Raw genomic sequence first — 51,429 nt, forward strand, 5'->3', positions numbered from 1 at the left:
GCCTTGTAATTGTTTTTGTCTGTCTGTCTTCAAAAGTAAATGTACAACGTGTGAGCGGCGGAACGTTGTGCTATTCTTAAAAAGATATGTGCATGTTCGTCTCGTATTGGTCACAACGTGTGCAATGAAACAGATTTCAACTATTTTTTGTACTCTGAAAGTGTTGTGGAAATGCAGTAAAACGTAGACGTTTCATAGAACAAAACTTCTTGTTGGTTGTCTGCGTCCATTTTTGCTTGGTTTCTTTTAACGGTGAAGCTGTTTAGGCCACTCGTAATGTGTCATACCCTATCTTTAAAAAAACGTCGATGTGCCGTTGCCTAGCAACCGTACGTCCCTTACAATCGGTGTGACGTCATGTCAAGTTACGCGTGGTCCGGAGTAGCACCTGCGCCGGAGTACTATAGTGCCAAGTCGAACATCGCTACGCGATGGTAATGATAACTTTTCCGCCAGATAAGGGGATAACCGTGTGACTGTGGAAGCAGGGTCCTCGCTCCGCAGCAGGACTTTCTAGGCCTCTCTACTATGTGTTCGCGCTGTCCGTATACGGTCGCGCCCTACAGCGGGATAGAGAGAAAAATACCTTGAAGAGGATCAACAGAAGCCGCGGCGCTTTCATGTGGCTAGTGCGGGCCATGCCACTGACATGCAGGCAGAGAGCTTTGTTGGCCTTCTTCACGATCGAGTGGCTAATGCGGGCCATGCCGCTGACATGCAGGCAGAGGGCTTTTGTTGGCCTTCACGATCGAGTGGCTAGTGTGGGTCATGCCACTGACATGCAGGCAGAGGGCTTTTGTTGGCCTTCTTCACGATCGAGTGGCCATATCCAGCATATGGGCACCGTACCCCTGGGTGCGTACCAGATTATCTGTTAAAATATTGTTACGGGTAGCTTATTCAATTGAATGAAGCGTTGGGTGAACAAGATGGCACCAATCCAGCAACAACCAAAGACCATTGTCGTCGTCTTCCTCTTTCCTGCAGCCACGCTGTGACGGCTGTTTTGTATAGATATTCTCACATTCGTTCGAGTGAAATATGCCAATGCAAAATGCATGGCGATCAGATGTGCGGTAATCTGCAGGCAAGTCTGCACCGCTTCAATGCGGTTGATTGTATCCCGTTTTAAGAAGCTAGAGGTGGGAGAAAAAGAAAACACGAACAGGACATGTGCAAAAAAAAAAAAAAAAAAAAACGGACGCACGCGTGCTACGTCTAAACATTTTAGTGCAATTTCCCTGTTCAAAACACCATTCAGCTATTAGCTGTATGATGTAACGAAGTTATCTGGGCCGAATATTATGTGTTGTAATATTGTCAAGATGCTTATCTATTTATCTCTTTAGCGCTTCCCAATTTCACCGAACTGCCAAAGCAACCATTCACCCAATAAACGTGCATCTTTCTTTTACAAGACTTCAGAAACTTCCCAACAAAACTGCCGATATCGTTGAAGGACTTGTTTCATGAGCTAATGCTCTTGATAAATCAAATAAATCATAGCATTCTATTCGCGTGCTCTAAATCGTTAATCAACTTTATAAATCCTCGGCTTGCCGAGAGATAAGAGGATTCCTTCGCTACATTACAGCTTGAAGCAATTTGGTTTCGCGAGTGACAAGGCGTTGTGTATGGCGTAGATGGTGCATTTCTACCCCTTTCCTCTTCGTAAACTGCGTACGCGTGTGCGCCAGGCAACAAGTGCGCAGCGTTGTTGCCCGGTGCCCGTGCCTGGTGCATATGCGCAACGCCTCCTAGATTTCCCGTGCCTGCCGGATTATCGGCGGTCACTTGGGAAGCGGTGGTCGTCGGAACTATAGTGGTGGCGCCGCTCAAGTAGGAGTGTCTTCAAATAAGTTTTTACGTTTTTTTTGGAGCTTATATGCAACAAAAACGACGTTAAAAAGTTCTAAGAAAGCGTAAACGTAATTATAATTAACTCTACGTAAGTGACGCCATAATTCAGCAAGCAACTTTTCTAATACAAGGCATCCTCTAAAATTAGTAGCAAATGCTAAAATTGCCAATCTCAAAGGCCAAGTACAAAGACCCTTACCCCTACGTAGGCAGCGCTGCCATAGATGACTGGCGTTTCGCGCTCATCCGGCAGACGCGGGAAATCAAGGAGGCGTTGATATGCGGCTCGGCATATTAGGGTTAGCCGTGTCGAGACAGTTGCTGACATGGGGATAATGTACATCGTGCAATTTGGGCACTACTTAAGGGGCACTACTTAAACTGCGCGGCGGCTGCACGGAGTGTCTCCATCTGAGGTTGCGGCTGATAGGCAACGGCGCGGAGGGTTTGTTGCAGACACCAGACGTGTTACCTCGAGCTTTAAAGGGGCCCTAAAACGCTTTTTCAAGCAACCACAAATTGAATTCACTGGAAAAGCTTCTTGCTTCACGAATTCAACGCTTCAAAAATTTTAAGAATCCGTCCATTGCGAGTGGAGTTACGAAGGTTTGTCGCATGCTGCAATCGCATTCTCTCTTCTCTCGTCCCGACGAAAGCGTTGGAAGCTAAGCAGGGAGGAATGGCAGGGCCACACAAAAACTTCACACGCGCCTCGTGGCCTTGAGAAATCTTTGTTTTTTTTTTATTCGAATGCGTCACTTTTTTGGTGTGATCGCGTGCGAGCGTGTGGACAAGTCGCGGCCTCCCGAGGCCATGTCTGTAACGAGTGAGCACGCCATTCTCAAATCAGCGAATGGCTGATAGATGGGTAATTCACGTGTGAATAATAAAAACTAAGGAGGCTGCCCAGCTCCGCACTTCACTAACTACTATGGCGAAGCCTACTTAATTTTCTTGCTACTATTTGAAGCCACATTCCTTTTTTTTTCCTATTTTTTATTTTGAATATTTAATAAGGGGTGATTCGTGGTGTTCTACACAATTTTGTTCTCGACTGTACTTAAAGGTAAAAAATATATAAAACATGTGAAGGCAAGATAACTGCTGGTCATCAAGATTATCACAGACTGGGTTTCAAGAGAAGGCAAGCAGGCGAAAGGGAGGCAAAGTTAGGTGGGCAGATGAGATTGAAGAGTTGGCTGTTATAAAGTGGCAGCACAGGACCGAGTTGGCTGGCGGAACACGGGAGAGGCCTTTGTCCTGCAGTGGGCGCAGTCAGGCTGATAGTTATGAGTTGTGGTGTTTGACATATTTTTGTTCTAGACTGTACTAAACAACATTCGTCGGATCGCGCGCTTGAAATAGCAGCGCTGGAACGCCCCGGTGACTTTGAAGCTGGCTTCTCCGCGTGATGAAGCTGCGTGAGAGAAGCCTCTTCTATTTGTAAGCAACGATTGCTTTTTTTACAATGAATTCACAAACCACTTCTATCTGGAAAGAAGAGTATTCTCTCCAACGCACAAAAAAGCTCACGAGACCACAGGCAATAACCCTTAGGATGCTGCAAACTAATTCTTACCAGAATCTCGCCTTCATGCACTGCCTATTCCCAAGTGATTCCAGTTCGCTCTCGCTGCGTGGGAACGTGTGATTTAGAACACACACTTTAGCCTTTAGTGCCAACGAGTGCGCTGAAAACCACGCAGCGGGGTGCGATAACGGGGCAAGAAGCTACGTTCGTTCTTGAGCCTGTACCACGGCCTTGCGAACATTTTTTTTTTCCCTCTTCGAACACGTGGCATACTGTCAGAGCGATCACAAAAGAGAAAGAATGAAACGCTTATTTGACGCTCTGCGTGAAAACATCAGTGAGTGGGATTCTGAGTCCGGGATCCCATTGGCGCGGGCCGCTGTCCTCGCACGTTTCACGAGGGCCTCTTGTGTCTTCGGATTCGAGCTGGACGGAGCTGCCTCCCAACCTTATTGTTGTGTTATGCCCAAGGTTGCATAAATGGATTCTGAGAATATCCCCATACCATGTAGTACAGGTTGGATGTTTTATTGACGTGGAATCTGCACTGTGGTGCGTGTGTGCCCGGACCTATTTTAGACAGTATGTATGGATTGGGATAGGATAGGTATACGCAGGCGATGCCACGCTGCCTGAGATTTCTTATAAGGTTTGGCCCACGGGGTGGAAGTTTCTGTCTTTCGAGTCGGTGTTGTTGCGAAATATGCAGTATACGCGAGAAAAATGTCCATACGCATAGCCGAGGGTGGGTGCGGTATGCAGGGTCAGAGGTCTGGAAGAGTCATTCTCGGACCGAGACAGTGACGAGCTCATTGTCTGTAACTCCACAGTGGCTGCGTATTCACACCAGCTGTTTCTGTTCCCCTCTAAACGTGTGGCCGATAGCTGTGTAAGGATTCGATGACGCACACTGGGGCCAATGTAGCCTATACAGAAGTTTCGGTAGGCTGCTTGGGAATCTGTTAGAATCAAGGTGCACCTGGGGTTTCGCAGGGCGAGGGCGATCCCTGCTTCTTTCATGACAGTTGTGTATGTAGCCTTTGCTGCTGATATGCAATCGGTATGCTTTCCTTGACGAACGACGCTTGCCATGTCTGACGAATGATGCTTGCCATGTATTTGTCGTTCGGGGGTCCAGCTGGATCGACAAAGAAGGCGCCCTCAGTGCCTGAGTACTTGTCGGGAGCTTTGTTTGACCCATAGTCAGCGTCGATGTTCATGGAACTGTGGATGAATGTTGCGTGGTAGTGGTTTGATGATGAAGCCTTTCCTCCATTCATGCATTGTTTAGACCTAGTCTGATCAAGGGGGGATTCGATGCCAACTTCTGATGTTGTTTTGCGTTCAGTTCTAGTGATGGCCAGGTGCAAGACTTTATTCGTGTGATGTGTTTGAAATAGTTCCGATACGTTATTATGGAGCCCCGTTTGGAGCAGACGTTCCGTGAGTGTCTGCGGGGGAGCGTTCAGAGCGTTCTTGAGTTACACTTATGACTGTGTCTATTTAGAGCTCATCTGCTTTCAAGATCATCAGCTAGATAAACTTATAGGTTATGCGACTGATGAAGAGTAAACGTGCCGGTACGTGGCGACATCTCGCGATGGCCGTGGTTACTAAGCAGCGCACGATGCTCAAGCCAACCAATGGCTTGAACATCATCGCTATAAATCGTCGTTAGTTTTGTGAAGTAGGGAAGCATCCTCATGTCATTATGCGTCATTACGCGGTGAATTTTACTAGCTGCGATCCATCTCCAAGACAGGTGCTTTTTTTGGATGGTGTGGTTGATAACGACAACGACTTTGGGTTTAATGGCGCAGTAATTTGGGTTTACGGCGCTTGTCAGAGAACAGAGAGCGATTTCTAGCTTACTTCGAGAATTAATTCCAATTCAAGGCCCCATCCTGCGCTATAATGTGTGGCTCTCGTGTTCTCAGGAGCCTTAGGAACAGTTTATGAACATGCTGAGAAATTGTTGCAGGGTCCCTTTAAGGGAGAACGGTCACTGGCTCTGCTCAGGGTTGTGGTGAGAACCGCTGCGGTGGTAAAGTATTTAGAGCGTAAGGCTCAAATCAATGCGAGAGCTAGTGGGTTAAACTGAGGGTGCCACCGGGGCACCCGCCTGTTTGACAGCAAAGCTACGTGTGGCGAGGTGAACCGTCCGTCCGTACGCTGAAAATCCCTGAAGCAGGTATATGTGAAGCTGGTACTGGACAAGCGCCACTACACCCACCAAATTTAGTAAGGTAGACAGGCCGGCAAGATAGCCTTTTGTGCGGCGAGTCGGTGAACGTTCATAATCAATTTTAAGGCACAAAAAACAGCAAAAACACAATCTCAAGACAAGATATGGTAATGACGGCTCTGTCCTGTGTCCTCTCTTGTGATTGTGTTAGTTTCGCGCCTTCAAATCAGTTAAGAATGCGTGGTGAGTTTGACACGATGCATACTTAGCAAACAAGCGCAGCCGTTTGCAGCAACGGAAGGGGCCTTCGTTCCTTAAAGGGGTGGTGTCACCAAATTTCGAGGCTATCCCAAGCCTGTTGTGGGTTTCCTCTGTATGCAAGGACGCTCCACACGAAGGGTCGGACAAAGCAAACGCGTAGAATATATTTTAATTCACTTTTAAATGTGCAGCTGAATGCTCACTCTCACGATCTAGACCCATCGCTTGCGCAGCAACACTGACGTTTCAGAATGCAACGCCAGCTGTCATGACGTCACACCAGTTCTGTAGTGACGAGTGCGGTGGCGTGTCTTGGAGAGAAACTGTGCGTCCGTGCTTTCGAAGAGATACTCGACGCGTCCTTGTCTGTCAGAGACGCCGCGGGCCTTGTCTGTCAGAGACGCCGCGACGTGATAAAAAATTATTTTTATCACGTCGCTGGTACAGATTACTAAGAAAATAAAATTCTTGTTTTCCCATTTTCTAAGCTGGAGCTGAATATCACAATCCAGAACATACTGTCCTTTGGTGCTTCGGCTTTGGACTTCCGCCACAAGAACGCTTTTGATGCCCTTTGTGCTTACCTTCACGAAACGAAATGAATGGGACTTTAACTGCCTAACTGTGTCTTATTAGTGCAGATATAATTTAACATAAAAAGTCACATTTTCGTTATTTTTTATCACGCTCATTTGTAGACAATATAATGACTATGCTGTCTGGTCTGAACGGGAGGAAAACACAATTATTGCACTATTTTTGTTTTACGTACGTTATTTTCCTCATGAATACTGAAAATCTATAATTAATTTATGCAGTCGATTCTTGGTCGAACCCCTTAAGTGGATATGAGTCATAATTGAGGTATCATCATCATCGTAATCCTCGTGTCTCGAAGACGAAGAAAACGAGAAGCAGTTCCGGTGCTCGACTGGCCGGACGCGTTCTTGGACAGCTCCGTGCACCCTTCGTGAGTTCTCGCTCGAAGTATCCGGTTCGCCCGACTCCAGCGTGCGCACGTAAGTGCGACATCAAGCGCTAGTTCTCGCAAGCTTTAGCGAGGCGAATCCCAGGTGGAAGCGGAATGTAACTTTAACGAGTCATCAGTCGCTAGATTTGCAGCGTAGCTGATGCTTTTCACGAAACTCCAATGATCCGTAGTGCCGCACTGCTTATGTCATCGCGGAGGAACGTTACAGCACAGGCAGATGGCGCTCGCTGTCCACCGGCAGTTCCGTGTCGTAGGCTGAACATGTCGAATCAGATGGGTCGCTGGTGTCACGTATTATGGGAACAAGTAATTGGTTACAGTAGTGCAGAAGTGGAAAGTTAAAAGCTCGTCTGACTGAGCCGCTTCGCGATCAGTTTCGATTCGCATTAAATGAAGTTTCGTAGTAAACTGCGCGCATTCCGCCGAGTGAGGATAAAACTGTCCAGCCGTTTTGTTTTCAGTATTAGTTTCTCACAATTCCCCCCCCCCCCTCCCTTCCGTTTCGAGACACGTTTGGTTTCTTCTTTAGGCGGGTAATTGTCTGGCCGGTTCCGAAATAAACGCTTTTTATACCCTGGAAGGGTTGCGAATGAGGCTTGGTGAGGTTACTAAGAGGTTCGACGTTGAGGCTAGGCGAAAAGCTCATCAAAACCCAGCTGCTTGAGAGCAGTGGGGGTTGGCGGAGCATAAAAGAGTTTGCCATTTCTTCGGAAATTCACTCTCCCTAAATGAACAAGACTGCTCGTACCCTCGGGGAAGAAGCCGTCCGACGTGAACAAAAGTGTCATTAAAGTGTTGTAGCTCGAGCGAGTTGGTCATTCATGAACTTACCTTGAATTTTCGGGGTACATGTGAGAAGGTAACATGACGCAGGCGTACAGAGAAAAGTATTGATTGATATGTGGGGTTTAACGTCCCAAAACCACCATATGATTATGACAGACGCCGTAGTGGAGGGCTCCGGAAATTTCGACCACCTGGGGTTCTTTAACATGCGCCCAAATCGTACAGAGAAAAGTAGGCGCTAAACTTTCAAGTATGCTATTTCAGCGCCCACTTTTCTCTGTACGCCTGTGTCGTGTTACCACGCTAATAGAAGCTAAGTTCGTCAACATGGGCAATACAGTCAATTATCTGACGAAGAGTGGCAGCAGCTTCAGTTATTGATTGATTTATTTTGTTTATTAGTGCAGTCTACATCGCTCCAGTGGTCATTATTGCAAGGGGGTGAAAAAAAAAAACACAGCTGTTCAGTAAAAAAAGGCACACATGCGCTGCGGTGCCTGCGCATTCACAAAAAGCACATATCTTGTAAAGACGAATCATAAGCTGAAAGATCGACAACACACGCATCCAACTTATTTCATTCGTTAAAGAAAAAAAAACGAATTAGCAAAGACACTGGCACGACAGCTGACCTCACTTTACTGTTGTGTGGATCTGGTTGTGTCTCACACAGCTCGAATAATGGTTCAGCACTCGCTGTAATCACAATGTAATGGATAAAGTACAGGGAGTGTAACTTCGTCGCAGCCTATTCGCAAGTCGTGGGGTGGTTTTCCGGATTTCACCGAGAGTGCCCCGCGACGTGTGTGTGTGGGCGCCACGTCGCGATGACCCCTGGCCTCCGAGACCCCGGCCGGAGGCGTGCCACAGTCCTGGCCGCGTTGCTTCAGCTCACGAGCCTGCAAGCGACGGTTCCGACTGACGGTGCTCAGAGTGAGTGCTAAACTCACATGTCTATTACGCGTAGCGTTAGAAACGTGAATCCGCCAGGCGCCTGCATGCGGCGCAGTTGGCGAATGCTGAAGGCTCTGCAGGTTTTATCAGCTGGTCCAGCTAGCTCGCACCGAGAATCGAAAAGAGAAACCACGGGCACTGGGAAAGTCGTACTTGCTGCTGTTGGGACTCCGGGTCCTGCCGGTCTCGTTTTCGGTAGCTGGCCCCGTCGCAGGATCCATCGTCCAACAATTCAGCGAGAAGAAGCGCCCGAACGAACAACAGAGATTTATTTACATGTGGAGAAGTGGTCAACTGACCCAAAGAGAGAAGAGTGCGTGTGATACAAAACGTCTTCGGCATTTTATAGCGCCGCGCCGTTGACACTGGGCACCCCGTCCGCATCGTCAGCCAATACGGTGTCTCCGGCCCCTCGGCCATGAGAGAGGGGGAAACACACCTCACAACACATGGAGTGGCACATCCCAACACGAGGTCCATATATGGTCACGGCGCCCTAAAATGTTACCAAACATGGTCGCGAACGCACAGCAGACCCCGGAGCTCTCCCGGCGAGGAGGAACCCGAATGGGGAGGTGGGGGTGGACGACACCGTCAGGTCAAGAAGCGGTTCTCCCCCAAACCTCTTCCTGCTTGGCTCCCCAGGGCCGGTCGTAACAGTCTCTCGCGCGGGGGGGGGGGGGTGAAGATCTCGAGGGGCTGAGGTTTGCAGCCACTATCCGGAGAGATCAGCGCCGGCAGTCGGTTTGGTGACGACCGTCTTTGATGAAGTAGAGGGCAACACCTGCTTCATTGAGGGCTCAACAGACATCACATACGCACATGAAAACACAACTACTCAGCCGGTGAGCGCCGGACAATTCCGCCAAACTCCACCAGGCAATTTTCCCCTTTAACTGATATTAAAGGAAATACACAATTTATTCAAAATGTTACTCACACTTTAAGGTGACACAAAACAACAACACTGGAAGCACACCGAACCCGAAACCCTGGATAGCCGTGTCTTCAACGTTTTCAAACAAGTACACCTAAAAGAGTAAAAAAACAATCACTAGCTCTTGTCTAGGTCAGGAAAAAAAATGCCAGAGTTCTCGAGACATCCTCTCGCGTCAGGGGCATCGACTTAAGCCATCAGCGTTGCCATGGAGTACACCCTTTTTGTAGCGTATTTCAAACGTATATTGTTGCAAAACGAGGCTCCAACGCAGCAGGCGGCCGTTCTTAGAGGACATGGTCTGTAGCCAGGTCAGAGGACAGTGGTCCACTTCCACAATGAACTTGCTTCCGGCAATATAACAAGCCAGTTTCTGGACTGCCCAAACCAAGCACGCACATTCCTTTTCGCTAGCGCTGTAAACCTGCTCGCGAAGGGTGAGTTTCCGGCTACCATAGAGGACGGGATGCTCTTGATCCCCCTCATCTCTTTGACTAAGAGCTGTCCCCATGCCTCTATCACTAGCGTCGCATTGGACTATGAAAGGCCTCGAGTAGTCCGGTGAACTAAGCACAGGTTGGCTCTTAACACTCGCTCCATCACGGAGTGAAGCTTTTCTATCGAGTTCGACTACGGATGGTAGACTGAACTATGCAATAATTTCACGCCACACCGCTCTAGAAAGGTTGTCGTTAAGGCACTCGTGAAAATGGTGCCCTGGTCTGATTGTATCTCGGCAGGAAAGCCTACCCGGGCAAACACGGACAGAAGTGCGTTCACTACTTCCACGGAACTTAGCTCTTTTAGCGGGACCGCCTCTGGAAATTTAGTAGCGGGGCAGATTAAGGTCAGGATGTGACGGTAGCCTGAAGTTGTCTTGGGCAAAGGACCTACTGTGTCAATTACCAACCGACGAAAGGGCTCCGTGATTACGGGTACCAGCTTCATTGGAAATTTCGCCTTATCTCCCGGCTTACCCACTCGCTGACACACATCGCAAGATTTTACAAACCTCTCTACATCTTTAAAGCATCCAGGCCAGTAGTATTCCTGTAAAAGACAATCTTTCGTCTTCTTTACGCCTAAGTGGCCTGACCATGATTCTCCATGCACCAAACTAAGCAAATCCTGACGATACGCCTGAGGTACGACTACCTGGTCAAACTCTACTCCTCGCCTATCTAGACATTTTCGATAGAGTATGCCGCTCCTCTCTTGGAATCTCACATTTCGTTTGGCGATTCCCTCTTTCGAACTGTCCTGGAATTGCTTAAGCGTCGGGTCCCCCTTTTGTTCGGTTATTAATGAAGCGGGACTCACCTGCAGCAGCCGACTGAAATTATCCGAAGTTGGCATGACACACAACTCTTTTGTATTTCCTAGTACCTGGAATGTGTCACCCTCTGTGCTATCCTCTGTACTACCAGGAATCGGCTTGGGAGCAACGGCATTTTCTATTTGCTCGGTCAACGAGGCGTAATTGACCCCTTCCAATTCGGGAGGAGGTTCATCGTCGCCTTTAGGAATGGTTGCTTCCGCGACTACGGCTTCTGCAGCCTGTTCTCGCACAAGTCGATTTGTTACCGTGGTGTCAAACTCGCAACCAGGCTCGTTGTCGATTTGAGGCTTGTTTGCCTCAGTGAATGTTGCTCTTGCAGCCAGCGCACGTGCCTTCGATCTAGTCAGTGCCTGCACTATGCCTTCTCCCAACGTTAGACCTTTCTCCTTCAGCATTTGATCTGACTTATTTGAAAATAAGTAAGGATACTGAGGGGGTAGATATGGCGATACCGCGGATTCCGTTTCCAACGTACCAAATGCGCCTTTAAGGACAACTTTAGCTACGGGAAGGCACTGACTGTTTGCTTATACGGCTTGTCTAATCCAGGCACAGTCTCCTGAATACTGTCCAGACTGAACAAAAGACGGATGAACTACGTCCATAGTGGCTGCGGAGTCTCTAAGAACCCGACACTGCTTGCCGTTCACGGTAAGGTCGTACATATAGGGCTCTAACAACTTCATGTTCTCGTCGGCTTCATTTATAGATAAAAAGGCCACCTTTTCTTTCGGGCAGTGTTTCGCGAAGTGCCCTGTTTCGTGACAATTGAAACAAGCAGCCGGTTTTCTCGCCTCAAATTTACTTTTGCTTGCCTCTGCCGACGCCCCATGGTTAGATGAATTGTTTTACTCACCCTTTTGTGCGAGACTTGTCGGTTGTTTTCTAAACGGCGCCTTATTCGGTCGTAGGAATTTTTCCCTTTTAGGCTCGCTGTTTGCCCCGAGGGCGCGGCGCGTAACGAATTCTTCAGCGAGCTCTGCGGCTTTCGTTACGGTGTTCACGTCCGGTCTATCCTGCACCCAGAACCTCACCTTTTCTGGTAACCTTTGATAGAATTGTTCCAGACCGATACACTCGAGCACCTTGTCGTGATTCCCATACGCCTTTGCCTCTTTGAGCCACTCCCCCATGTTGGCCATTAACTTGTAAGCAAACTCCGGGTATGAATCATTGTTCTCTTTTACGGCGTTGCGAAATTTTTGCCTGAAACCTTCCGCTGACAACCTGTGTTTCTTGAGAAGGCTCGACTTTACCTCACTGTATTCGTCAGCCTCCTCTTTCGTGAGGCGCGCGATTACTTCTGAGGCCTCCCCCGGAAGTAGGGACAACAAGCGTTGAGGCCATGTATCCTGGCTGAAACCTTGCCTTTCACACGTTCTCTCAAAGTTGACGAGAAACAGCCCAATGTCCTCCCCTAGCTTGTACGATCTCATTAGGTCCGTCATTTTGAACCTGACCCGCTCTGCTGTACCGGATGCCTCGCTGCCTCCTGTTCTACTATTATGGCTAATCTCTAGCTCGAGGCGCTTCATTTCAAGCTCGTGCTTCCGCATCTTATCTGCTTCGGCTTCTGCCGCTTTCCTTTCGGCCTCGGCCGCCTTTCTTTCGGCCTCTGCCGCTTGCCTCTCCTGAATCTCCTCGACACATTCTGACAGCTCGTCATCCTCCGCTTCCAATGCGAGAATCGCCTCTATCAGATCTGGCTTTCTTTGAGAGTCCGACACCTCCAGATTCAACTCCCTTGAAAGTAGCAACAACATGGACTTTCGCAGGGATTTCCGATTCATGGCTGCTTCCAGTACCGCTGTCTCTGTTCCACAAAGATCCCTGTCCTGCAACTAATTAACCTTGACGGCAACGACAGCTCTAGATACCTGCCTTGCCTCAAGTTTTCCGTTAACTTAGTCTACAAATAAAGCTTCAAAAGCTCTTACACGGAATCCTGCCCTGTCACTGTTAACCTTGACGCCACTGACAGAAAGAGCTTAACCAAGCTATCACACAATTTCTGCCTGACGCAAGTTACCTGTTAACCCAATGACCAAGACAGCCCCTCTCTACCAGCTTTTACTTAACACATAGAGTAGATGCCTGGTAAAATTTAACAGAGAAAGCCGGCACTCACCCAGTTCGCAGTCATGTCTCCGGCGTCGTGCTTCTCTCAGAAGTGCCGTTCGGTTCCCTCTGGAAGTCGATGAGCTCGTGTAATCCTTCTCCTGTCGTCCCGTTGTTGAACTTCGGGCTCACTCCGTCCAGTGGTCGCTTTCGGGGTTATCAGCAACCCGCCGCTGCCATCCAGTTGTTGGGACTCCGGGTCCTGCTGGTCTCGTTTTCGGTAGCTGGCCCCGTCGCAGGATCCATCGCCCAACAATTCAGCGCGAAGAAGCGCCCGAACGAACAACAGAGATTTATTTACATGTGGAGAAGTGGTCAACTGACCCAAAGAGAGAAGAGTGCGTGTGATACAAAACGTCTTCGGCATTTTATAGCGCCGCGCCGTTGACACTGGGCGCCCCGTCCGCATCGTCAGCCAATACGGTGTCTCCGGCCCCTCGGCCACGAGAGAGGGGGAAACACACCTCACAACACATGGAGTGGCACATCCCAACATGAGGTCCATATATGGTCACGGCGCCCTAAAATGTTACCAAACATGGTCACGAACGCACAGCAGACCCCGGAGCTCTCCCGGCGAGGAGGAACCCGAATGGGGAGGTGGGGGTGGACGACACCATCAGGTCAAGAACCGGTTCTCCCCCAAACCTCTTCCTGCTTGGCTCCCCAGGGCCGGTCGTAACACTGCACATTGGCGGCAGTCGCGTGCAGTCACAAGAAGCATTTTGTTTACTCACTAAGTTATCACCATGTTTTATTAATTGCTGGAAAAACTGACATATGTCACTTTTCATTTCTAGGTCACGCTGAAAAATCTTGGTATCGAGCATTTATTTTCAGGCTGACCTATGCAGAGTTGTGTTTTTTTTGTTGAGTCATAAGCATGACGTGTAAACGCAACGTGAAAGCTGTAGGAAGTGTGGAAGCAGTGATTTGCGTGCCCTTCGGCGACGCTCACGTTTGCGAACAAGCGCGAACAGACATGCGCAGCTGCAAACGAAAGCTTCATTTGTGATTCGGTGGTGCCCTGCCAACTCTACTCTTCCTGGTTACCTTCCCTCTAACTCACTTTTCTTTCAAAATCCCTTACTATACTATACTATACATGGCTACGCTGTACTTTACCTTCTCCGTCGTCATTTCTCTCTCACATTTTTTTTATTTTCGCCGTCACTTCTATTTCCACCTCTTTGTTATACTATCTTATACTATACTATACTATACTATACTATACTATACTATACTATACTATACTATACTATGCTATACTATACTATACTAAACTACACGGCTGTGTTATGTCTTTCTTTCCTCTTCACAATCACTTCCTTTTCGCATTTCTTTGTGGTACTACACACTGTACATCCAGGTGTTCTGTGGTACATCCATGGCTTCACATATCCTTGTAGTACTACATACTGTACATCCGTGGCTTCACATCTCCTTGTGGTACTATATACTATACATCCGTGGCTTCGCATCACCTTGTCGTACTATACACTATACATCCATGGCTTTGCACCTCCTTATGGTACTGTACACTCTACATCCATGACTTAGCATCTTCTCGCGGTATTATATACTACGCATGACTATGCTACACAAGATTTTGCCCACGTTGTGCCATACATAGCCACGCTATGCCCTACTCTCTTCGCCCTCACTTCGCTATTGAGGCCCCCCCCCCCTCGTACCTAATATGCATCAAAATCCTATACATTGCATGTATTCCAGAGTCAATTTTGATAACTATGGCTTGACCTTCCTGCCTTTCCACATCACATCTCTAGCTTATTTTAAACGATAAACTTTTTCGCCAATTCCTCATTCAGTTACGCCGTGACGCCATTGCCGCCGCCGATAGATGGCGCCACGTACAGATGTCTCTAAATACTGGGAATCGACTCGGGAGTATGGCACGATCGGTGCCACTGTACAGCCTTGCAGAGCACAGCTGTCACGCGCTCTCGTGGCGTGTAGCTCATACTGACCGCGATAGACACGCACAGAGATAAGCCAATTGAAACGAACTCGCGATAACTGCTCGTCGATCAACTGGTTCGCAGCCTGCACGGGCAAGACCAACATCACGTTCAGCACGGCGCCCGGCCATGACACGAAGTACGAGAGACACGAGCACGCGGGCGTGCGCAGCCTGGTCGGCTGGTTGCAGAGGCACTTGGCGGCGATGGTGCTCCACGAGCCGACCATCCCAGAAGGTGGGTGCTCGGCTTTTTCAATAGCAGCGCAAACGGCTATGTGCTGCAGAAATTGGGTAAATTTTACTGCACACAACTTGCATTAAAAAGGAAGGAACCCAACTAACGACCGTGAAGCGATGGCGGTGAGGTGAAAACCCCCAAGTATGTACCCCTTAAGAACAGGGAAGAGGAAAGGTTACGGCAGCTGCGGGAAGACCCGGCAGTGATAGAAGGCCAACGACGACGTGCCCATGTCGAGTCTATGTGTGGCTTAACTCAAACATCTCTACACTGAGGATCAACCCATTGTCACAAGCCTAGAAAGAACCTAGAAAGGACATACATCACCTAACTAAGGTCTATAAATATCCTAGAAGCAACCAGACAATTAAGTCTTCAGAATCATTTAGTTTGACCGTTTCAAGGCTCAGTGCATGCTGTCGCGTTTTCTTTAGCTTTTACAGGGCACAATTCTTTTATCGCTTGCAGGTCGCATTCATTTTTGGTGTGGGGCTGTGGGTCAGGTGTCGGGTGGAACCCAGAACCGACGAGCACGATAGAATACGCTCTGTTCTTGTCGTACGTTGGCCACCAGTGTTCTGTCGCCAAAGTTGCGACGTAACCAAGCCTGCAGCTTCTTTAGCACTGGCCGCGCAAACTAATGACAGCTGGGGCCGCAATTATGAGTGCTTTGCTCGAAACGTGAAGACAAGAGCGTAAATTAATAGGCCTTGCCGATCTACCCAATGACATTGACCAAGGCTCCCGTTTGGGAGCTGAAGTGTCTTTTTAATTTTGGTGTATCTTACCTTGGTCGGTGTTTTAAATGTGAATGCATTTCTTATTCGGGGCATATCAGGCGTCTGTTGGTGTCCGCGCGCTTGCAAGTATTATCTCTCCGCTCTTATTCTCTCTTCCATAGAGACAGCTGCGGGCACGTGCGCTTATCCTCGCCCCTAGCAACCGGAGCAGGTGTTGCGGGCCATAGAGTTTCGTAAAATTAACTAGAGGGGACTCTGGCTCTGCGATTGTCCAGCGACCACGGGAATTATGGGTAGTACACAGATTTGCCTAGTCTTTGAGCTTGCGGGTGGCGTATCGCACTTGTGGCTTCGCTTACTGCTGTTCCGGTTTTGCTTCGAAGGAAAGAAACCTTTTTACCTTCGTGACCCTATTTGAAATGAGAAGCCTAAAAGAATAAGGTGGTGAAGCACAACCGCTGAAAATTTGCTGATTTTTCTTTCGTGGAAGCTGCCTCAATCAACGCGAACACACACGAGCAAGATGTATGGAAATTAGACAAATCCGTGAATTACACCATCAACTCTTTGCTCGCTGAAGCGCGCGCGCAGACACTAGCACCAGAGTTCCCTCTAGTGTATATTTAGGAAGCTCTATGGCGCGGCTGGAGTAGCGTAGAGTGAGTGGATACAACGCCTCTTCTAGAAATATGCCTGCGACTTGAGCCTAAAAGCTGGTTCTTTGCCTCTCCTTTTATCTCCTTCACAACTTGTCGCCTGGGCCAAGAGGGCAGTCGGAGCCAGAGGGTTCCTGACCTAGGGAACCCTGCCACTTTAGAGTGACACCGGGTCCGCTCAGAACACTGTTTCTAAATAAACAAATATTTCTCTCTCTCTCTCCGCTGCCCATACGATGGATGGATGGGTGGATGTGGCTATACTCTTTAGATTGGGCGGCGGCTAACGCCGCCTAGCCATAATATTTAGTGAACTAACCACTAGATTTATCTTTTTTTCTTTAAATAGTAAAGTTGAGGACTGGTACTTTGCAGTGAAGGGTTTAATTTTCACTCGTACCTTGGCTTTAGCCACCAATCAGACAACCTTCTTCTAGTTGATTCTACCCGCCTAAAGTCTATTTTGCCCTCCCTGTCCCTAAATCCCAGTGCTCTGAAAAACTCTGTGTGACATCATCCTGAACTAGAGGGTGAAGCCCTTTACAGAACATTATCAAGTGTTCGGCAGTTTCCCCCTCTTATCCACATGCACTGCATACCGTGTCTACCCCTTCGTATTTGGCCCGATATGTCTTGGTTCGCAATACTCCTGTCCTGGCCTCAAACAGTAGCGGACTACCCCAAGTATTATCATAGATCCTTTCCTCGGCAATTTCCCGCTTAAACGTTCGATAGATCTCTAGTGCCACCTTCTTAACCATGCCGATTCTCCACATGTCAGTCTCCGTTTCCTTCACAGTATCGGCGTTGAGTGCTCGCTGCTGCGGCTGCTTTAAACCTTGCCGGCTCTGAGATTAAAGCAATGTCTACTACCATCGCGAAGGCGACACGGTCGTGTCTTCATGATGGCGTCACTTCCGAATTGAGCGGAAGTAGTAGGGTTGGCTGCGAGCGCTCCTTGCGGAGAAAGCACTGAACTACGAGGAACCCGTCCCCACAGGAAAGCATGCGATGTCACAGGCATCTTTCTAGAGGAGGCGTTGATGGACACGGCGGGGCTAGACTGCGCAGGGGCTCACTTCTTTCCTTACGGCCTTCTCACCCGTCGCGAATACAATGGGAGAGTTTCTGAGTATGTTTCGCCACCCGTCGGTGGTAGGGGCGCAGCGACCCTGACATTGAATCTTCTGCGCCGCACACACTGCACAAGGGAGTTTGTCGATGTGAAACCGTGGCATAAGAGTTCTCGATGAAAGAGAGAGGGGGATTATTAAAGAAATCGTGGATACAGGGAGAATCGTCCACTCCAAGAAAACTAATTTACCAGACGGCTTGCCGCTTAATGTAGGTATATATGTGCTCGTGGATAATACAAGCTGAAACTCAGTGAAAATGCAAAAGAATCGGCTAGTGAGTGGAATCATTCAGAAGGCATAAAGCAGTGGACACGATCAGATAGATAGAAGAACAATGCTGCAGCTGTTCTGCAATCGGAGGGCACTAAACACCTTTGACCCTTGGTCTCATCGGACAACGACGTCGCAATTAAGAGAGGTCGCTCACGGAATTACGAGTTCGCCTTCCCTTTGCTAGATATTTTCTTTAAAAAATTTTTCCAAATACATTTGGAGTGTGTTCAGGGTTAATAGCTGCTGTCTGCAGCCTGACAACTTTTTTTTTTAAATACGAACGTGTGTTGTATATCTAATGGCTAAAAGAAACTGCGTATAAGGAGAAAGAAAGTAAAAAAAAAGAGAGGACCCTTGTTGCCGATCAACGTCTTTGGACGGCACGCACAGAGAGTGGTGGTGTGCGTTGTGAAAGTGTTAACACCGCCTAGAAATATTGATTCCGGAGACTCCAAGCCCTTTTGCATTCCTATGTACTGCAAGCTACGTCCATGAAGAATGCGAACGAAGTACGCAGCTGCTTACGCTCTTAAGCCACTTGCCCCGGAACTAAAACTGTAGTGCAAATGAGTTTTGCGCTATCTTCCTAGTTCGTAGAACAACATGTTTAGAAATAGAAATTGACAACATTACAACTTTTCGGCAAGTAGGCACCTGTTTTTCAAAAAAAATCTGTATAATTTCGCTAGTGGCTTTGCTACAAGCAGGTTGTTGTGAATTGTCTTTTACCTCTAGTGTGGCTTGCTTTATTTTGAAATTTACCCACCCTGGCTGCATTTAATTCGGTGCTTTGTCAGTGTTCAGTCTACAGTAAGTTTCTGAGTCAAGAAGGCAGTCGCACAACCTTCAGTGCGCGCATTACGCACGTGGATATATATTAGCTTTGTGAAAGTGTATTGCTGTGTTCCGTCACGGCCGCTCGTTCGCCGTGGTTTCGTATTGCAAGTCCCGTTCGGGGAAAACACCCGGTGTTCCTTCTCACCAATTCCCAAACAATACTGAGCTGTGCGGCAAGGGACACAATAATATTGTGAAAGACAACCTCATCATCAACGACAAGTCTGCATCGACAGTCGTATGCAGCAGACACTTGCACGATGAAGACTTTGTGCCTGTGTTCCGCATCAGAAAACTTATTCCTGGTGGCGCGAGCGCCTACTCTTTTCGAGAAATATCTTTCCTACATGATTTCAAGTGCATAAAAGCCTCGCCAAGATCATGCTTCACGAGTTTGGCCCCTACGTCAAACATCGAGGAAGCGAAAAGCGGAGACCAACGAAAGAGATCTGGATGTTGTAACTTGAGAAGACTCTTTCACTGAACAAGAAGCAGCAAGCGTTTGTACGCAAACAATAAACAGTGACGCTCATCGGGCGGGTCTATACAAGACTATGAAAGGACGCTTGCACTTCAAAGTGTCGCACCATCGTTTAAAGTGTGAGAAAGTGCAGTTAGAGCCGAAAAAAAAAGCGTCCCAATATTATCGCGAAAGCAAGCACCTCGCATGCGGTAAGAAAATTGCCGCAGATGCACAGAAAGGAGAGAAAGAAACCGTGTTTCTGTTGCATCGAATATAATGTGACGGAAGAAAGCATTCAGCGTACCCAAACGATGTTGCAAGGGGTGTGTGGTATGCCGCTTTCTGTCACAAAAAGCCTATACGATCATGCGCGCACTTCGGGGCTTGTGACACTGCCAGCAAAGTGCACTCTTCAGAGGCGGATAGGTTCAAGCCCAGCATCATCAAGTATGAGCAATGCCATAAACCATTTGTGCCTCTTCAACGATCAAGCAACATGTTTTTCAACGCGCGGTGAGTTGAGAACTGCGCCCGTAGGTGGCGTCGCGCGCGCTGTATACGGAGTGGCGGAAGAGGGCAGGTGCTTGAAAGATGGCTAACCCCCGTATTCAGAAACGCTCCTCGACTCGAATTCCATCCTTCACTTGACTGAGTTGAGCACTGCGCCGCTGCTCGACTGAAATTGACGCTGCGCTTCTCAATAATCGCTGCAGAATATTGCCGATATGCAGTGACTTGGTCTGCCAAGAGAGGGCGCTCCCGTCGACTTTTTCAAGTCGAGGAAGGCTTTTGAGTGAAGGTGCGTTCATGAATACAGGGGTAAAGTCTCTGGATATTTTTAGGAAAGTACCGCCACTCTTTTAACCGAGCCACCACGCCACGCATACTCCTCTCCCGCCCCTCGCCTGTTGTGCCGCCACGAGCATCGTGTGTGTTATCAGCGTGACATAGCATTCTTGATAGGAAAGTGGCACGAGCCGGGTTATAGGGCCGGCGCCCGCCCGATGGCTGTTCGGGAGAGGATACAGATTAGGTCTCGAGACTAGGGAGAGGAGTGTTGGACACTTTGGAGAGGATATGGAGGAGGGTGTTGCTACTTGCTCTGTATTAAGGGGTTTTAAAGATGGCATGGTCGCAGTGCCCTCCACAAAGCAGTGGCGAGAGGCTTGTAATACACCCGTTGCGAAGTCCGTAAGAAGCATAGAGTTTCTTAATATACAGTTAAGGGAACTCTGGCGCTAGCTTCACTCTCAACCTTTCGCTTGTTGATGAATGTGTTCGGTATTTATCTCTCGCATGGGACGGCATTAACCTCTCCCACAGTAGAGTACCTAGTACTCTAAATCGTGGCCCCCTTTTTCTAAACACACAAATCCCCGCGTCGTCATTAATTTAATCCATTAAAATTACAGCGCGGTGTACTCTCAGCGCAAAAAAATGCATTTGCGTTTCCTCACGATCCCCCTCGGAGAGCTGGGGGCAATTATTTGTTTGTTTTGTTACTTCGCGCCATACTCTTTGTTTGATGATTTGATAGATGTAGCTCACACGAATTTTTTTTTATGTGCCGCGAGCTCGTTCCCGTCATTGAATGTTACATATTTCCTATCACTTTTAATCAAACTGCGGTGTTGTGTACATAGTGAGTTTATGTCGGCCCCTTGTTTCTTTTTGTTTTATTTTAATTAGCAATGCCTCATCTTCTCTACACTACATGATGTGTTCAATGCGAGGTACTAGGTATTCTATGATTTCCGGCTTCAGCCCGACGAGGGGCCCTGCGTATTATGTTAGGGGATGCGCTATAATCACTGCGTGGCGTCTATCTTGAGTCCACCCTTACGCAGCACATTTCTTTTGCAGGCCTGCTGCCACTGAACGACACTTACGATGCCGTAAGTCGGTGCTGATTACTTTTGCTGTCATTTTGTATGTAACGTCATTTTCTTAGCACAACTTTATTTTGCAACGTGCTCACGCCTGTGTGCACAAAAGGCAAACATGCAATAGAGTTATGTTGACTTTAGTGAGATCACATACGTCGTTTCGTACGCGCTTCACGCTAAATTTGATCATGCGAGGTTGTAAAATATTTGTGAATAAATAATGAAAGCAATCTGCAATGCCAGTCAGCCCTAAAAAAAGATGGTGTTCAGGGAGCACGACAGCGGACTGAATGCATGCAGGATATGTGAAACGTATAACTTTTAAATAATTATAGTTTTTGGGATTTTACGTTCCAAAACTACCATATGATAATGAGAGACGTCGTATATAGTGGAGGGCTCCGGAAATTTTGACCACCTGGGGTTCATTAACGGGCACTAAATCTAAGCCGTGGGCCAAAATGCTTTTCGGGAACGTATAAACGAAGCCAAGGTTTCGACAGGGTTGCTTGGTTTCGTCAGGTGAGCATACCAACGCGCCAAGGAAAACAAGGTTTCTTGGTCGAAACGTTAGATCCGGTGACGTTGTTTCTGATTTTCATGAATTATTCTCATAGAAATGATATGGACATTATCGGCTGACTTTCGCCATTGCCGACTCATAAAAAAATCACAGCATATCCACAGAGTGAAATATGATGAGGGGGGCGAAGCGTCCACCCGCCCGTCTGTCTGTCTGTCCGTGTGTTTGTTCGTGCTTCTGTGCATCCGTGCGTCTGTCTGTCTGTCTGTCTGTCTGTCTGTCTGTCTGTCTGTCTGTCTGTCTGTCTGTCTGTCTGTCTGTCTGTCTGTCTGTCTGTCTGTCTGTCTGTCTGTCTGTCTGTCTGATACTGTCGGTTACGCCTGACGCAGGATAGGGTTAGACTAAAAGGTGGTGGTGGCAGAAACATTTATTGCCACTTTAGAGCGTGGGGCCCGAGCCCCCTCATGGCACGTGGGCGCTCCCTCACGGTGAGAAGGCACCTTTACAAAGCAAAGGAAAGTCTTTGAAGTGCGATCCTCTTCATGGCGCACGAGATGATCCGGCGCTGATCGAACGCAGAAGTGCTGGTCATGATGGTTTCCCAGTATGATACTGCCACAGCCGGTGGTGGGGATGTGGGAAAGTGGGACATGTGAGGAGTACGTCGAGGAAGTCTCCTGGTTTGCCGCAAAGTTTTTACGCCGAGGTGAATTGGTCGGGGTAAAGGGCGTTTAGTAATACGGGGTATGGAGCAGTCCAAATTTTTAGGTGTCGCCAACGTGCGGCCTGCGCTATGTTTAGGGATGGGGCTGGGGGTGTGTATATTTTTCGTTGATCCAAGTAATACGATAAAATATCACGAAAAGAGAGCAAGCGCTCCTCCACTTGTGGAGGGGGCTCCATATCTCCTGCCCAGAATGTGAGACCTCGGGCTAGAGAATGAGCCTCCTCGTTGCCAAGGAGGCCGGTATGTGCTGGCGTCCAGATGAAGGTTTTGGAACGCTGAGGCTGCCAGAAGCGTAGCAAGCGAGCAGCGGTACGGGATATCAAGCCGTTGGCGTAGTTCAAAATAGCTGATCATTCGAGTCGCTAACGGTTGTGGTGGCGGATGCTGAGATGAGAGCAAGCGCGATAGCTGCCTCTTTTGACTCTGTGGAGGAATGTGTGACAATTGAGCACGGAGTTAGAAGATTTGCCTGATTGTCAGCCACCGCAAGGGCCATGCGGGATCCTGACGCATATTCCGCTGCGTCCACGTAGACCACATCCTGGTCCTCGCCATATTGTCTCTGGAGGGCCCGAGCCCTTGCCTTTCTGCATTTCTCGTCTCGCAAGGATGCTTGTTCTTCGGGATGGGACTACGTTTAGGTAAGAGCGGAGGTTAGAAGAAAGGGGGACCCGCTCAGGTGAGTGTGTAACTGCGGCTAAGTTTAAATGGGACAAAAGAGCACGGCCAGCCTCCGATTAGACAGATGACATCTTTGTGCCGTAAAGGTGGCTTCAGCGAGTTCTTCAAATGTATTATGTACTCCAAGTTTGAAAAGTCTGTCATTGAATGTACTTGAGGAAAGGCGCAGAGCCGTTCTTGTGAAACTCCGTAGAAGCGCGTTAACCGGGTTTTTCTTCTTCTGTCGGAGAGGTAGGTGTGGCTTACGATGTAAGCATGGGTGAGGCGAAGCGTGTTTCGCTCGCGTAGGCCAGCCCGACGGACTCCTATGCGACGAATCAGTCGAGTGGTCTGCTGAGCATGTGTTTAGAGAATCCTAATGACTTCTCCATGTGCGCCATGTGAGTAGAGAACTAGCCCTAGCACCCGCATTTTCGAGACAAGTGGGATGGGGTGGGCACCTAGCGCGAGAGAGCTAGGGGGAATGGCTGAAGTATGTTGCTTCGGTCGGTAAAGCCTAAGATCACAGCCTGCCAGGCACCACGTACGCCAAGCGTGATGCCTGGCAGGCTGTGATCGCCAAAGGTGTTGCTGTGCGGTGTCTGAGGAAGTCTCAGACGTAGTGGTGCGTCTTTGCGCCGACTCCCAGGGTTATGAGGTTCTCTAGGATAGTGGAGTGCGCAACGTCGTCGAATGCCTTTGTTAGATCTACTTCTAAGATAGCTCTGGTATCACAAGTTTGAGAGTCGAGAATATGGTGTTTCAGTTGCAGTAAATTTCCTGCGGGAAAATACCAGGACTAAATCAAAGCATGCAAGTAGGCAAGAGATTATTGCCTTCTACAGGTACTGGCAAAGCCTGGTTCGGAGTACATGTTCCATGAGTTTGCCGACACAAGAAGTGAGGGACATGGGCCTGAGGTTAGACGGAAGGAGAGGTTTCCCAGGTTCAGGTATAAAGACAACCTTGTCCTCTTTCCATTGTGGTGGGATGATGCCCCTTAGCCAGCACTCATTAAAGTATTCAGTAAGGACGGCAATTGATTGGTCGTCGAGATTACGTAGTACTTTGTTGTGAATACCGTCCGGACCGGGGGCTGAGGAAGTGCTTAGTTTCTGTAGTTCGGCTTGAACTTCGGCTGCTGTAATGGGTTGGTCGAGGAGCTCATTAGGAGGACCTGTATAGTCGGAATGCAATACGGCGGGGTATGTTGGGAAGTACTGATTTCGAAGTTCCTGGAGGAGTTCTGGTGGAGGTTTATCGCAAGTATGTAGGAGTTTGGTGAGGTTGTGTCCTTGGTTAGTCTTTGACTGAGTTGGATCAATTAGGTGTGACAGCAGCAAGGGTCTTAGACTAAGAGGAGTTTCGACCCTGAAAGACAACATACCGATGATTTCAGCAAACGACCCCTCGCTCCGTAGCCCGCTGCGCTAGCCAGCACAGTCACTCGCCGTGCTTGTACCTCTGATGCAACGGCGAGCTACTCATTGCACCATTTACCGCTCATGGTACGTATGTCTCGGAAGAGCTTGAGCGTATTTTTTATCACCAACACTTTTACAGTTTCTTTCATACTGAAAGGGAGACTTGAGATTCGAAAAGAAAAGTGGCCTTTATCTCTTCCATTCATGATGTAAAAGAAAAGAAAAAAAAAGAACTTGGCGCACTCTGGGCGCCAGACACCATCGAGAGGCAGGAGACGCAAAGGGGTCCTTACAAGTGCCGCAGTTCAAAAGAATAATGAAAGAAAGAAGGAAAATCAAACATAATCGGCTTCTGCACTGCGGACATTTTCGGCGCGTTCCTCAAGTAAGAACACGTAACAACTGTGACGGTCGTTAGTTGACACTTTTGCTGCAGTGAATATATATATGCGATGGCCGCTGGATCTTTTTAGGGACGAGGCTTCTTAGACCGTGGGTCGTTCCCGCCTCTTTAGTAGTAGTAGTGGTATGCAGCCACCTCTAGTTTATGAGTTGCTCAACAGGTGGCGTTGTGTGTATATGTCTTTGGGAATAATATAACCCGATGGCGTTGGCCTTTTTCACAGCATATCCAAGCAGTGAATGATTAGTCGGGTGAAGCGTCCGTTCGTTCGCTCGCACGCCCATTAGTCTGTCTGTCCATGCTTCTGCCCGCCTGTCTGCCCATCTGTCCGTACTCCCTTTCGTCCGTGCTTCCGTCCTGTCGGTAAGTTCGTCCATCCATCCGTCCATTCGTGCTTTAGTCCGTGAATCCATCCGTCCGTCCGTGTGCCTGCACGGACGGATGGACGCAGGCACGCTTTGCCACATTCATCATCATGCACTCCGTGCATATGCTGTGATTTTTTTTATCCAATGGCCATGCTTATGCGTTTTCGAGCGTCCTTCTTTGGGCTGTAGCGGTGTACTGAAATTATTGAGCTGCTTGTCGCTCTTCGTGTTATATCATAATTTCTTGCTATCACAATCATTGCTTCACCCTCGCGGCGAAACTTTTTTTATTTATTGGTGCCCTCAGGGCCTAAGGTGTCACGGAGCGAATGTGATCATTAACAAGATGTGTATGCATTCAGCGCCATGTTCGCAGGTTTACAGTGATCTATAACGTGGAAAGTATTTACTCGAGCAAAACAAGCAGGTTGTACAGAACGAACATATATTTACGCGTCTTAGTATACAATGTTAACTAATTTGTTAAAGAAAGAAGTGGTTTGCAGGCCGGATTCTAGAACGTGGTTCCAGTCTACTGACGTGCGAAGAGTGAAGGACTGTGAACAGAATTTTGTCTGAAATGAGGCCCCGCTTTTTTTGCTAGAAGGATTCAACTTGTATGATATGAAAGACGGAAAAGACATGATTTCATCGCGTACATTAGGACAATGGTAAACGATTTCACCAAACAGACATAACGTTCCTCGTGCGCCAAGAACGTTTCTCTTTTACCTAAGTACCGACGATCGCCCCCTCTTCCAACCCTCTCCCACATGCAGTCAGCGTCTGCCGCCATTTTCTTTCTATCTTGGAAGATTTACAAAGGTACGCATGTCTAAGCGCATTAGCCTGTCATCTTTCAGCGGACGCGATGCGCCTTTTTTCTCCGGCCAGTGTCCCATCGTTAGGGAGCAAGGGCCTCGTCTCACCAGGAACTGGCAAAGCGTTAGGAAGAACAAGGCTGCTGAAAACGAGCGTTAGCCAATGAGATTCGTCAATGTCGCTTCTTAAGAAAGAACTGGGGAAGACCCGGGAGGCGGGGCTCGTTGAAGACGCTTGCATTCGGCTTCCCTGGCTCGCGCCTCGTTGGTGTTGACGTCGCCATTCGCGAACGCGATCGGCCTCACTAACCCTCGAAACGCCGGTGAGAGCCGGGTAAGGTATGCGCACACTAGTGCGAAGCATGCTGCGACGGCGTCCCGCCCGTCGGCGCGATCCCGCGGCGAGCAGCGGCACATGCACTGTCCACATTGTCGGCGACGCGACATTCTCGATGCGCGCGCGCACCCACTGGCTCGCGCCTTCTCGCCGACAGATGGAGAAAGGTGGCGCGGATTAGATGATACCCATGCGAGGAGTGGGCTCGAGCGTTGCGAGCAGTAGAGAGGGTGAAGTGAGAGAGAGCTGACACGCGGTGAACGCGCGGCAGGCGAGAAAGAGACGTCACCATGCACTGCTAGGAGGGCGTGACCTACTTGGCACCGCTCCAACACCTGTGACGAGGGGAGCGGTGCGGACAGAGGCACAGCGTTACACAGGCTAGTCAAAGAGCTGCTTCGCATCTAAAGGTCTAAAACTTCATCACGCATGTGCTCGCGTACAGGTAGAAACCATGCTGAGTGTCACGACCGGCACGACCCTACTGGTGGTGCTGAGCTGCATGCTGGCTGTGCTGGTGCCCGTGATGGGGCTGCTGGTCCTTTGCTGCCGCTGCGCGTGTGGCCTCTGTGGCGGCGAATCGGCGCAGGAGACAAAGGAGGACATCGGCAGGAGGAACACGTGCGGATGCTTCTTCACCGTCTGCTTCGTGCCACTCATGTGAGCGGTGCGCCCTAACTCCGCTAGTGTGACCTCGTGTGACCCCCTCTTACCTTCGCCACCAAAACATTAGTTTGGACAGGGAAAGGAGAGACACAAGTGTTTTTTATAGTGAAATTGGCTTGACGATCCTTTAGCAGTGATTATAAGTGCGAGATAATTCGAGTACAATGCCTAGCCAATAAATTTAGTAGTGTGATTTACGTTCCCGTATGCTTGTGTTTTCTACGCTTTGTACCAAGCGGGACATGTGCGGCAGCCTCTCCACGGTCCTCCACCTGGCACTCGTCTGAGCGGAGCACCCTTATTTCACTAATGTGACCTCGTGAGACCCCCTACACGACCCCGGACCTTTCTCCCTCCCCACCAGAATGTTTCGAAAGAGAAAAGGATAGACTGAAGTGTTCTTTATAGCAACATTGGCTTAATGATCCCCTTTGAGTGGAACGTCCAGGCAGTAAATTTATTCGTGTAAACCATGTAAGCGTATGCTTGCTCTCTAAAATCTGTGCTAAACGGAACACGTGCGGCTGTTTCACTATCTTCGAGCTGCCACTGATAGGAGCAGAGCGCTCACTCCGCTTGTGACATTGTGCGACTCCACGCATGACCTTTGACCCCTCGTCCATCCACCATATGAATAAATGTGTTATATCAACTTAGAGTTTACCTATCCGTTAGCAGTAGCTGATCGCAAGGTTATACAATATCTTACACCGATGCCTGTGAAAAAGATGGCGTCAACGTTTTGCGTCAGCAGTAGGTGTCATTCGAATCAGTAATCGGTTGCCAGGCTATATGGCGCTGTTGATTGACGCGGACAAGTAACCGGTCCTCTTTGAAGAATATTTATTGCCACATTAATAGCATGCGCAACTTCAATGCAGTATGATGGACTCGTTGCACCAGAGTGTCGAACAGTGTATATAACAAAAAAAAAGTAATAAATTGTTTTTAGTTAGAGCGTACCGTCTGTTATTTCGGGCATACATATATATAGTTGACTGAACTCTCCAGTACAGTTTTGTTTGCAAAATAGTTACTGCGAATGGTGAGCAGGTATGCGTTCTACATAATGCGCCCGCGCTTATCTTGCGATCGCGGTGGTTTGGACGTCTTGTGCTTGCACCGCAAAGAGTGCGTTAAAGAAAGAGCACGAAGGGTAGAAGACACTACGCTCTTAGCAAGTGCCGCACTTGTGAACGGAGAGTGCTGCTCACAGGCAAGTAACAATTGTGAGATTCGTTGGCGCTCGTCTGGTGTATATTCCTTTCGTGCGCATTTCCTGCTCCAGGAAGGCCCTGCAATTTTCGAGTGGCTTGCCGTTCTTGTCGTGACATAACAATTTCTTGCTATAGCATTCATTCGTCCGACCCTATAGCGAAACAATGCGCAATAAACGCTCAACTACCAGTGTGAATACACGTTTCATTTTCGTGTTATACCAGTTCCTATGACTGAGGGACCAGCCATGTTCTTTTTTGCGGGCGAAGCTCTCTTACCCGGGCGTCATGCGTCCGCAATGTATGTAGTCGTCGTAGTAGGTAGCCACCTCCACGGCCGGACTATAGAGGAGCGGCACGCACGTACCTTTTTCAATTGAGAAGAAAACGCGTGCTTGTTAATCATAAATAAAAAGATAATTGTTTCTGATGAAAACACCTACAGAGACGAGTATTGATGGCTTCATTTCCTATAAGATTTGCCTTGTGTTGTGTACTGGCGTACTCAACACAAGGAAAACTAAAAAAAAAGTCTACTAAAAAGTATACTGCAAATTCTACTAAAAAATCTAGTATCAGAAGGACGCACTTTGAGCGCTATCTGACCAGAAAGGGTTGCCACTTTAAACTCACTGGGCGTAACCTCCTTCAATTTAGCAAGGTTTAGCGAGGGTTGGGCGGCAGTGTCATGAATATAGTAGATATGAATATGAATATAGTTTATAGCCAAGAACTGAAAGTGGTTAAAGGTGGGAAGTATAGACACGAAGTGCAGGCCGTAAGAAAGTGCGCGAGTGCCACGTCTCGCTTTGTCCTTAGAATGCCCGCCGGATGGCGGTACTTCTATATGATGAATATATATGATGAAAGGATGCGAGATGGCGGTACTTGGAGTGTTCACTAGATGGATGGACGGATGAACAGAAAGACATGGACGGACGCACAGATGGTTGGACGGATGGATGGACGGACGCTCGGACGAACGCAGGGATGTATGCACAGATGGACGCTCAGACGGACGGATGCACGGACGCGCGGATGGACGCCTCGCCCCACTCGTCATGATGCACGCCGTGGATATGCTGTGATTTTTTCTTTGAACATTCTCACGCGCCGACTGCATGACTACCAACGCACGTTATTTTTTATTCACGATTATTGCTGATCGCGCAATTTGTTTCTTTTTTATAGTGTTTAAAAATTTCTACAGAAACTCGCAGTTACCTTAATTCTTTAAAAAATCTTACGTAATTTTATTGTCTCCTAATTATTTTTCAAAAACAGATGACCCTGCCGTAATAAAATTTGAGGGTTGCTTCATTTATTGTGCACGTACAGGCGGTACTTGGCGTTGACTAGTAACGATAACAATGATAAGCCCATAGTTGTTTCGTCTAAGCGCCATGCTTCGTAATGATCAGGACGGCTTAATGCTCTTTCGTAGTAGAGTATGAAGTACTCTAAATCGTTAAACTATGTTTCTAAACAAACTCCGGTGTTTCCGATTGACATCTAAGCCGTTGTACGTGCCGTGATGCTCCCATAGTTGAGTCGAAGTACTCGAAATCGTTAAGCAATGTTTCTAAACCCTTTGCATTAGGGGCTGCCTATACGTGCTTCTCTGTTCAATTGTACAATACCTCTCCTCTCCTCCCTAAGTTTCTCTTTCATTCTTTCGTTTAACGGGAGAACTTATCGTAAGCGGCGACATTCCTTTTGCGTGCAACGAAAAGCCCGCCGCAGCTTTGCTGGTTTGCGGAGTGGTGAATGCGCTTGGAATGAGAGGTTTCGTGTGTCAATATTCTTGCAGGAAAGCTAACTTGCAGATATTCGCAAAGCGTACGCTAGATTCCCAAATGCAACCTAATACTAGATGAGCATCAAGTAAAAATTGACAGAAAGAATATAGTAGATGAGCCTCAAGTAAGAATCGACAGAAAGGCCTACGGATTGGCAGGAACACAGTTATGGTGAGTGTAGTCATTGTTAGAGGTTTTTGGTCCGTCCGGCACACCGCTATACGCAAAATACATTGCTGGTGCCAGAACACCGTGTAAGAGTTGCGCATGCGTCAACCCAACAAACATGGCCGTGCCGATGAAAGCGGTTGCCTTCCACCTCGAATCAATCATGTGGCCATCGAGAGCTGTGCAGCTCTTTATAGCTTCGAATAGATGCTTTCATTTCCTTAAGATTCATGTCCTCAAGCTTCGACAGCGAAATATTTGTGTCGATTGGGCACTGTTTGCGAGAGACTTACTCGAATAATGAATGTGGTAGGCTTAGTTAGTCGCGCTCCCGAAATTTTAGAGGTCATAGCTAGATTACATGTTACATGTTTGTTACTTCTATTCTATCTTCTATAGAGGGCGCCTCTTGGCTCAGTGGTAACTACGGTACACGCCATCCCGCAATACGCCACACCCTTGCGTCACCGGAATGCCGGACGTACTGAAAACCCCTATTGATTCTGCGTAGAACCAATTTATGATAATGACGGTCGTCATCGGTCATTTTAGTACAGCGTCTCATGACGGCCATATTCGTGAGAGGGAGCAAAAGGGTTACGGGCTTTTTCAACTATATAGATATATACATCGAGAAATAGGGCTTCAATGAAGAGACGCGTCTTCTGCGCGCGCTTCCATGCGTACCAGGATGCTCCTAGTCTCCGCCATCGTCTCCTACAACCACGCGTCCGCTATCATCAGCAGCATGCAGGGCCAAGTCAAGTTCCTGGAGGAGTACGCGCCCGAAATACTGTGGCAGCCCGTGGTGGTGAGTGTTCACCGTTATTCAGCGACTGTGGGCAGAGTAACAGTGTGGAAGGACGTGAGAATTGCTCGTTATATCGCTGGGTGAAGTAGCGCACTTTTTAATAAACACGAAAGGGAGGACGCTCGGGCAACGAATGGTTAAACAATAATAATAATAATAATAATAATAATAATAATAATAATAATAATAATAATAATAATAATAATAATAATAATAATAATAATAATAATAATAATAATAATAATAATAATAATAATAATAATAAAAGGGTTTACAATAGACGAATAACAATACATAGAAAAGAGCCACAACCACAAACCTTTCACACTAGTCGACGACTTCAACGTAGACAATTACCTTAGGACCTAGATTTGACGTCGGTGCTTTGCCATTTACTTTATATCACTCAATATACTTGATACGGGAAACCCGCCGCAGGGGTATAGTCGCTAAAATACTGGGCTGCTGACCCGCAGGTCACGGGATCGAGTCCCGGCCGTGGCGGCCACATTTTTGACAGAGGCGAAAATGCTTGAAGCCGTTGTGCTTAGATTCGGGTGCACGTTGAAGAACCACAAGTAGTCAAAATTTCCAGAGGCCTCCGCTACGGCGTTTCCCGTTTTGCGACGTTAAGCCCTAACAATTAGCAATGTTACACTATATGGGGCAACGTACGGTTACTCGACCATACAATACTGAGAGCTGTGCCCACTCCTCGTGATTCAATTCGTGGTGATGACAAAAAGATTTTGAAAAAAAAAATAATGGAAAGGAAACGCGGAGGGTCCATATTACAGGACACCTTTGACAAACTTTGCTAGAGCCCGTGCCTTCTCACTGGGTGCCTTCTCACTCTATGGGGTAGGGGCAGGCTTAATAATTGGTGGGAGGGGGAAGAAGTAGGCTGAGGTGTACTTTACGATGACGCGAAAGGTTTTGGGGATAGCGCCACATCCTGAACAGGACCGAGACGGGTATATTGTATGTGTTAAGTGCAGATTCGGGAAGGTTTGGTTGTGCAGCCGGCGAAGTCCGACAGCCTCCTCTCGTGTTAAAGACTCTGATGGGAGTTGGTACCACTGACGTTTGCGGAGGGAATGTTGTGTGAATTCCTGATGCGTTAGTAGTGGGGAACATAGTTCTGTGTTGGCCGCCTCACTGCACTGAGCTGCTGTTATGCTTGAATTTTTCCTACGATGAGGGCGACCGAGGAACCAAGACGTTGCATTCATAGAACTGACTACTTCTCCCCCCCCCCCCCCCCTCCTGGAAAGGTAGGGACCAATGGCAGGCTTGCGTAAGAAACACGTCATTGCTTCATTTTTTTTGGTACGTAGTCTGAGGGCGGAGAACGGTAGAGGAGCAGGACTTGAGCTGCTGTCGTCACTGGGCGCAATCGAAGCAAAGCCACATAGAACATGGCCATCCGTAGCGCGCGCTCATGCCAAAGAGTAAAGCCGTGTTCCTCTTGTTCATAGAGCGCCTTGAAGATGATATTGAGTGTAGAACACTTCGAATGATATCACGTGTAAAAATTGAAAAAAAAATGAAGCAAGTGACGAATTGAGAGACACAAAGGAAATGAAAGAAAGAAAAACAAAACAAAAAGTTGCAAAGAAAACGCAACACCGCAACTCTACTAATGTCAAGCACGGCGAGTGACGAAGAATTGGGTACCGTACCGGTATGTCACTGAAGGTCACTAGCGCGTTGCCACTGCGAATATAAAAAGAGTGACATAAAGTGTGATAGAAATAGCAACGTTCAGTGACATACCAGCAAGATACCCAGTCTTTCGTCACTCTTCAGTGGCGATGCAGTGTTTCATTCTCTTTGCAACTATTTATTTATATTTGTATTTTTTTCGTTGCCTTTCCGTCTTTCAATTTCTCACTCACTCCCCGTTTTCTCAATAAATATTTATACAAATGCATTTATTTAGTTCCTCTTTGATGCTATATAGCTTCAGTTTTAATCCACTTATTATAATTAGCATACTGTCTTGAGAGTTGCGGATTTTCTTTTCTTATTATCATTAATAATTTTTGGTATGTTAAATGGTTTTTCGAGTGGATGTAATCTAAAGTTGGCAAGTGCAAGGTATGTGCACGTTCATCGAAAGGTTGTTGGTTGATTTCAGTCGTATTATCAGATATGCATGGCAGAGCGTATCGAGACACCATACGTTCATAATGTCTACGTTGAGATCGCCGACTATAGTATCAAGGGTTTGTGCTTGTACTTGCTTTCGTAATCGCAATCGCTACATGCACACATGTTTCAACTGTGACAACGGTTTTCCGTATAGTTTGGCACTGGACAGTGACGGTCGATTACAAAACTGTGTGCTGAGGGGTTTTGGCCTCCAAAAAGGACAGAAAGACACTGGAAAATACGAAAAGAAAGAAAGCGGAGAAAAAAAAAAAAGAGAACCGGAGGGAAACAAGATGAGGCTTCCCAGCTTCGCACTACCTGCAGGCATGGTACCCATGACACCACCATTGCGATACTGCTTTATTTTTTTTAACAGCGCGGCTGTTAGCCAAACCATAAAGACGGAAGGGGTTCGAAAAAAGGAGTATCATAATCAACGGGTGTGTGCAGCAAAAAGTTTGACGAATCTCACTCGCCACTCCGGTTTGGCCTGTGCTATCCCAGATTAGAGAGCGTAGAAAAAAATAAAAGAGTTAGAAGAAAAGAGAAAGACTTATGCTTGCCGACAAGAATTCGTCTGCATTGCTGCGCCCATTGTGTCCGGAGAGTCACGCGTCTCTTTGGAAGGAATACTAATTAGCCAAAAATAATTCGAAAATATGACACCTAATTAAGCCAAATTAACAAACACATTTATGTCATATTCCTAATGAAGCTAGTAGAGCCAATCTCACCTAGATACGTGTAACTACTTGACGAGTCTGTCCTAATTAAGTCCTGTTAGGTCTAGTTCGCTGCAAATTAAAACGCTCTCATAAACAATAGGTTACATGTAATGGGACCAAAGTATTCGAGGTACCCGAGTTTTATGTGTCCTAATTAGGTCTAGTGCTAATTTAGATTGACTCCAGCCGTCACTAGATAAGTGGCCACCAGTTTCGCTCTTTAGCAGCCTGGCACCTATGTTTCAATCTGCATACGTTTGTTTGCAGTCGCGCACACCTACAGAACAGCGACATTGTGAGGAAATACAAGCTTGACATTGAAATTGGTTGTCAGTGATATTCGAACATTCGAAGAAGTGACAGAGCATGGGAACTTCCTAAAAAAGAGAATAAATTTACTTCTTTTCGCTAACAGGAGACAAGCGTGCTCGTGAATACCAACTCCGAGGAGTTCGAGAAAGCAGTCAACTCACGACTCGACGGTGAGTTTGTAGGGTTGAATAATTCTGTGAATTTTAATTTTTGTTATCGTCCACACGCGTCTATCCACTCAATTGCAATCGTGTCGAAATTCGCGGTGATATCTGCGTGGAGAATGCATGATTTTCCAGCAATAGTGCAGCACGCTCCGCCCGAGGCAACCTTAATTGACGTAATTTGTATGGGATCCGAATATTCATTTCAGAAATAACTTCCAAATAACAAAATGGTTCTGTCATTAAAGCATTTCTGTAGTTTCAGATGTACAGATAAACGGGAAACAAATAAATAAATAAATAACCTAAAGAGTGGGCTTCTAAACAAATATTTGGAATCAATTAAACAATTCATGGAATTACAAAATCACAATTGGATAACAGGAGGCGACTTGAGCAAGCAATCCTTCAGAAATTCATTTATCGACCAATAAATTCCGTAAACCAAGATTACCTGTCATTCATTTTTTTAAAAGATGGAATGATCACCAAGATCCTGTAACAGTACCAAGGTGAGAAGCTGCTTTATGCTAACGCAAGGACACTATTTACAATCATTTAAAAGGACAGGGCTCGTTGTCAAAATTAAATGAAATGGCAACACAGATGACAACCATCGTTTTATACTTGACATACGTGATTGAAAAGCCGAATAGGTGCAACTAAGCGTGATCTGCGTATTATTGAAAGGAAACTATAATGTTGATGAGAAGTAACCTAATGTTTATGAAGTCCAAGGTTAATAAAGGTATTACTAATTGAGATTGAGCCAAGGCAGGGCTAACTATGAGAGCACCTGCTCTGCTGCGACTCCGCTGTGATCAATATCGTGCCTAAGAAAGAAGCACAAGCCCTTCAAATTCCTTTCTCTCTTTCACTCAGTGCAGAGGCCGTATGTCCTTTACGTTTAGCGATATTTACGACATGCTTATCTCTTTTCCAGTGGAGTCTTTCCTAGTCATTTTTTTTCGCTAAGTATACACCTATCTGAAACACTAGGCCACTTTGCACTGATAATTATTCCTTTAGAACTCCGCAGTCACTGATGTGGTCATCTTAGGTTCAATATTAGAGTATAATGTATTCGAAATTTCATTTTTCAGTCTTGCGCTGTAATTTCGGAAGCTAAATGTCAGTGTGGAATTTTTTCGGTGGTGTATTCAGTGTATGTTCCCGCGCTAAATAATGAACTTGAATTTCATTAAAATAAAGATTACTCTTAATCAGCCGAAAGTGCATAATTTAATAATTATGCGATTATTATCAATTTTTCTACGTCACGGGCCACAGCGTGCGCCACCGGTATCGTAGATGTTTTATCGCCGGTAAAGAGCGCCTCTTTTGCTCTAGCATACGCGAATTTTACCTGTGGCAAGCGAACAAAAAAAAAAGGGGGTGGGGGAATTCAAAAACTCGTAAAATCGCTTATATGTGACGTCAGGCAAAAAAGTGTTCCGCTCTCGTCGTCAAGGCTACGAGCCGCACTCCATTGTTTACACGAACGGAAATACCCGATCGAGTACAGGCTCGGTCCCGGCTAACAGCAAGATGCATTTTCATCCTCCTTAGTTTATACACATTTACACCATACTCACTGCAACTGGGTTAAAAAAAAGGACTACAAATAACATTCCTTATACCTTCCTTCACGTCTGTTGGATTTAGCTAGTTCAGGGCAGGGGCCTAGCCAGACTTTTTTTTCGGAAGGCGGGGGGCCCAACCATACTTTATGTATGGTTCAACCAACTGCGTGTATATGTATGCAATAAACAAATTGAAAATTTTGAGGGGGTATAAACCTCCTTCTTTAGCAACACCCACGGCGCGGGGATCTCACTCACTCCCACTAGCGGGCCTCAGTGACGAAATTTTCTTTCGCCCCGCCGCGGTAGTCTAGTGGCTAAGGTACTCGGCTGCTGACCCGTAGGTCGCGGGTTCAAATCCCGGCTGCGGCGGCTACATTTCCGATGGAGGCGGAAATGTCGAGGCCCGTGTGCTCAGATTTGGGTGCACGTTAAAGAACCCCAGGTGGTCAAAATTTCCGGAGCCCTCCACTACGGCGTCTCTCATAATCATATGGTGGTTTCGGGACGTTAAACCCCACAAATCAATCAATTGGAATTTTCTTTCGCGAGGGCGGGTGCAGACTAGAAGGTAAACACGTTGGGTATTATGCCACTAAACGCCGCTGCCAATTGAAAAGACACAGATTGTATATCGATCCCTTTTGGAAGCGATTTGATTTGGCGTCAGGATTCAAGAAACGCCACCACTAATCTTAGAGATTAGCTCGAATCTGTACGCTGATTGTGCAGTGTGGAATTTTCGTTCAGCGGTCATGTTTCGAACTAACGAGCGTGTGGTGTGCGTCACACACACGCAAAAAATATGGTTGACAACATCCCAAATTTGCACTTGACTTGTACAAAGCGTTATTATTCGCGATAAGCGTGCAAAAAATGAGGGCGTCGTTTAGCACACACAAACATTTTATTCGTAGGGAGGCCACAGGCCGCATGCGGCCCGTTAGCCAAGCGGTTGAGACCCCTGGTCTAGTGAGATAAGCGTGTATAATTAGTCAATCGAACTGTAATTAGCCCTTTCATAATTAGCAATTCTTATTTTTTAATTCTTTATTTACTTGTTTGACAATACACGATTGCCGTGGCGCAGAAGACGAAAGGCGACATTATGAGTCACCTTACTAGGCCTCTTGCACCACATCTTGCTTTCTTCACGCAGAGCGACTGAGTTGGCAAAAAAAATAAAAAAATAAAATCATAAGAATGTAATCACACTGCCGAGAACTAGAATAAAACTGATTCCAAATAAATATTACAGCAAAGCTTAGAATATGGGTTAGATTGCATACGTGCATCATTGGAAAGCAAATAAACAAAATAGATGAAGAGAGCAATAGTGGTGCAGACACCAGCGTTTCATGCGGGAGCATAAACACATGCTTTTGTGCATGAATAGTCACAACAGTGGGTACACATCACTTCCTTCTCCGTGGTACATATAAAAAATCTCCTTGAACTACGTGCACGTTCCTTTTATACGAAAAGCTAAAGAGAGACTTTCGTTACCCCAGAAAAAAAACTTCAAAACGTGCTTTCAGTTTCGACGCTGGGAGCTGGTAAGTGAAGTGACCGGAAGTTTTTGAGGTATAACGCTTGCAATCTTGAAACCGTCTATTTTTTTTTGTAACAATTTTCGGTGTGTCTGTGCATGTTGTGTTCCGCCGTGTGATGTTCTGTTGGATTGCAATATACGTTCACTGTTCGTGAGAACAAACTTCTCGGAACACAATGGCATAACTTGAGTGCACTCATTGCCTTGAACCTCACGTGACGCAGATTGCGCCACGGATATGGGCGACGTCGTCGAACGAGTGCTGACCACCTCTCCACTGCTCCAGTTCATCAAGGTCGCCACTCAATGTACGAATCAACTCGGTTTTCACGCGCTCGATTACACCAGGGAGGCACGTGATCGCGATTATACGTGTTGATCAAGGCTGATGAATGGGCTTGTTAGGATTTCGCTTAATGAGAGGTTAGCAATTCAGTAGCTTACAAAATGGTTCAACTTGAGGACGACGTGGCGAGCCTTGTGGAAAGGAAAATAGATCTTAGCCCCCGAAGCTCCCACAGTTGACGTCCACAAAGCGAGCCGACCAATGGTACCACTTGGTTATCACGGGGTGTTTCTCCTTCATTTTTTTTAATGAACAGGCTTTCTCCGCCACGGTGGTCTAGTGGCTAAGGTGCTCGGCTGCTGACCCGCAGGTCGCGGGATCGAATCCCGGCTGCGGCGGCTGAATTTCCGATGAAGGTGAAAATGCTGTAGGCCCGTGTGCTTTAGAGTTGGGCACACGTTAAAGCACCCCAGATGGTCTAAATTTCCGGAGCCCTCCACTATGGCGTCTCTCATAATAATATGGTGGTTTTTGGACGTCAAACCCCACATATCAATCAATTAATTATGAACCAGCTTCGAGATTGTCGCAACATGACGCTCGCTCGTATCGGTTCTTTTTTTTTTGGGCGCGTATTGTTTGGATGACGCATGGAAGAGGTTCGAAAACTAAGCGGGACAAGGAATACTAAAACCTCCCACATTCCACGACGTTTTGACCACGCGTTGGACCTACTAGGCTTGTATCGGTACTTGAGTAACCTAACCTAACCTAACCTAACCTAACCTAGCCTAACCTAACTTTCGCCTTCCTCCACGTAATCACGGTAACAGCACTGATAATTTGCTTCTTTGAATACCGGAGCGCTGAGTTATAGCCGGTGACAGTCTAAGAATAAATATAAGCTCCTTCTGCGAGGCCGCATTGCCCTTACTTTTCACGCTTCCGCCGTTTTGCAACGTCATTCAGCGGAAACGACGGAGCTTGCTAAAGCGTTGCAAAACACTCCGAGTTGCTGCGCCTTCGGCGCACCGTCAGACGCGGCCCAATCACAAACGACCGCCGAGAATGATGCTGTGCCCCTGCGGATAAGAGTTGGAAGTTTTTATTTGTTCATCCTAAGCATTGCGTCCTAAGCAAAGGGAATCTCTAGTTGGATGCGCAAAACACAAATGGATAGTGGTACACCTTACTTTTTGTCCTTATTGTAACAATACTGATTGTTGGCCTAGTTGGTACTTGCTTACTGACATGAAAGCCTGGATTTTTCGCCCGGTCTACTTCAGTTGGAAGTGCCGCTTCTGCTTGTCGTTGAGTGTTTCTTTACTTTGTGTGTGTATTATTTGCGGCCAAATCATGTCAGTTTTTATCCTTAGCTTGTCGGCGACCACAGCCGGAACGTATTCGTTCGAAAAGACAGAGCGTGGAAACAGTGTTTCATGCCTTCTCTTTTTTTTTCAAAATGTGCACAATTGTGCACATTTTCAGTTGTTAGTAGGTGCTTGTGGTGTCCCGATTTCCTTCTTATGTCCATCTTTGCATGCTCCGCCTTTTAGAATGCTTCATACCAAAATATTGGCAGCGCAAACTAACGGGACGCAAAAGGAGGACACAAACAAGCGCAGACAACAGTTCGACCTTTCCACGAGCAACCCTTCTGCAATTTTACAATATTTCTTCGATAAAAGCCCCAAGCATTTCCCCGAGGGTGAACATAGTTAAGTGCGAATACACGGGGTGATGCTATGAGGGGTATTTAATAATTCGCACTGTTATATTTATTAATCACACTATGGTGCCTTTATGGTGTATTGGTTCCTGGGAATCGCAATTTGATCACACGGGGGAGTTTACGTTAACTCACTGGCGAATGCCAACGGATTTTAACTTTACTCCCCCTCACGACCCGCCCTCGACGGGAGACTGAGAGAGAAGGCGGGCGCGCGCGAGAGAGAGGTGCGCGCGCAGCTGCAGCGAGCGAGGAGAGAGGAGGAGCGAGCGAAGGGGGAGGGGTATAAGGCGCGTTACTGACACCGATATCAGCGTCGCGTCCGTGGCTTATTCGGTAGAGCGTCGCGCTGCGGCCCGCCAAGTCCTCTTTCTTTTAAAGATAGAGAGAAGACTGCGGACGCCGCCGACGGCGGTGGATGGTTTGGGATCGCTTATAAAGTGTATTCACACTTAAAAATGCAGGCTTGGATATGGCCGAGCCGATAGCCGTTAGGCTCGTCGACGCCGTCGGGCAGCTGAAGGGGAACATGAGCAACCTCTGGAATCCGCACATCCAGACCGCCTCCGCGCAGCTGGAACAGGCCGAGACGCGCTGTCCCGGATGCATATCGGCCGACCACAAGAAACGAATGGACGCCTTCAACGACGAGCTGGTGCGTGAACATGTTTCGCGTAGCTGTGCCCTCGTAACGACTGGCGATAAACGTCAGCCCGGCGCATAGACTTCTCACAATTTCACCAATTTTAGTGATGGACCAATGCTTGAGTGTGGGTTGGTTTGTTATTCAATCATCAACTCGAGAACAACGCAGGTAAAGACGAAATTATAAAAGAAAACGACCAAGAGAAGTCCTTCGGTGATGGTCTTTGTCGTTGTTTTTGTTTTTGTATACACTTTACTTATGTTAAGCGCCGAGAGGGGTACACACAAAGTGGGACTCTAGTATTACTGATAAAATGAAACTATATTAGTATACAACTTGAATGTTCACTAAAATCGAACACTAAGTCGACGCGAAGTGTTGAAATGACATTCCTAGAATGGCAGGCTATATATATTTTTTAATTTCAGACCACACTCTCCGCCTTAGTGGACCCGCTAAAGACACTGAGGGACAAGCTGAAGAATGCCAACCTCAAACAATATGCCGACAAGGTGAGTGAAAAGCAGCGCAGTCGAGAACCGGACCTCTACTTTAAAATGCCTTTACATTAAAAAGGCAGCAACCGTAGCCGGGATTGGATCCCGTGACCTGTGGGTCAGCAGAGTATACCTTAGTCACTAGAACACCACGGCGGGGCACTTCGCTAATGATACGCACTGCAAATATGCTTGGGCGAAACATTCTCTCGTAGAATTTTTTGAGTGCCGCAGACTTTAGGGGGTCGGGCTGTAGTATGCTGTCGTCGTCGTTGCTTGGTGTAACGAAGTTAAAAGCGCCTACCGAATAGCGAGCTGCAGTGCATAGGGTGCGCGCTCGTGCCAAAAGGAATTATTTCCCTTGTTCTTCGAACGCCTTGCAAAACCACTTATCACATAGCCAGCTGTAGCGTGTTGAGCGTGCACTCACACCAAATAGAAGTCCTCTTCTTCTTGTTCTGCGAGTGCACTGATGATGACATTAGGTGCGCACATTTCTACTATGGCTATAGGGAAACGACAACAAAAACCACGTGAAGATTCGGAACAAGCGAGAAATAGAAAGAGAAAGAAAATGGGAGATGAGAAATTGAAAGAAAGCCGAGGAGAAACAAAGGCGGCCTCCCAGCACCGCAGTTCCTTCTGGCTTGACATCACTGGGGTGAAGCGCTGCCCAAAAATTTGTAACGTAAGACGATATCGTCAATGCGGGACTCTATCACGGTGGCTAAATTTTCTCAGCGCGTCGCGCAGCCGGTGCCTTGTATTTCGTCGTTACGCCGCAGTGGAAGAAGTGCTGCTGCGCATGAAATCGGGACCGCTCGCTTAGCGCACTTAACTCGCGTCATAGTTGGAGCGTCAGTGGTTGCGGGATGCGACGCTAGTAGACAGACAGGAGACGAGCGGCGTTGGAACGTCCACGCCTTGAATGCGTGGCGTTCAAGATGTCGTCTTGGTGCCATAGGGCCACTCTTTGTGTCTTGCAAAAAAGTATGAGCCATGTTGTTTAACCTAAATGAGTTGCTCAGTTAGTGCAACTAGGCTTTCGTCTTGCGTTACACGAGTGCAAGGTCTGCCTAAGTTCTTAGTATTTTTTGTAAGTGCCTCTACGTTTTCCGAGTTCAAGACCGGAAGTGAAGTAAGATGCCGCCAGTAAAAACAAAAAGATCAATTGCGATTTTGTTATAAACCAAAACTTAGCGTGATACCATAGATGCGTAGCTTATACTTCGTCAACTTTTCTTGCTGTGTATGTCAGTCTGACGTGACACGCCTTCACCCGGAACTTGGAGTTATACCGGAAGTGCGTAGCGTTTCTTCGCAAACTTTTTTTTTTGCTGTTTATGTCGGTCCGACGTGAGACGACTTGCCCCACTGCTATTGCGAAGGTCTACGGAGAGGTCCAGGAAGGAATGATCGAGGTTAAGTGAGCGTACATAGCCACGGTGTTGCATACAAAAGAACACCAGGTCTCGAAAAAGAGTAAAACCTCTCGCGGAAATGTTCTGCGAATGCGCTCTGTGGGAAGCGTGGTGCTCGCGCACTAGTCGTTATAACCGATACGTTTGAAATAACAAACCTTGGTAATAGAGATATTTAGTGCCCGAGAGCCTTGGGTACTTAAGCTCGTGTGCTCTCCAGGCTGTCTTCTAATCTAGTCTACCCTGAGGAGAATACAAAAGAATGCATGAGCTGGAGTACGCGAGCAGCTTGGGGCGCCAGTTCGAAAAGCGATGCTCAAACGAACGAACGAACGAACAAACAAACAAACAAACAAACAAACAAACAAACAAACAAACAAACAAACAAACAAACAAACAAACAAACAAACAAACAAACAAAGAAACAAACAAACAAACAAACAAACAAACAAATAAGCAAGCAAGCAAGCAAACAAACAAACAAACAAAAAAACAAACGCTTTGCCTGGAAAAGAGTTTGAATTGAGGGTGCCTCTACATTTGTCCTGCTTCAATTCTTTTTTACAGATCAATCAAGGACCTGGCGTCAAAATGATGCTCAAGGGAAAAGTTGCCGGTGAGAACCACAATAGCTTCCATCTTCCTATCTTATCGGCTTCCGTGGTGGTCGTTTGATAAATACCGTGCGTTTGAGACTATATTTTGTAGTATCTCCCTAGTTAGAAGAGGCAAATGAAGCTGTTGGTCAGGTCGTTGATTCTACAAGCTTCTCTACACTGAGAAAGGTGCACCCCTCTGCATTGCAACATTAGTAATGTAAAAATGCAGCCTCTGCTTTCTTAGCCAGCTTAGAAGAGGAATCCTGAATCACTTTCTCGAGGAATCGACGGACCTCAGTATCGGAGTTTGATGTCTCACTAATCGAAGGCTGTAAATATGCCCCCCCTCCTCCCCAATTTATTGAGAACGAATGGAATTACAGGAATACCGTTGCTGCACTATCGGCCAGTAGCAGCATTGTGCTGTGTGGCTTCATACACAAGCCACCAGCAGCACCAAATAGATTAAAGAGGGGCACTGGCTTTGCTTCCCGTTTTCGCGGTGGCTTTGCTACAGTGCTCGCGCACAGGTTGGCACTGGCGTTCGGGGGCATTGAATGGAATATGATAACCATGATACCCACCTACACTACAACAATACGGTAGGATGGTGCACATCCTCCGTCATGTTCAAGCTATATTGTGCTTTACGACATTAAGGGGTAGGCCCACACAAGCTACAACATCACCATTCTACACGACGCTCTCCCTGTCAGTCTAGTTTCGTCGCAACACCTTTGCTTACTTAGCAAGCGTTGGCGTAGCCAGTGGGGGGGGGGGGGGTGTAACGGGTAGGTGTTGGGGATTCGACTTTCCTCGGTTTATGCAGGTACAAAAGCCCACATGAACATACGTAAGTGTGGAACATATTGCCACTTGGCCGCTAGGTACGGTAAGCGCAAGGCTTGACTGCCCGCTAGAATGGAAGACGGTGTTCTGGGGCAGCGCGTGCTCTGGTTTGTTGTTGATTATTGAAGCAGCCATCTTGCCAGCTTTCGGTCCGTCTCCCCGCCGGCTCAGTTCTTCCGAGTTGAAGACCTATTGTAGCACGTGACAACTGGTGGTGCTGCTGGGTAACCCCCAGCCGATGTTCCAAACGCCTCCAGGTAGCCTTGTACCTGTAGTGACAACACCGGTTCACCGCTCAAGCCGAAGACTCCGAGGACTACTTTCTGAGCGTGTACCTCTTCCCGAGATGACGTCTGTCACAACCCCGAACTCTAGGGAAGGCGCTGCAGCCTCCAACGCACAGGAAAGCGCTGCAGCCACGCCTCATACGCTGTGGAAGCCACGTGTGCTGAAGGTGTTCCACGGTTCCGTCTTGGAGGATGTCTAAGACTGGCTGGCCCAGTTCGAACGGCTTTCGGATTACAGTGGTTGGACCGACTTCGACAGGATGAGGAACGTCTATTTCAGCTTGGAGGACGGCGCTCGTACTTGGTACGAAAACCGTGAGCCTTTTCCGTCGTGGAGCGTCTTTCGTCGATACTTGCTGGCAAGTTGGGCCTATCCCGATCGCCGTGAACGAGCCGCGCGAGCGATTCAGTCGCGCCTCCAAATGCCGAATGAAAGTGTCATGATGTACGTCGAGGACATGACGAGCCTCTTTCGTCGAGCCGACCCCTACATGGCGGAAGAAAAAAGGTCCATAATTTAATTCGAGGAGTGAAAGAGCAGCTTTTCACTGGCCTCGTTCGCTGTCCCCCAAAGACCGTGGCGGAATTTTTGACCGGAGCCACAACCATGGAACAAGTGCTGCAGCAGCGCTCTACTGTGTCGGCAAGTGAGTGTCGGTTCGTCAGTAGGTCAGATCGTAGGTGCAGGAAGCAGCATCAACATCGAGTCTCCCTGTGACCTCATTCGATCGGTGGTGCGCGACGAACTACAAAATATTCAGTACCAGTCCCAACCTACTGCAGAGTCTATTTGCAGCCTCGTCAGAAACGAAGTACGACATGCTCTCCAAGTGCCACCTTCCAGTCATGTCCCGCCTGTCCCGACGGAGCCACATCGTGCATCATACGCAGAAACTGTCAGTCGATATATTCCTGCTTTCCCGCGCTTCGTTAATCCCATGCCTCAGGATGCACTTCCTTCGCTGCAGCCAATTCAGGACTTGGAAAATCGACAGCCACTTCCCAGAAAATCCGACGTATGGCGCACACCGGACAGACGACCACTGTGTTACCACTGTGGTGAAGCTGGGCACGTGTACCGGGAATGTCCTTATTGTCGCATCGGACTGCAGGATTTTGCCGTCGACTCGCCACGGCCGACATTCGGCAAAAGACCGAAAGTTATTGAAGATTACCTTTCACAACAGCGCATGCCACTGCGGCGGCAGTCGCGGACCCCATCCCCAAGGCAATCTTCTCCAAATTTTAGGAGCCTGCCAGGGGCGGCGCCGGCGCGCTCGCCAAGCCCTAGGCGGTAAAACTAACGACAGCGACCTTCGGGAGCGAGGCCGCTGACACTCGACGCAAGCAAGGCCTCCCACCAACGCAAGCACGGACGCGGGGCGATTCCCCGACGACAGCGACGAAAGCCAGAAGCAGATTTTTTTTGATATACATGTGGTAGTCGACGGTCACCGCGACGTTAGTGTATTATTGGACACAGGTGCGGACTATTCGATCATGAGCGGAAAAACTAGCAGCGCACATAAAGAAAGTCTTTACGCCTTGGTACGAAGCACAAATTCGTACTGCTGGCGGGCACGTAGTCACCCCAATCGGCATGTGCACTATCGGAATGGGCATTCGGAGACGTACGTTTCTCGCCAGCTGCCTCGTACTTCGTGACTGTTCCCGATACCTAATCCTGGGAGTCGACTTTTTGCGGGAGCAGGGCGCTATTACCGATCTTCGAGAGCGTACCGTGACGTTTTCGACAGCTGGATCTTCCGACAAATCTGACGACATCCGTGACAGCACGTTTCGTGTTTCTGCCGACATCATCACGTTGCCTCCGCGTTCAAGCGTCCTAGTGGATGTGGTGTCCGACAATTTACGGGATGGTGAGGTTGTCGCCGAAGGCAACTTGACGCTTTTGTTCACGCTAGGTGTCTGCGCTGCACGCAGACCCGTCACGCTTTATGACGGGCACTGTGTCCTACTTGAAACTAATTTCAGTAATGACTACGGGCACCTGTTTCGTGACACCGCCATCGCTTTCGCCTACCCTATCGCAGACGTTTTTGAATGCTTCGCATCTGCATCAGCCGACGACGGGATTCGACCGACACCAAGCGAAGTGACTTCACTACTTGCCAAAGTCGATGTCAACTCGACCCTCTCGGAACAACAACAGACCGAGCTACGTGAACTGCTATGTCAATTTAAAGAGTGCTTCGCGTCCACCTCGAAGGTTCGTCAGACACCGATCACCAAACACCGAATAATTACGTATAACGACGCTTCGTCCACAAAACAACACCCTTACCACGTTTCGGCAAAGGAACGTGACGTGATAAATGTTCACATCGAAGAGATGTTAGAAGATGACGTTATCCAACTTTCGAAGAGTGCCTGGTCATCTCCGGTCGTGCTCGTTAAGAAAAAAAAAACGGATCACTGCGCTTCTGCGTGGACTACAGGAAACTTAACAGCGTGACTAAAAATACGCCTATACGCTGCTCCGCATCGATGATTCCCTCGACAGACTGCGGCGGGCCAAGTATTATTGAAGAAGCCATCTTGCCAGTTTTCGATGAGTCTCCACGCCGGCTCAGTTCTTCCGAGTTGAAGAGCTTTTGTAGCTCGTGACAATATATAGAGTACCATTCAACCATCCCCTTCCCCCTTCCAAAAGGCTTCTTGCTACCGCGAACAAGCTTGTGTTCATTACGTTCGTGTTTCTCCTAAAACTGTCAGCCTTATTTCGTGTAACATTGCAATCTGTTGCTGTCGCAATTTATACGCTATCAGTAGTCGTAATAGTTAGTAGTAGCAGTAGCAACTACACAGATCACGCGACCAAAGGGGGAGATAATAATATTTTGAAATGTTATGGCGTTGATGATGGAATTGAGACTTGGCCGTCTTAGTGTACTTTCGTATGAAGCCCGTAGCCAGGGGGAGTGCCATAGTGCCCTCTCCAAAATCCAGAGGGAAGGGTGTGTACTACCTTAAATTAATAATGAAAATTGTTGCTTTTATAGGTCCCTCTTTTCTTTCTAAAACATCCTGGCTACGAACCTGCTTCATGTACACTTGCACACATTCAAGTTTGTAGTCTCGGAGTGTTCGAAAAAAAAGTAGCGTCTTTTTTTTGTATTCGGTGTCGCAGAGCTCAAAAAATCCCTCGCTGACTTCTTGGACGTCGGCAGGGAATTGTTCAACTCGACAGCCGAGAAATACGCATCCAGCATGAACGTCACGCTCGACTACCTGAACAGTTTCACGAACGAGACCATGTCTGACCACGTGAAGTCTTTTCTGCCTACCTATACGCAAACTGTCCTCGTTGTCCTGGCTATCATGGGCGTCGTCTGCGGCCTCTACACGATTGGTGAGCATGTGGTAGTAGCGTACCGGCGTACACCATTCGCTTGTGAGAGCGAGAATATGCCGTACAGCGTGGATGCCGTAAAGATAAGTAGCGCAGTTTCTAACATGAAGAAGAGGAATAATAAGGACACGACACTCGATACTTAACCTTACGGCAAATTGGTTAATCACCAACTAGTCCAGTTACAACCTTATTGGGCGCGGACGCGTCTTGATCCATTTGCGACGCGCAGTGTTGTCCGGGCACCGCCATGCGGGCACCACCATCTTGGGCTGTTAAGCTGTTGTTCTCTTGTTTTAAATGCGAATTCATTTCTTAGTCGGGCTATGTCAGGCATACGGCGTTGTCCGCAGTGGTGGCCGCGCACCAGCAGGTGTTATCTCTCCGCTCTCGCTCCCTCTCCCATAGAAACAGCTGCGGGCGCGCGCTTATCTTCGACCTTAGCAACCGGAGCATGTGGTGCGAGTAGGTGTAGGAGAGGGTAAGTGCAGTGCTTTGCCACTCTTTCTCTCACCAGCCGCTCTCTCCTCCCTGCGCCGCACTCTCCGGTCCACTCACTTCTCACTCTCAACCGTTCCCTGGATGGGCACCTCTCAAGGCGATGGCAGAAGTCGAGGTGCTGTGCCGTGCTCCCTACCGGGCTGCAGAAAATAGGTGCCTTCTGTAACGTTTAACTCAGAGACAAGACGACGATGAACACTTGGCTGGGCCTCGCCATGACGAAAAGACCCCTGGCCGTTTATTTGCTGGGCTTAAGTAGCCGCGCTCACAGCGGGGAAGGGGGAAAGAAAGCAAAGGAATGAAAGTAAAGCGCACGAAACGGTGGAGAGGAGGAGGAGACAATATCGCCTAGGGCGAATGCTGATAGCAGATAGTCCGGTCTGTTATATCTTCTCTTCACACACTTTCAAAACACTGATTTCTTTTGCACTCATTTACTTGATGGAAGGATGGCCCGTAGTGAAGGCGCTTCGGTTCGCTGCGCTGGCGTCCTGACCTGCGCAGGCCAGCCAGTGGGCTTCCTGGAGTGTCTGGAGAAATGGTGGCGTTATAATCTTCCTCTGGCTGAGCTGGTTGCACCTTGTGACTTCCCAGTGGGTTGTCCGGCGTGATGTTGCCGCGGTGTCCATCACTGAACTTCGTCGGGGGCCTCGCGTCGGGGTTCGGATTACCCTCGGGGCTGACCTTGTCGTCGAAGTTTTCGTCCGTTCGCAGCAAGTGCTGTCGGTTCCGTCTCAGGAGCCCATGGTCTTCCGTTCTTACCACGTATGATCGTGGTGCAGTCTCTTGTACCACTTTCGCTCGGCGTGACCAGCTTCCATGTTTGATCCGGACCACATTTCCGGCTTCCAAGGGTGGTAGTGGCCTGCCTCGGGAAGACTGTCGCTGTTTCCATACGGGTATGCCTCCGTCGACGTTGTATTCTGGAAGAGTGGCGTGCAGGCGGCGACCTTGCAGTAGTTCTCCGGGTGAGTGACCGCTGTCAAGGGGAGAAGATCGATAAGCCAACAGACCAAGCCATACATCACCCCGGGACTCGTGGGTTTTCTTTAGAATACGCTTCACGATCTGTACCCCCTTTTCAGCTAAGCCATTTGACCGTGGGAACTCTGGACTCGAGGTGATATGCTCGAAGTCATATCGGCGCACGAAGGACGCGAACTCTCGCGATGCAAATTGACGCCCGTTGTCGGTACAAACTTGGTTGGGAATGCCGTATCGCGAGAAGATAGCAGATATCTTGTCGATTACTTCCACCGCCGTGGTACCTCTGAGTTTCTCGACGTCAGGAAAGTTCGAATGGGCATCAAACACAACTACGTAGTGTTCTCCAGCGAATGTAAATAGGTCTATGCCTACGCGATGCCACGGTCGGTCGGGCGTTGGCTGTAGCAGGAGGGGTTCACTCAGTTGACTGTATGCGTACTTTCGACATACGCTGCACGTTCGCGCTCGTTGCTCAATGTCACTGCCCATTCCCGGCCAGAAAACCAGTCTACGGGCTCTAGCTTTGCACTTGTTCATACCCAAGTGGCCTTCGTGAATTCGCTCAAGAATTTCCGCACGCATTGATTTAGGCACCACAACTTTGCAACCCTTTAGCACCACTCCATTGACCACAGATAGCTCTTCCGCATACGGTTTCAGTACGCCGTCTATTGCCATGCCATCTTCCATTTGTTTCATGGTGCGGCTGAGAAGCGGATCTTCGAGGGTTTCCTTCTGCAGCCGCAACATAGTCGCTTTGCTTATGATGCTGGTGACTACTTGCGTTGTGTGGACGTCCACGTCCTCGACTTGGTCACCTCCGCCAGTTGGTCGTGCGGCACGAGACAGCAGGTCTGCGAGTAACAGGTCCCTACCAGGTACAAACTGCAACAAAAAATCATATTTCATAAGACGGATGAAAAACCGCTGTAGCCTGGGTGGCATATCTGCAATGTTCTTTTCAGCAATCGCAAGTAATGGCCTGTGATCAGTTTCTATCGTAATGCTTCGTCCATACACGAACTGATGAAATTTTTCACAAGCGAAAACAATTGCCAGTGCTTCCTTTTCTATCTGGGCGTATCGCTCTTGACTCGGCGTCAGTGCTCTTGAGGCGTAGGTCACTGGGCGCCAGTCATCTCCGTGTCTTTGCAATAAGGCAGCGCCGATACCTGTTCCTGAGGCGTCCGCAGTTATCTTAGCGTTTCTTTTTTCATCAAAAAGAGCCAGCAACGGAGGCTTAGCGAGCGCTGCGCAGATCTGGTCCCATTCGCGCTCATGGGCTGTTGTGCACTCAAACACCGATGCTTCTTTCACCAGGCTACGCAGCAACGCCGTTTTGTCGCTCAGAGCTGGCAGGTACTTCCGAAAGTAGTTCACAACCCCGAGTAATCTGCGCACACCCTGTTTATCTTTTGGGGCTGGCATGGCACGGACGCTTTCAATTAAATCGGGACTAGGACGAATTCCGTCTCTTCCGATAACATCGCCAAGGAATGCAACCTGCGTGGTGCAGAACACGCATTTAGCTGGATTAAATGTCAACCCTTCCTCTTGCGCCCGCCTTAGCACTGCAATGACGCGTTCGTCGTGTTCTTCCTTTGAGTCGCCCCATATTAAAACGTCGTCTACGTAGACGCGCACTCCCGGCAGCCCTTCAAACATCTCTGTTAGAGTCTTCTGGAACACCTCGCTGGCTGAGGAAATTCCGAAAGGCAGACGCAAAAAACGGTACCGCCCAAATGGTGTCGCAAAAGTGCATATTCGTGAAGTGGCCTCATCTAAAGGAATCTGATGAAAGCCGGCATTAGCGTCGAGCCGGGAGAAGTATTGTGCTCCTGCCAGCTCGCTCGCTATGTCCTCTCGTGAAGGCATAGGATAGTGCTCCCGCTTAATGCTCCTGTTCACTGCTCTAGGGTCCATGCAAATGCGAAGGGTACCATCCTTCTTGTGCCCAACTACCAGGGGGCTCACCCAGTCAGTTGGTTCATCCACCTTGACGATGATTGAGGCCTTTTCCATTCGTTGCAGTTCTTGTCGCAGGCGTCCTTTCAACGCTATGGGTACTCTGCGGGCAGGCTGCACGACTGGAACGGCATCCTCTCGTAGCACCATTTTGTAGGGTCGCTTGACGCAGCCGGTGCCGCTGAAGAGGTCAGGAAATGCAAGCTGGAATTTCGTTTGCTCATCGCCTACATTCACGGCGTCCGTCGTCACCGGTACCAGACCAAACTGCTGGCATGTCTTTAAGCCAAGGATGGCTTGGCGTCCCTTTTTCACGATAAAGAACGAGACTGAATGCTGTGCTTCGCTTATCTCGAGGTCTTCGGTCGCCACGCCAACGTGTTTGATTGCACTGCCGTTGTATGCGGTGAGGACAGCGGCGCTCTTTCGCGGAGTGCTTGCGTGGGCGATTCGGTTGAACAGGGTTAGGGGCAGCAAATTCGCCTGAGACCCGGTATCTACCTTGAATTGTATCTCCTGACCGGCTATTTTTCCGCGAACCATCCGATCCGCTCCTATGTCTCCGGTGACGCCGCAAATGCTGATGCCCAAGATGTCAAAATTTTCATCGCTTTCTTCGGCTTTGTGAACCTCGCTTATCTTGCGCGCATTGTTGCAGCATGCGGCGAAGTGATTTCGTTTTTTGCATGTATAACAAGTT

General features: G+C 48.1%; 1 protein-coding gene across 1 annotated transcript; it reads left to right on the plus strand.

Annotated features, from left to right (window-relative positions):
- The first annotated feature begins 8,367 nt into the window (after nt 1-8,367).
- On the plus strand, nt 8,368-27,303 carry LOC142791903 (uncharacterized). Its single transcript, XM_075885584.1, has 4 exons — nt 8,368-8,547; nt 15,029-15,181; nt 21,153-21,184; nt 26,884-27,303. Exons 1-4 carry the CDS (start codon nt 8,442-8,444, stop codon nt 27,100-27,102), a joined length of 510 nt encoding a protein of 169 aa, XP_075741699.1. The 5' UTR covers nt 8,368-8,441; the 3' UTR covers nt 27,103-27,303.
- The last annotated feature ends 24,126 nt before the right edge of the window (nt 27,304-51,429 follow it).

The sequence above is a fragment of the Rhipicephalus microplus genome, unplaced genomic scaffold, assembly GCF_043290135.1.
Source record: "Rhipicephalus microplus isolate Deutch F79 unplaced genomic scaffold, USDA_Rmic scaffold_198, whole genome shotgun sequence".
NCBI classification, from domain to species: Eukaryota; Metazoa; Arthropoda; class Arachnida; order Ixodida; family Ixodidae; genus Rhipicephalus; species Rhipicephalus microplus.

Bases quoted from the DNA above. Each gene is read 5' to 3' on its own strand.
- LOC142791903 (XM_075885584.1), top strand. From the start codon at position 8,442: ATGACCCCTGGCCTCCGAGACCCCGGCCGGAGGCGTGCCACAGTCCTG. The intron at 8,548-15,028 runs GTGAGTGCTAAA...ACTGGTTCGCAG, and splicing joins TCCGACTGACGGTGCTCAGA to CCTGCACGGGCAAGACCAAC. The intron at 21,185-26,883 runs GTAAGTCGGTGC...GCTCGCGTACAG, and splicing joins TGAACGACACTTACGATGCC to GTAGAAACCATGCTGAGTGT.